This window comes from Pimephales promelas, chromosome 5, assembly GCF_988280905.1.
Source record: "Pimephales promelas chromosome 5, fPimPro1.hap1.1, whole genome shotgun sequence".
NCBI lineage: Eukaryota > Metazoa > Chordata > Actinopteri > Cypriniformes > Leuciscidae > Pimephales > Pimephales promelas.
The window spans coordinates 43,038,561-43,103,283 of NC_142773.1; the positions used below are offsets into that span (position 1 = coordinate 43,038,561).

A 64,723-nucleotide genomic window follows, 5' to 3' on the forward strand; every position below is an offset into this window, starting at 1 on the left:
GGGCATTTTAAGTCCCCTTGTGCTGAAAATCCAGCATTTAATGTTGTTTATGTGTGTATGTGGTGTGTTTAATATACGTTTTAAGACAAAATAAGTGGATGGATGGATCTCTGAGCTGCCTGAGTGAGTGAGTGGAGGCGGAGCTCATTTGCATATTCATAGAACCGTGAATACTAAATGAGACGAGGGTGTCGAGTTACATTCAAGATATTTCTAAGGCATGAAGGGGAAAAAAACGTTTAAATATGTAATTAAAAATAAAATTATTGACTACAGGGGGACTTTAACCAAAAACCCGTTCACTTCAGGACCAGATATGATAAAATGCTAACTCGTTTCTGGGTTTTGTACAATAATACATAATCCCTGGCAGTTGCTCATTTTTAGGTGTACTGTCCCTTTAAGCGCGGCAGAGACTCGAGTCACTGTTGTCATGTGTATTAACTCACACAAACGACACACACACACCCTGTTGAATTATTGACACACATACTCAGTCTCATCTACTTCTAAGTGTGAGCTGGAATCAGTCAAATGTCTCTTCACATGTTTTAAACGGTTGCGACTTTCTCATATCTGCTCGATTAAACTGTGTGAAGAGCAAAAAGGTCACATCTAAGCGAAAATCACCCAGATTAAAAATAATCAAATGGCCTTAGGTTTCTCAAAGTTGTAAAACAAAGAAACATTGTGATAGAAAAGGACATTATTTTTAATTTTCTGCACTACTTCTTTGTGACCAATCAAATGAGTGTCCTTGATCATGTGACTCGTTCATTAAAGCAAAAGAAAGACCCACGGAATACGGAGACATTCGCAAATTCATTTTGTAACGTTTTACTCTAATTAGGAAGATGATAATATCATGTGTAATAAACCATTAGTAAAAAAGAAAAAAAAAAGAAAGAAGGACTACCTCTTGAATATTCCTGCGGAAACTATGCTTCAGGTCTAAAATATAGCTCTACTTATAAAAGGTGTAATGATGTATTTGACTCATTATTTAAATTGTGTTAATTTCGAACAAAAAAATGTTCGTGTACCTCTAAACATGCAGCATTTTACATGTAATTTTTTTTAAAAGTCTCCAATCTGTGGATGATTTTATTAAGCTGATCTATATACAGTGATGTGAATAAGTTTGGACCCCCATGCTAAAGTTGCCTAAAAAGAGGAATAAAAAATCTTCTTTTGGATATTGATCTTAATGCCTTAATTAGAAAAATAAGGAAAACTCCAACCTTTAAGGACACCAATTTTCTTTGTGAATGAATAATGTATCATAAATAAATAAATGTTTTTCCTTAAAATACAGGGTGCATAAGTCAGGGTTAAATTCCCATAGAGTCAGGCAGATTTTTATTTTTAAAAGCCAGTTATTTCATGGATCCAGGATAATATGCATCCTGATAAAGTTCCCTTGGCCTTAAAGGTTGGAGTTTTCCTCACTTTTCTATTTAAGGCATTAAGTTCAATATCCAAAAGATGATTTTTTATTCCTCTTTTTAGGCAACTTTAGCATGGGTGTCCAAACTTATTCACATCACTGTATATATGATAACATAGTGTTAAACTAATACTCTAGTATTATACTCCATCCATCACAAATAAAACAACAATGAACATTATTATTCTGTGCAAATTTACAGTCACTTTCTTTATTCATGTTTCTGGTGTTATTGTGTGAACAATTCGTCAGTGCATGCTTTAATAAAGGTCCATTCATCCTTACATTTGCTCTAAGTGAAAATGTAATGTTTCACATGCAAATACCACAAATGCAGAAGTAAAATGGGTTTGATCTACTGATCTGGGTACTGAAACTGCAACACTTCCTGAATCAAGGTTACCCGCACTAAAATTAGACTTAAGCCATCAATAGGGTGCAATCATGAGTTCACTTTGATGTCAATCTGCAAACTGTTCATGCAACTGTATTTCTTTGTTAAATAAACACCAAAACAACAAGCAACATGGTGCTCGATCAACATGCTGATATTCTTCACCTGCCGGTGCAACTGATGTGTAAAGTCTTCTACTGGATTATATCCACAAGTTTCCTACGCCCCATGAGGCCTTGCATCAAAAGTGGGCGCGACTTCCGGTTCGAAGTAAACAAAGCGCGATTTGACATGCTTGACACTCGTTCATTCAACAGTTGACAGTCATTCAAGTTATAGCGATCCAAACTAGCTAACGATGTGGGAACACAACCTCAACGAAATTCAAAAGGGTGAAATAACAGTACCTTTACCCTCCGCAGTAGTTGATTGGGAGTATTATAATAACATTATTAATAATCAATACTCATCAAGGCATGGTGACAGACAGCTGACAAACAATTAAAATAAAAAATACACACTTAGTCATTGATGTGCTTTGGAGTTTATTCAAAATTATAATGAACGTGCAACTTGAATACATTAACTGGCACATTTGATATTCTGTCAACACAGGCTTTGATCCTGAGTTTAGCTGTAACATCAGTAGCGAACAGCCAATCATTATATTTTTTGATCTAGCAACCCAGATAGCAAACTGACATTGAATCAACGTGGAAATATGACATCGAAACAACGTTGATCTGACATTGTTTTGCTCATCGAATTAACGTTGAACCAACGTCAGACGCGTCATTCTTTCAAAACTAACGGAAAATCAACTTGAAATCAACGCGTTGTTTCAACGTTATGAAAGCAAACCAATTTTCGATTTTCATTTAGCTTTGAAGAATGCCGCGTCTGACGTTGGTTCAACGTTAATTCGATGAGCAAAATCAACGTTGTTTCGATGTCATGAGAGACGTCGTTTCCACGTTGATTCAATGTCAGTTTGCTGTCTGGGGAGCATCTGGTTTGTCGATGCAAAATCGTTTATTGTGCTTTTAGTTTTTTTCTTCTTCCAATTATTCTTCTGTGTAAAAAAAATGACGAAAACATGTCACTTGTTAAATTAATAAATCGCTAAAGATGGAATTAGCCTCTCTTTCTGTCATTATGTGAGTGCGTATTTTGTTTTGTTTATTTTTCTACGATTTTCGAACGATAATCGACTTTTGCTCCTCGATTTTCGAATGCCATTTTTGGCAGAAATTCACATCCCTAATATTAAGAATTTAAACAAATGTACACAGGAAGATTCACCGTCTTTTGGGAGGTGATGGAAACTACAGTCGTTGGCAGGATCACTCTGATTTCGTTTTCGGCTTATGTTCAAAACAATCACGTTTAAGCCACTGAATTAGTTTAGTCCGGTTATACAACCGCGAACAGCACATGTTGTCCCTGAGCTCCGTAACGACATCTCTCATAAAGATTTGCGTCTTTAAAATAGTAAAATAATTCTCCGAAACACAGCTAGCCTCTTCGCTAACTGACACACAAAACACCATTGGAATGCTACTTCCGCCGCCTCACCGGAAGTTTCACCCACTTTATTTTTTACAGGAGCGCCCCTCGGAAACTTGTGGATATGTATAAGGAATTTTATTTGATGATGAAAAGTGTCTGTATATAGTTGGAAAAATGTGTCCGATGTTTGTTCAACATCAGTCATTTTGCTTCTCCAGTAAATGCATCCCAGATCCGGTCCACATCTGGTACGCATTGAATCCTCACATACAGGATGTGGACCGGATCCTGGCCGACACTCTGTTGCGGTCTAGGTCTTGATTTTTTTGAATGTTTGGATATTTGTTCTTGTTTTAAGCACAAACTCACTTCATTTCAGAAATTCAGTCATTATGCATCTCCAGTAAATGTGTCTTGATTTAGATCTACTTTTTTCCCCCCTCAGGTCACCATTCGCACTCGAGTGATGAACAGCGCGGCGGCGGCGTCTTCGAACTCCTGCGCGTCCATGACGGGATTATCCTGCTGGTTCCCGGGATGAGCCTCCGCCATGGCCTTCGCCACTTTACCAGGCGAGATCTTGGCACTGGCCTCCAAGTACCGGCCCACGTCGTCCCCATCCGCCGCCTCCAGCGCCTCCCGGAGCGTCTCCAGCACCGCCTGACCCAGCGCTCTCTCCGCCGGCCGGTCCGAAGCGCTCGCCACCGACCCGTACAGGCACTGGGAGGCACGGATGTAGTCGGAGAACACGGAGCAGGTCAGGACGCCCTGCCGGAAGAGCTCGAAGGGCACGGACTCGTGGTCGTGGCACTGGACGCGGCGCAGGAGCGGAGCCGCGGTCGAGCCGGAGAGTCCGCCTTCGCTGCACAGGCACCGGAGCATCTCGGTGTAGATACGCCCGCGGACCCCGACGACACCGGCACCCCGATCACGGGTCAGGAGATCGAACGCCGTGCGCGCGTTACTGTTGAACGCTGATCTGCAGGGAAGACAGAATCGAGAGCTCAAACTGAGGGTACGTTTACATGGCAACGATATCCGCGGACAACATTAGGGGGTTTCGCACCGGATCTCCACCAGGGAACTGGATCTGTTTCCCAGAGAACTAATGGTTCCCCTAGGAACGTTTTCCTGGTTGCGTTCGCAGCGCCACTTGGCACTCTGAAGGGACGTGAGCTGCGCTTGCTGTGGGGACTTTTATTTTGACGGCGAGCAGAACGCCAGAGCTCGCATTCTCCGTGCTCATTAGTTTACGATCTAATACGGTATTATATAGAACTGTTATACATAGAAAGTAGACAGTAATGAAGAGTTATTAGCGTATACCGTGTGGTTGATGTCCAGTGTTGCTGAGCAGAAATACATAATCATGTTTCTCTTGGTCTTCTCAAAGTTGTGTTGGATTTTCTCCTCAGTGTAAAGATTAAGACGCCCATCTATCACGGTTTTACATGTTCGTAGAGTTTAGAGTAAATATAGCCGACTATAATCTGTGTTTACACAGCCTTTTTAAAAATGGCGGGTGCTTGTGTTTCCTCATAGACATATACACTAGACCTTACCTTGGCTACGGCAGTTCAATGGAACGAATGCGTCAATAGAGCCGCCATCTTGAAACAGGGGAGCCCCTCCACTTTAATGCATCAGACACAGGTCTAACAGAAATAAAATCACCATAAATCATCATGAATGCGATTTTTCTTGTTTTTTTTGGTTTGTTCCAACGGTCAGACATGTATTTATCATTGATTCCAGAAAGAAAATTTTTATTTATTTTTTTAAAAACATTCTTCCTAGTTCAGATTTCATCCGTGAACATCATACGCTGCACAAATGTCCACCACCATCAATGAATTCGAAGTAAAGGCAGAGATAGCAGCGTTACCTAGCTACTTCCTATGACAAGACCCCTGTTCCAAGATGGCGGCGGTTTTGACGCATGCTTAGAACCCCAAGGTGAGGTCTAGTGTATATGTCTATGGTGTTTCCTGTGCATTCGGCCAGTCAGCGAACACTATCGTCACGGACACGGATATTTCCTATAGCGCTGGTTTAGCACGAGTAAAATAGTTCCTCCAAAAGGAGTTCCTAGAACTAAAATAATTCTTAGTTCCTGCAGTGCGAACAGACCAAAATCCGGGAACTTCCACCAATCATTCTAGGAACTATAAAAAAATGTTCTTCCGGGGCAAAAGCCCCTCTTGTCAAAATGATCCCCATTCACACAGATCTGCTAAAACGACTAAAAACGCTGTATTCTGCTGCCAGGCCAGTAGATGGCAATTAAACACTATAGACTGAACACGTGATAGGCATGACGTTTTCAGGCGCCCAAAACCATAGATATCTATATAAAGGCTAGATGTCTCGTCCACGCTGCTGGCCAATGGAGGTCGACGTCTGCACCTGGCGGCCATCTTGTCACAGGCAGCTCGCTCACTCGTAACATTGTGTTAATGGTACATGCACTATTTAAATAACTATAACTTGCTCAATTTTCTACCGATTTTCAAACGGTTTGGTTTGTTATAAACGTCAGAGATGTAGTTATGACACAGCATACTTATGAATAATACGTGTATAAATACCCAGATAGCAAACTGACATTGAATCAACGTGGAAACGACGTCTCTCATGACATTGAAACAACGTTGATTTTGCTCATCGAATTAACGTTGAACCAACGTCAGACGCGGCATTCTTCAAAGCTAAATGAAAATCGAAAATTGGTTTGCTTTCATAACGTTGAATTCAACGCGTTGATTTCAAGTTGATTTTCCGTTAGTTTTGAAAGAATGACGCGTCTGACGTTGGTTCAACGTTAATTCGATGAGCAAAACAATGTCAGATCAACGTTGTTTCGATGTCATATTTCCACGTTGATTCAATGTCAGTTTGCTATCTGGGTAAATAATCATCCAGATAATTATAGCCTCGTTAATAACGTTTGTGAGAAACCAAAGCGTTTGTAAATCCGTCAAGATTTCAACGAGATAAGAGTATTTGTGTTCGTGTTGACCACTCAGCTTACTTGTGACAAGATGGCCGCCGGTGATGACGATAGAAACTCCGCCTTAAGACATCTAGCCTTTATATAGATATCTATGCCCAAAACGCTGTTGTCGTGTAAACAAACGGTCAAAATGCACAAAAAGTTTAACGTTTTTAGTTGAAAACAGTGTCGTTTAAACACTGAATCTCAACAAGAGGTGTTTCCCGTACAACGACGTAACTCGCTGCTTCACTGATGCATCGTTGAAGAAATCAACTTCCATTTTAGTGAGGGCATCTGAGAAGTATTTTAATTCGATCCTGAATATTATAAACAAAGCAGGGGGTTTAAAAAAATCGACATTATGTCTAAAGTATTTTACCAATAATATAATGTTAATATTAATCAAATCAAATAAAATACAACAATCATTGGTTATGTTACCCCATACATTATATTTTGTAAAGTAAAAGTGAATGTCACTTTTTTGCAAGAAAAGAAACAGCACTGCATTGAATACATTCACATAAAAATGAAAAGAAAGTAAAATAAGAAGAATTCTTAAAAAAAAAAAGTCACGTCGTTTTTCAACAATAATAAGTAAATATAGCTGCGAGCAGCGATGGCGGGCCCAAGCCGGTGGCACCGCAACCCCGGTTCCTTTAGTTACCTAAATGCACCCGGGTGGCGGTGCCGAAGGCTTTGGCCCTTTTATGATTAAATGTTAAAACGGCTTGCCATACTCTGTCATTTCAACTAGTCACAATTATGTTACAGATATCTTAAATGATAATACAAACTATCCAAGATGTAATTACGAATAGACAGAAAGACGTTGATGATATATACAATGTTAATTCCGGACAGGCAAACTTAGCTTTTAAATGTTAAAAGGGCTTGCCATACAGGGACGTAGGCTCAGAGAGAGGCTCACCATATTCAAACCAAAATATCTGACTTCCTCTTGGTCCGAGCTAATGACTATGTATTAGAAAGTTGTCCGGCTTGAGGAGTACAATGTATATACCGATTTTTGTAACTGTAGATAAAACTAACAACCCCACTTTTGTCAAAAGGTGGCGCTATTTAGTCCTTGCACTATGCCCGTTTCTGAAACTTTGCACATGTCTACTGGCTAATAAATGTGATGTATCTGTTGAGTTTCAAGCAATTTCAATTTCAATTTGACTGTTGAAAAGAAGTGCGCCGATTAGATACTCAGGATCGGTATCGGCTCTGACACTGCCATCTTTGACGAGGCTGATTCAAATTCTATATTGTGCATATACTATTCTATGTTAGGCACAAAGGCACAAAAACTTTCTAAAGTACCATAAAGTTTTTGTGTACTGTATTATTAGTGTTCTGAAGCTATGTGATATAGAAATTAATATTTAAGTCATTAAATTCAAGAACACAAACTTTTCCCTCTCTGCGCCTGTCAGTCATTCTCCATTCAGCATTCAAACAGCACGTCACATTCGGTTACAGTCAATGATGAAACGATCTTCAAGATGATTGAATGTTATTCCTATTATACTGGATCTTTAAGATAAAGGTCTAAAGGTCTATATTTTCGAATGAAGAAACTTTTTCTTGCTGGACTTTATTGCTGTAACTTAATCGTATTACTTTCTACCGGGTGTCGGACGCTGTCGGTTAGATCACAACACTAGAGTCAGAGCACTATAATTGTTCTTCACGCACACAGTAACTGAAATTTAAAACCTTTAAAAGAAAAGGCTCAATAAACTATTGCATAGATAGATAATGTATAATAGACTGTTCATAAATATGTATTTCCTTTGTGCTTTGAACTTTTCAATACGGACTCACTGCGCTGTAACTTCATGTGGCTTCAAGCACATCATTCTCCTCTCGGGATGCACATAAGTGCTTTGTGCTGCACCGTATTGGAGCCGTAATATCATAATGCAGTGACGTAATGACAGATTATTAATTGCCTTTCAATTATATGTTGCTGCGTCATTAAACATCTGTCCTATGCATTTCAAACATGTATAGCAGCCATGGCTATATGTTTTTATGATTTTTGTTATCTTGTTTTTCATGAATGTATTTTTCAAAAATAAGAGCAATGTGTATTATCTATTATTAATATGGTTTATAATAGCATTTTTGTCATAGATTATGACAAAGTAATCATATGATCCACCAGCGAGGAACCAGCAGAACAGAGTGAACATTCTTTCTGTTTAGTTCAATCCTACTTAATAGGAATTTATTTAAAATGCTCGCTCTACTCCACACCATTAATGTCTTGTGCGGACATCCGTATTTCGACTTTCGGTTGTAAGTAAGCGATTTAAAAGCTCCCAAGTCCCAGCGGAGTCACACGTTGATTAACCGGTGGGAATATACACAATAGGCCTACCTGATATTGAACACAAGAGGGCAGTATAGCACTACGTATGACTCAGATTATTATTTTTTTTATGAATTTTACTACAATTCTGGCTGTTTTTGAATGTAAACATAATTCTTAAATGAAAAAAAGGAAAAATTGGGGAAGTTATAATATTTGTATAATTTAATTTAGAAACAAATGATGTATAATTACATTTTTAGAAGATATGAGGCTTTTAGTGTTTACTTTTTTGACATTACTTTAATATTTTGCCATAGTTGCACATGTCTACTGGCTAATAAATGTGATGTATCTGTTGAGTTTCAAGCAATTTCAAGCATGCTAAGAGTCCCAAAAGCATCAAAAAAGAATGTTAAAGTTTGATTCGTTGCCACGGCAACAGTATCAAAGATATCAAAAATTCTTTCACAGGTCTGCATCTGCCGTGTATTTACATTATACAGATGAAGTTTGAAGCAAATCGGTTAAAAATAAGAGAGTGGTTTCAAAGCATTTTGAAAGTGACACACTTCCTGCTGCCAGTTGGTGGCGCTATAACTTTGACTCACAATAGTCACATCCATGTGATCGGTCTCTTACAGCGAAAACACTGCTGAAGTTTCATCAAGATCAGTTAATGTATGCTGAAGTTATAACACACATCCTGTTTCATGTTTCTCGCCATAATTTCGTTTCCTCGCCACGGCCAAACCGTTCGAGATATAAAAAATCCATTGGCACCTTTTCATCCTTAATGTCTTGACTTCACGCTGATCGAGTTTTGTCGAATTTGGTTCAGTGCTCTAGGAGCAATACTTGAAATTCCATTGCATGTGTTTTAAACACAACCCTAAATAGCCGTCTTCCTGTTGGGCTGGGGTAAAAAGTAAGAGTGTGAAGTAGGCTATATATGAAACGATGAGATCTATATGTGTACCGAGTTTCATATTATTACATGCAAGTGTGTTTGATTTATGGACCAAATTTTCAGACCAAGTTTATTGACCAAGTTAATCTGATTAATAAACTAATTATATAAAACTATTGTCAATGCACTACAATTAAACTAGTTATATGCCTTTACTTATAAAAAATAAAAATAAAAACTTATTTAAAAAATACCAGGCTTGAGAAATGTATTTTCTTTATGCAGGTCATACACACAGCAGTGAAATGGTTAAGCCCCCTCCCCCTGCACACTCACACACACACACAGACAGCCAAAGACAGAGACACAGAGACATATAGGCTCAGAGTGACCATATTCAAACAAAAATATCTGAGTTTCTGTGGGTCCTAGCTAATAAGTGTATATTAGAAAGTTGTCCGACTCGAGGAGTACAATATACATACCAATTTTTGTAACTCTAGTTAAAACTAACAACCCCACTTTTGTCAAAAGGTGGCGCTACTGAGCCCTCACCACGCCCGTTTCTGAAACTTTTCACATGTCTACTGGCTAATAAATGTGATGTGTCTGTCGAGTTTCATGCATTTTGAAGCATGCTAAGGGTCTCAAAAGCATCCTAAAAGCATCCTAAAAGAAGGGTAAAGTTTGATGCGTCGCCACGGCAACAGTTTCAAAGATATCAAGAATCCATTCACAGGTCTACATCTGCCGTATGTTTACATTATACATATGAAGTTTGAAGCAAATCGGGTAAAAATAAAAGGGTGATATCAAAGCATTTTGAAAGTGACACACTTCCTGCTGCCAGTTGGTGGCGCTATAACTTTGACTCACAATAGTCAAATCAATGTGATCGTCCTCTTACAGCAAACAGACTGCTGAAGTTTCATCAAGATCAGTTAATGTATGCTGAGGTTATAACACACTTCCTGTTTCACGTTTCTCGCCATGATTTCGTTTCCTCGCCACGGACAAACCGTTCGAGATATCAAAAATCCCCTCGCAAACTTTCATCCTCAATGTCTTGACTTCATGCTGACCGAGTTTCGTCGAATGTGGATCAAAGCTCTAGGAGGAGTATTTCAAATACCATTGCGAGCGTTTTACAAACAAACCTCAATAGCCGACTTCCTGTTGGGCTGGGGTAAAAAGTAAGAGCGCGAGGTATAGATGAAACGATGAGATCAACATGTGTACCGAGTTTCATATTATTACATGCAAGCGTGTTTGAGTTATGGACCGAGTGTTTGGACCCCGTTCCAGGGGGCGCTGACGAGCCCCCCTGCCACGCCCGGGTACCAGCTTCAGCCCGGCTCTGATGGCCGCGGGTTCTGACCCGTGTGCAAAGTTTCAAGAGTTTTCGAGCACGTTAAGGGCCCCAAAAGTGCCCAAAAGGTAGTAAAATAATAATAAATATAGCTGCGAGCAGCGATTGCGGGCCCAAGCCGGTGGCAACGCAACCCCGGTGCCTTTAGTTACCTAAACCCCACTTTTGTCAAACCCCGAGTTGCTTCAAACGGCACTGGGGTGGCGGTACCGCCAGCTTTGGCCCTTCATCGCTGCTCGCAGCTATATATATATATAAAGCCGGTGGCACCGCCACCTTGGTGCCTTTAGGGTTATTCTGCATGACGTGCAAAAATGTAGCTCCCGCTTTGACTGAGAATGAGGTTAGTGTTTTAAAATTTTTAGGAAAACAAATACATTGAAATATAGGACATGAATTTTAAACTCTTTCAGCTTCAATTACAAATACAATCTTACTTTTATTTAAAGAAAACTATACATTTAAAAGATGGGGGTTATATGCATATTTTGTCATTTAAAAAATACAAAATTGTTGTGCTAACAGACAAGGACTTAGAGACAAGGACTTGCAGGAAAAATCACAGCCAACCACACACACACACACACACATATAAACACAGACAACAGCCCTCCCCTCCCCACACACGCACACGCACACACACACACACACACACACACAAAGACACCAGCAACCCCCCCCCCCCCACACACACAGACACTGATAGAGACAAGATACACATCCAAAACTACAATATCTGACTTTCTTTTGGTCTGAGCTTCTTACTGTTAAATAGAAAGTTGATCGGCTTGACAAGAACAATATACGTGGCAAGTTTTGTAACTGTAGGTAAAACGAGCAAAGTTATAACACATTTTATGTGTCCTTTTTCAGTCATAAAATTCATTTCCTCGCCACGGCCAAACCGTTCGAGAAATCAAACATCCGTCCGGAATTGAGCATCCTCAATGTCTTGACTTCATGCACACCGAGTATGGTGGTGATTGGTAAACACATGCGTTGTAATTTGATGTATTTCTCCTAGGAGATTTATTCAAACAACACATAATTCCCAACTTCCATTTGAACTGTCTTAAAACTTAGAGCAGAGATGGGCGCAGGTCACGCAAGTCTCAAGTAAGTCTGAAGTCTTAACCGTCAAGTCTCAAGTAAGTCCCAAGTATTTTTTTGGGGGGGGGCAAGTCAAGTCAAGTCAAGTCACAGGCTATGTCAAGTCAAGTCAAGTCTTGTAGTAGGTTAAGTCAAGTGCAAGTCAAGTCACCTTATTATTTTAATTTTACATGCAGAATCTGATCTTAATAAAATGAAAAGACAAGATAAGTATTTGCCAGTAAATTACAATAATTTGCATTGTAAATACTCATGTTCAGTAAAATACACCATGGAATCAAACAAAATTGTAACTTCATAAAATTATTTATTTTTCACTTCTGCCAACAGTGTGTTTGAAATGTTTTAAATTTTCAACATTGAGTCCATAAAACAAATAACAGCTTAACATCCTACAGACTCTCTGAACACCTTCCTCTCTCTCAAACACAGTTTACAAACAATATTAAACTTTGTTACATTTCTCCTCTCTCTCTCTCTCTCTCTCTCTCTCTCTCTCTCTCTCTCTCTCTCTCTCTCTCTCTCTCTCTCTCTCTCTCTCTCTCTCTCTCACACACAGTGGCGGTTCTAGACCATTTCAACTGGGGGGGCCAAGCTGGGGCCAGTTGTACTGTTAGAGGGGCCAGTTACATTTAGACCTTATCATTTTCTGCACTGCACTGAAGGCATAAATAAGCAAAATACCATGTTTATAATTATCCAACAATTTGCATTTCCATTATATTTTTACATTTGCATTACATATATCAGTCTGTATTTGAATTTCCATTTTATTTTTTTACATTGAATATACAGTATGTATATATATATATCATTTTTACAAATTAATCTACGATTTTTGTGTTTTTTTTTTTTTTTTTTTGCAAAAAGATCAGCAAATTATCCTCTAAACTGGCCTTTTTAGGGGGCTTTCCTCTCAGGGTGAATGAGCTTTTTTATAATTGTTTTTTTCCTGACATCTTTGAAAGACAGAAGCAATAATTAATGCATCCTTGGCCAGGATATAATTATAAAATATGACATGATTTTAAAAGTGACCTATAAAATCGACTATGCAATACACTTTAATTTATCTAGTGCTAATACAATTATTAAGCCTATTTGGAGAGAGAGATGTTTTAAAATCGACTATGCATTACACTTTAATTTATCTAGTGCTAATAAAATTATTAAGCCTATTTGGAGAGAGAGATGTTTATAATGTGACAATATGTCAGTCATCGTGATTCGTGTAATAAGATGACTAGGCCTAGACTACTTGTTCTGAGCAGGTGTTGTCAGTGAACAGGCTGTAAAACTGTTGTCTAAGTTACAGACTGATACTAATTAAATGGGAAACGAATCGATTACCTAACGTAACCTCGGTTCTCTCTAGATGAGGGAACGAGCATTGCGTAAGCTAGCTTACGCTGCGGGAAAGATTCATCTTACATCAGTCAAGTTGTCATAGTTTTTGTCAAACAAGTTGTGAATTTGTTGTAACATTAAAACAGGAGATCATGACTTACTCCGTGCTCCAAGTGATGTTCGGAGCTCCAGTGATTAGTTTCATCTGTGGGACGGGTGAAGAAACTTTCGGAAGATGTTGTAACAGAATCATATGAACAATTCCAGGATATGCTTTTTTTCATTGGTTGTTGCGTTAAATTTTACCCAGATACAATAGTGCCCTTTTCTGATTGGCTATTAAGTAGCTCTTCTCTTTTTTTGATTGGCTGATGCGTAGCAGGGTCGACTGCTGAACTCCAGGCGAGACGCGCTTGATTCTCACGTGAGAGCGGCGCGGCCAGAGAAATTGCGTATATTAAATATATTATTAATAGTTTTTCCGCATGAGAAATACAATGTGTGACGGGAGTGTGAGACAAAAGACTGAAACGAGTGACTGTCATGCTCAATGCGTGACACACTATAAAAAAAATATTTCACACTGACTCCACATTTAGGGGGGCCACAAGGGGGTCCAAGCTTGTTGTCGCAGGGGCACTGGCCCCCCCAGGCCCCCGCCTAGAACCGCCACTGCTCACACACACACACACACACACACACACTTTCTCTCTCTCTCAATAAGCAAAAACATGACTGCTAAAGGTTGTATCAGCGATGGCGGGGTAACATCACTTAACATCACGAGTGATATTCCCTTAGGCCACGCCCCCTTGTCTCCCCAAAGTATTATAAGCAATCATGCGCATCCCGTGTGCAGAATGATGCACTTGAAGCAACACCAAGTCACAGCACGCAACGCTTCACATTGAAAAGAACATAGCGAAGGGATGGTATCTATAATCTATGCTTAGTAGGGCTGCACGATTTGGGAAAATGTCATATTGCCATTATTGAGCCAATATTGCAATTGCGATTTGCGACTCCGATATAATAAAATGGTTTCATGAGTCCAACTTGCTTGGTTCTAAAGTAAAATGCACAGATTAATGTTTATTTCTCAACTCAAACTAAAAACAACAACAACAATAAATGATTGATAACACCTATAATGATCAATAAACCATCAACCAAACCAACATTACAGTGATTCCATCAATTGAAAGCCATCAACTTTTTAAAAAATTATTAGGCTTAAAAAAATATATAACAGCTTTAAAATTAAGTGAACTTCAAACAATCCCCACATAAACCCATAATAAAAAACATATTTACCTGTGCCCTTCCTGTCTTAACAGGTACAGAAATTGAATAAAGTTATCAAACAGTCTGCGCTGCCTGAATCATAAATTATATATATATAATAATCCTTATTAAAGCTACAAAAGTTCTTTACTCAAGATCAGTGAGTAATTTTCTAATTTCCCTTTGTTCTTTTAACTTTACTGAAAGAACGCTTTATTCGCTGCTGGCTCTTTAAGAGCACCCGTTGCCGAGACGCGGATCTCACACGCGCCTCATAGCACAACTCTTTTCATCCATAGACTTTTCTTATGTTATGAAGATACTAGACAAAACCACATTTTGGCATAATTGTGTGTGCTATTGTTCGTTCAAGCTCGAAAGAGAACTGTTTATTCTGGGCTGGCACACGGTCAGTGCATGCGCATTATGCGAGTCTCATCTATTCTAATCTAGGGCACTCACAGGCAGCTTTTCACTTCTTGTCGTGCAAAATGCGAAAAGGCATTTGAACCAATAAGAGGGGGATCTTGTAACACTAGTCAAAGGATGACAAAAAAGAAGAGATGCTGCGCTAATAGCCCTACTTTGTTTATTTCATATAAAATCGCGGCATTTTGCGTTATATAATTGCATAGGTTTGAGATTGCTATTACGACTGCGATATAATTAATCGTGCACCACTAATGCTTAGTGTATTCTAAAGGGCAATAAACTCCACTCCAGCAAGATAGTCATTTTATGCAAATCAGAGACCTTTATGCCTTATCTACAAATAAAGTATAATATTGGGAACATTGATCTTGAAGAGAGTGTCGTCGTGTTACTGTCGCAACCGAACGCGACGCGCTGTGTGAATGCTGATGCATGGAGAATGACTGAGGCGAGATGACTTTCCGTTAACTTTAACTTAGAGACTAAAATATTAATTTTACCACACATTAAGCTATTGAATGACTTTAGAAGTCTTGGAATATAGTGTGAAAACTTGATTGTGCTTTACAGTTTTTTATGCCTTTAGTGGGGCTTAACAAAATAACACAATATGCAGAATGTCGGACGTCACTTATAGGCTAAACCAGGGGTTCTCAAACATTTTGGTGCCAGGGACCCCTTTCAGGGGAAAAAGATTTCCAAGGACCCCCCTTATATTTATAACCGTTATTAAGCACAAAGTTAATGTCTGAGCGGCTAATGAAATATTCTTGCACAAAATGAATGGTCTCCACCCAGGGTACTATGCAGGAATTTCTAAATAGCCTACTGAGGTCCCAAAAGTGATCTTACTAGGAATCACTTAGGATCCCTCACTTAGGAATTTTTGATGTTCTTGATCTACATGTGCATTTTAATGTGTTTTTAAGGCCCCACAATTGGATATAGATTTAGAAGCATGTCAGTGGGCAGTGGCATACTTTTTTTTTGTCAAGATGTCACGAAACACAATCACATATTCCAAACAGGAATGGCCTTAAAGGAGAAATGTTTCAATGATTAGGCCTATTCTGCACACAAATAAAGCCTATAAATACAATGATAATGGCATTATGTTTAAAAGGTGCGTGCGTTGTTAATTTGAGCTACTGCAATTAGCTAAAAAAAAACATATAGTATATGTTAAATATATGAATCCATAATATTAATCTCATGGGCACAGTATGTTTCTCTTGACCTGCGTTTTCCTTGTTAAACTTGAGCTTGATTAATACTTTGCAAACTGATTGTTTCGGTCGTTTTTTAAAACTTTTATCTAAAACAGCTGTTTAGTTTATGTTAATGTAGGCCTACATTTTATCCCGTACTTTATGACCGTTGACTGATACGTCGTGCGGGGAACTTTGAGTTCACTCCGACTCAAACATTTTGACATTGAGATGTCGTTGTTAGTCTGCTGAAGCACCTCAGACGAGAAGGTCAGTTATCATCGCGATGTGCATCCTTGCAACCTCAATTGTGGGTACGGCCCTGTCATTATGCACTTTTATTTTGATAATGATCAGACTTCTAATGTCAAATCTACAGTAGCAGTGCTAGAACTGACTATTGTGCGCGCACGCGAGACGCCGGCGCGCGATTACGTGGGAATTTTTCCTCAGCAGTGGAAACAGGAATACTCTTATTTATGGTCATAGATAAGACAAGAGTGCATCATCCGAAACGGTAAAGTGTCCATTTTTTTTATTTGTGTATAGGCTACATTATAAATGACTACAAAATGTCTTGCCTTTTAAAAATACAGAAAACAACCGGATGCGGGTTCATGCCGTCTCTCTGTCTTCTTCTGGCGCACGTCGCGCAAAATCAATAGCGAATAGCCTAGTCTACTTGACGCACAGACATAGATTATCTATCTATAGAAAACTTAAGTGTTTAATTTGTATTCTTTGATGTTAAATGCATTATAAGTAACTTAGGAATAAACAGCATGTTTTCAGATGATAAAGAAAACATGACTCATAGCACGGAAAAAAACGTTAGGTTGTTATAAATTATTTCGCGGACCCCCTGGCATTAGCTCACGGACCCCACTTTGAGAACCACTGGGCTAAACTGTTTTTATAGATAAAACTATTTACATTCGGCAGTCATGAAAACAAATCTCAGATAACGGTTGACTATAGGTAACAATGTGTAATTTTGCGCCGGAGTTCTCCTTTAACTTACATTAGCTAGCTAACTACGAACGAGCTAACCAGATAACATTAACAAATTGACAAGCACTTACTGGGCAGAATATGGCTCTTCAAATGACGGACGAAATTGGAGGTTGTCATCTGACTGTCCGCGATCTTAACGTTGCATGTCTTGCAAAGCGCTGTTCTTTTGCCATCTTGTTGTAAGAAATTCTTGAATCCAAAAGCGACGACGACCCTCGTTATCCCTCCGGCTGACATGTTGATGTGATCTGATGTAAGTGGGCGTGGTGTGCGCGTAAGGTATGAGAGGGCATGACTGATGATCTCTGATCCAGTCATGACAGCGCTATTCTCAGCCTGCGCTCCAGCTGGATCAACTTTATTTTTTTTTTTTTTACATAATTTATATATTTTATATTCAAACTGAAAACATGATGTGATTAACACTCAAGTCATATTATTACATGCAAGTGTGTTTGATTTATGGACCAAAATTTCAGATCAAGTTTATGGACCAAGTTAATTTAATTAATAAACTAATTATATAAAACTATTAATGCACTGGTTATATGCCTTTACTTATAAAAAATAAAACACTTTTTTAAAAAATACCAGGCTTAAGGCATTTATTTTTTATGCAGGCCATACACACAGGAGTGAAATGGTTAAGACCCCTCCCCCTACAAACACACACACATATACACAGACAGGCAAAGACAGAGAGCAAGACCACAGATTGAGCAAGACCACATTCAAACAAACATATCTGACTTTCTGTGGGTCCTAGCTAATGAGTGTCAATTAGAAAGTTGTCCGGCTCGAGGAGTACAATATACATACCGATTTTTGTAACTGTAGATAAAACTAACAACCCCACTTTTGTCAAAAGGTGGCGCTACTGAGCCCTCACCACGCCCGTTTCTGAAACTTTACACGTGTCTACTGGCTATTAAATGTGATGTGTCTGTCGAGTTTCATGCAATTTCAAGCATGCTAAGGGTCTCAAAAGCATCCTAAAAGAATGGTAACGTTTGATGCGTCGCCACGGCAACAGTTTCAAAGATATCAAGAATCCATTCACAGGTCTACATCTGCCGTATGTTTACATTATACAGATGACGTTTGAAGCAAATCGGGTAAAAATAAAAGGGTGATATCAAAGCATTTTGAAAGTGACACACTTCCTGCTGCCAGTTGGTGGCGCTATAACTTTGACTCACAATAGTCACATCCATGTGATCGTCCTCTTACAGCGAACACACTGCTGAAGTTTCATCAAGATCAGTTAATGTATGCTGAAGTTATAACACACTTCCTGGTTCACGTTTCTCGCCATGATTTCGTTTCCTCGCCACGGCCAAACCGTTCGAGATATCAAAAATCCCCTCGCAAACTTTCATCCTCAATGTCTTGACTTCATGCTGACCGAGTTTTGTCGAATATGGATCAAAGCTCTAGGAGGAGTATTTAACATTCCATTGCGAGCGTTTTACAAACAAACCTCAATAGCCGACTTCCTGTTGGGCTGGGGTAAAAAGTAAAAGCGCGAGGTATAGATGAAACTATGAGATCAACATGTGCACAGAGTTTCATATTATTACATACAAACGTGTTTGAGTTATGGACCGAGTGTTCGGACCCCGTTCCAGGGGGCGCTGACGAGCCGCCCTGCCACGCCCGGGTACCAGCTTCAGCCCGGCTCTGATGGCCGCGGGTTCTGACCCGTGTGCAAAGTTTCAAGAGTTTTCGAGCACGTTAAGGGCCCCAAAAATGCCCAAAAGGTTACAAAATAATAATAATAAATAATCCTTAGGAAAACAATAGGGCCTTCGCCCTTTCAGGGCTTGGGCCCTAATTATAATAATAATAGTAAAGAAAAATAATCCCAAGGAAAACAATAGGGCCTTCGCCCTTTCAGGGCTTGGGCCCTAATTACTTGTTTGTGACACCCTTTATTTTTAAGTTTATTTTTATTATTATTATTGTTGTATTTCAAGTTTTACTTTCAAAATGTGAAAATGTGTAAAAGAAAAAAAAAAACCTCTGTGAGTGATGTGCCAGACTCAGGTTCCAGAGCGCGCGACTCACGGCCTGGTGCTCCGGGCCTGCGTCATCATCCTGCGCCGAGAGATGCGCGAAGTGTTCGGCCAGGAACCCGACGGGATCGCGCGGCCTGGACTCCACCAGTGTGAGCAGAGAAGACCCGAGAAGCGCGCTCACGCCAGACTCACACGCGAACGCGCCGTCGCTTTCACAGCTGCCCGACATCGCGACGCCCGCGCGACGCTTCTCCGCCATCCTAAAATATCATCCAGTGCGCTTTAGATCATCGCATTTGGACATAAAAACATAAATGATCTCCAGCAACGGTCTGATTCGCAGCCACACCAACAGTCCAAATACAGTTGCTATGGACACATGATGATGACGCAGTAGATCAGCTGACCACAGCGCGTGTACCTGATCTTCCCGCAGGTGGCGCTTTTATTTAATAAACAAATAATTAAGTACTAATAAATCAGAATATTAGCACCCAACTAGCAGCTAAATCAGGGGGTTTCAATCTTTTAGATGTATCAGTGTTTTATAAACACTTATAAGGTCAAACTTACTTCGTTTTGATAGGCTACAGTTTTCATTAAAACAAGACAACTATTGTCATTTCGCTTCTACAGTAAATGTATCTTAATGTAATGCTTAGTTATTTGTACAAGACAAACATTTTGAGGACCAAAATAGAATTCATCAGATCAACACTTTATTGATCTACATTGAAGCTTGTTACTATAAAATAAATTGATAAAAGTTGGCTATTTGTGACTTCTTTTTTTTTTCAATCTCATAATAACTCCAAAATTTTTTATTGTGTGGTGGAAATAGAACAGATATAAAACAAATATAAATTTAACAGAAATAAAATAAAAGACTTTTGTTTGTGAAAGGGGTTTTACACTAAACACTAACATTAACTGTAAATCAATGATCAATTGCAAAATATGCACAAGAAAATGTTTTATTTGGAAAAAGTTTAGTTAGAGAAATAAACTTATTCTCAGAAGATAAAGTTTTATATTTAATTTTAATTCAATTTTATGAACTCATAAAAATACTTTATCACTATTGGAAATATTACTGGAAGTTAATTTTATGAGATATCAGGCTCAAATTTGTTTAGATTCATGGCTTTCATTTTCTCAGTTTTAGAGTAAAACATGTTTAAAAAATAGTATTTTGGGGCTTGATAATAAACATAATCACATCAGCAATAATCTGCCAAGTGTCGTCTTTGAAAAGAGACCAAACTTCAGTCTGTGCTCCAAAGCATTCAATATTTAACACATTTTAAGTTGGAAATTACATTTTTAGGTCTGAATAAGTGGATTATAACTTTTGCATACATATTTTTTAGTACGATAAATCCCCTAAAATACAAAATATTAAATTAAAAAAAAACATTATCAAACTAAAATATATTACATTCATTTAATTGAATAAAAAAGAAATCAGTCATTTTTGAGCGCCACGTGAGCAGAAGCAGAGGATTAACATGCACTTTAATCATTTAAGACATTTCTTTAAAGAACATTTTACTGAAAACACACGAGAGGGAGAGTAAATGTTGGCAGATGATAATAATGTCTTTATTTAACTCATTGTTTCTGCCTAAAAATGAATACATGATGCACTTCTGAGATACAGTCACCTCTGATATAGACACAAGCATTTCTGTATAGTTGCTTTATTGTTGTGAAAAGCGTTATACAAATAAATGTGAATTAAATTGAACAGATGCTGATTTTTAGGTCCCTTTCAAAGCACTGATATGTTCCCTTACACGTATGATATGTAAGGCAGAATCCATGGCTATAGCTGTGCATTAAATAATTGTATTTATGTATTCTGTAATGTCTTCGAGCCGTGCGCGATCGATTAATTAAGCTAGATGTTTATTTCTAAACACCAAGGGTCTAAAAACAATTGATTTTACTAAACATAAGAACTACAAATCCACAATAAAAAGACATCAAATAGCAACCCGATCACACTAAATGCGTCTCTATAGCACGCTGTGTGTTTATCGTGCGATTTTCACGCGAAAATTAGTTTTTACGTGGATACGCACGGGTTGGTTTAGTGTTGTGGGGTGTGTGTGAATTACACGCAAACTGCGTGCACGCGGAAACTGCGTATTTACGTAAAAACTCATTTCCGTGTATAAATTGCACGATAATAAACAATGCGTGCTATAGAGACGCAACAATGCCAGGAATCTCGTACTAGCGATCTGATCCAGAAGTGATCGAATTCCCACCTGGTTTACATTAAAGATATGCGATCTACTATTTTTCTAGTGTTTACTAATGGTTTACTAATATTTTGTACAAACCAAAACGTGGCACAAAAGCATGGTGTATACTGTTTACGAGAGCATTTTCATACAAATACTTGCTATAGTTTGGTCTCTAACAGAAACAAAATGTGTTGTATTCGGCTAGTTCAACGATATATGACACAAGTCTATCTGTCATGGAATATAATTTTAACACATTTTCATGTAAAGCGTTTTTTTTTTCACGCTATGAAAATCGAGCACTTTTAATATGCCGTGATATAGTCGCAATTACATGTTATAAAGTCAAAATTGTGTGGTATAAAGTTCGAATTGTGTGTTATAAAGTCAGAATTGCGAGATATAAAGTCGCAATTGCATGTTATAAAGTCACAATTGTGTGATTTAAAGTCAGAATTGCGTAATATAAAGTCGCAATTGCGTGTTATAAAGTCAGTTTTTGTTTCCTTAGAATAGTCGTGACGTCATTACTGACGCGGCGGCCATTTTGGAGGCTTACGCGCATGTAAACATACAGCAAGTCGAACGAGGAGAAGCAGCAGAGTTGGGATAAAGAAAATAAAAAAGATGTTAAAATCCCTAAAAGGTTGTGGAATTTACCGGGATATGTTAAATAGGGAAGCCAGTGACCTGTATGTGGACTAAACCGGCACTTTTAACGGTTTGGATCCATATGACATTTCCAACAAAGAGTCGGCAAACAGTGGGAACAGGGGTAACCCGGACAGACGTTAGCGGTCAACCCTCGCGTTTTTTTTTCCCGGGTTTCTCACGTACTTGATCTCTTTCCCCGCTGTCTTCCCGTTTTAGGATATTCCTGTAAAATATCCCGTATTTTAATATTCTCATAACATTAACATTAGCCCTTTAATCGGACCTGTCAGTCTCTGTTGCAAAACTGTTACCCTCTTGCTTTAAGCATCGTTTTGCTTACTAACTTAAGTTTAAGTGCTTAAAACAGCTAACGTTACTAACTACACTTCTGAAACACATAGTTAAAAGTACGTTACATGTACGTTACATGTGTGTGTGAATGGTTGTGAATGGTTGTTAGCACTATAACTGTCACTAAACTGTCACTAAACTAGCAGCTAGTGGAGCGAAGTTTACCTTTGTCCGGTTAGCGTAACGCAGTGTTTCCCAACCCTGTTCCTGGTGGCACACCAACACTGCGTGTATTCTTTGTCTCCCTTATCAAACACACCTGATTCAACCCATCAGCTCATAATCAGGTGGGTTAATGAGCTGATGGGTTGAATCGGGTGTGTTTGATTAGGGAGACAAAGAAAACACGCAGTGTTGGTGTGCCGCCAGGAACAGGGTTGGGAAACACTGGCGTAACGTACTGTGCTGCTCCCACTGTTTGTTGGAAATTTCAAATGCATCCAACCCGTTAAAAGTGCCGTTTTATCCACATATCCCTGGTTTCCCTATTAAACGTATCCCGGTAAATTCCGCATCCTTTTAGGGATTTTAACATCTTTTTTAATTTTCTTTCTCCCAACTCAGCTGCTTCTCCTCATTCGATTTGCTGGTATGTTTACATTTGCGAGGCCTCCAACATGGCCGCCACATCCCAGAATGCAAAGCCCTATTGGACTTTATAACTCGCATTTGCCAGTATCGCAATTTTGAGATGAAAAGTCGCAATTATCTTTTAAAATGTTTTATTCTGTGGCGGAAACAAGCTTACCCAGATAGCAAACTGACATTGAATCAACGTGGAAATATGACATCGAAACAACGTTGATCTGACATTGTTTTGCTCATCGAATTAAAGGCCAATTTATACTTCTGCGTAGGGTGCGCGCAGTAGGTACGGCGTAGCATACGCACAGACGCGTCCCATACCGCGTACCCTTCCGCGTTGCCTGACGCGCACCTCTTCAAAAATGTAACTACACGTCGCGACGACGCGGACCGCAAGATCGGTGATTGGTCGGCTTGGTAGCGTCGTATTTCCTCATACGCATTTCCGCACGTACCTTCTCACGCATTTCCACACGTACCATCTCCTCCGACGTCTTCTCTCATTTCTGCCTTTCAGTTTTAGTAATTTCACTAAAATGAACTGTTTTTTCACCCCAATAAGCTCCAACTCCAACATGATCCACTCTCTTTCAGTCGCTATTGCTTGTAGTAACCTAGCCGCGAGGAATCTAAACACAGTGGAACATTAAAACCCTCCGCCGCCTCCTAGCGTTTCGGAGCAGTACTGCAGAGCAACCAATACCTGAACGCAGAAGTATAAATGCTCACAACGGCGTCGCCTACGTGCGAAGCCAACGCCGTACACTACGGCGTACCCTCGACGCAGAAGTATAAATTGGCCTTAACGTTGAACCAACGTCAGACGCGTCATTCTTTCAAAACTAACGGAAAATCAACTTGAAATCAACGCGTTGTTTCAACGTTGTGAAAGCAAACCAATTTTCGATTTTCATTTAGCTTTGAAGAATGCCGCGTCTGACGTTGGTTCAACGTTAATTCGATGAGCAAAATCAACGTTGTTTCAATGTCACGAGAGACGTCGTTTCCACGTTGATTCAATGTCAGTTTGCTGTCTGGGTAACTAATACTGGGAGAAACACGTCCTCATCTTGGTTGTCAATCATGAGCGAATCACTGAATGCAACACTGCGCCATCGCCGCCAGTTTTAGCGATGCAGATCTCACTGCAAACGCAGCGGCCGTCCCGAGGAAACCCCCTCCTTCCGCTGCTCCCGCGCCGAGTAAAGTGGACAAAATCTGAGCGGATAATCCAGCTGGGGCCGCGGGCGCCGCCGCCGGGAACAGGAACATCAGGAGCGCGGGAGCGTACGCCGCCCCGGCCCCCAACATAAACATACACAGCATTATCAACAACTTCATATTGCGCTGCGAGAGAAGCTGAAACTCCTGCCCTTCCTCATTCACTCTCCTCTCCTCCTCTTCCTCAGCCCAGATTTCCAGTTCCTTCTTTTCTTCATCCTCTCTGTCCATCCTCTCCTCCTCCTCCTCCATCTCTCGTTCCACAAGTCTCGTCAGTCTCTCCTGTTCTCTCACCAGAGACGCCCAGAGACGCGTCAGTCTCGCAGGGATGGGTCGCGCATTCTGCTTTTCTTTCTTTATATCCGTCTGTATCTGTTGAATCCGGTCTTGCGCGCGTTTCTTCGTCCTCATCGCGTCTTGCCTCTCTTCGTTCACGGACGCAACAAACGAACGCAATTGATCGTCAGCCATTTTCCCGACCTCCTTCTTGATCTTTTTCATTCTTTCGGCTCTATCGGCTTGCAGTTTTGCGTCTATAACCTTCTGCGCTTTATTCATTACCTCCATGATTTGACTGGTGAAGTGGCGGTTGTGGTTTAGAGCGAGTACCCCATCAACGCTCTGCAGGAGTCGACTCACTTGATCCGGGTTTGACGGGTTTTTGTTGTCGAACGCCACGAATCGCTTTCCGAATTTTTCCACGAGCGCCTTCACTTTCCGATCTTGTTTGCGAACGAATGTTTCGATGGGTTCTCCTCTGAGTTTGTCCGCGTGAGAGAACACGAGGACGGTGTGATGAGTGACGTCCTCGTGAAACATCTCCAGGATCAGTTGTACGGTGCGTTGTTGCTCCTCTGTGAAGCGCTCGATCGGCACGACTAGTAGGAACGCGTGAGGACCCGGGGAACACAGCGCCAGGCAGCGGATCACTTCTTCTTGTAGTTCTGAATCTGTCAGATCGGTGTCGAAAAACCCAGGTGTGTCGATAACGACCAGCTCTCGCCCCTGCACCGTCGCTCTCTCGCTCTTGCTCTCTTTAGTGACCGAGCTCATGCTCAACCCGTCGTCAAAGCACTTCTTTCCCAGGATGGTGTTTCCCGTCGCGCTTTTCCCCGCACCGGTTTTCCCCAGCAGGACCAGACGCAGTGTGTTCGGCGCTGGATCTAACGTGTGCTGCTGATAATCGATGTGAAATGAAGATAATCTCCGTCTCACGTTCGGGATCTCACTCATTGCTCCTGAGGAAAACACAAACTGTTGAAAGACTAAACAACAACCCAGCCGAGGCGAGCATTTGAGCTTATAAACTTTATAAACTTTGTTATTTATTTATTAAATGAGCGATCGTTTCGCTAGATAAGACCCTTATTCATCGTCTGGTGTCGTTTAAAGCCCTTTGAAGCTGCACTGAAACTCTCATTTGGACCTTGAACCGTTTGGACCCCATTGAAGTGCTTTAAAGAAGTAGGTCACTTTAAAAAAAACTTTTGCTGATAATTTACTCGCCCCCGTGTCATCCAAGATGTCCATGTCTTTCTTTCTTCAGTCGAAAAGAAATTAAGGTTTTTGATGAAAACATTCCAGGATTTTTTCTCCATATAATGGACTTCAATGGGGTCCAAACGGTTCAAGGTCCAAATGAGAGTTTCAGTGCAACTTCAAAGGGCTTTAAACGATTCCAGACGATGAATAAGGGTATTTTCGGTATAAGTCAAATATAAAGCTACTTAAGTGCATGAATTATACCCTTCAGACTGAAATAGACTTTATTATGTTTAATCTAAAAGGAGGCAAGGCTACAAGCTGAATACACATCATTAATGTAACATTAATTTTAAATAGGCTACCGTTTTCATAACTTAATGGGAAACGTTCTGAAAATATGTTTTTGTTTGCTAGGACGATGAACACCGATAAACATATTTCAATTATTTCCAGCAATCGTGATTTAGTTCACTGAGAAAGATTTAAACAACACCATAAACATGATTAAAGCAAACAAATCCTGAATTGCTAAAGACAAGGATAAACATGCAATCGTCTAATGAATAACGGCTTTGATTACCTTCATTGTAGTACATGTTTTCTGCTTGTGCCTCGGTGTGTGTGTGTGTGTGTTCAGTGTTATTGGACAGCGGGCGGAACTTTTTGAGAAACGAAACTTAACACGATCTCACATCATCTGACGCGTCTGATCCGTTATTCCCACAATGACATATTTACCCACTGCGTGTTAAAAAAAATGCATTTACATTTTTATCTATAAACTTATTTCATGTAATAAATGAAAATATGGGTTTGTTATAGGCTACTTGACGTGTTTTCTCCAGTTTGCATCCGGGACACCGTGATCCTGTTTCAGAAATCAACAGACTGACATCACAGATTATTTGCATGCAAAAGATCGGTATTCACATATTGTGCAAAACATGTAGACATATTACATGCATGCATTTACATAGTATTATTTATGCGCGCTGTGTTGACATTTCGCAAAACTGTGTTTTTATGGCAGCAATTCATCAAAACAGACTAAACTCACATCAAGCAGAACAAGAAGTTTTCTCTATTGCTATTAAATAACACTTCTGCATTGAATGACAAAAGCAATAACATTTTTGTTGAGTTGATTTATTCATTTATGGACCAGTGATGTCATGGAGAGTTTGATCAGAAATGTTTGGATTGAAAACTGTAAAGATTTGATTTTGTTATATTAAAGTGTTTGCAACAAAATTTGTATGAAAAATACCATGTCCACAAACTAATAATAAAATTTACTAATAATAAACATTATATTATTTAACTTAGTCATCATATCAAGACCTTAAAAAGGCAAGAAATAAAAAAGCATGTATAGACTTTAATTATTTTCTTTTTGTAAGTTATCCCCCATATCATTTTTTATTTGTATTTTATTGTTTTCTTTCTGTTTCCTTTGATGCTCTTATGAGTGCAATAGATGTCATCCAACTGTGTGTGTGTTGTTATTGTTCTGTTATGCAATAATAATAAAACAACATTTGAATTGAAAACAATCCATCAGTGTCTAAAATAAGCACAAGTCAGAAAGATGAAGGAAAAATACTCAGTCAAACCCAGAAAATTAAGTGTAATTGCATTTAAGCAGGAGATCATAAAAACAATACGTACCAAAAGAGCTTGAAGTGCAATTTTAAAGTTTTGCATAAAATAAAACAAATGTTTCTGGGGAAAGTGCTGGAGATTGTCAATAAAACAGCAGTTCTGATACAGTTAGTGCAATTAAAAACAACATTCACCCTTCAAAACCTCACGGTCACAAAAATACAGTTTCCCTTAAGTTCAGTATTTCTTTGATAAAGACTTAAAGTGAATTCAGTAACAATTCTTTTAGATACAACAAGATATATATTGTAAAAAAGCTCTGTATTTCATGCATTACTGGTATATTTCAGTGATTTGTGTGTACTATTAACCATTTGTTTAACTTTTTTTTTTGTAAATAATTCACATAAATACCTTAAAGTGAATTCAGTAACAAATATTTTAGATAAAAGCTCCCGATTTCCAGCATTGCTGGTATATTTCAGTGATTTATTTGTATTATTTCCCACTTGTTTAACTTGCGTTTTAAATAATCCACATATTCTTTAAGTTCAGAATTTGCTAATAAATACCTTAAAGTGAATTCAGTTGCAATTATTTTAGATTCAAGAAATATATATATATTTTTAAAAAGCTCCCAATTTCCTTCATTGCTGGTATATTTCAGTGATTTGTGTGTATTATTAACCACTTGTTTAGCTTTTTTTTTTTAAATAATTCACATAAATACCTTAAAGTGAATTCAGTAACAAATATTTTAGATAAAAGCTCCCGATTTCCAGCATTGCTGGTATATTTCAGTGTTTTTTTTGTATTATTTTCCACTTGTTTAACTTGCGTTTTAAATAATTCACATAAATACAGCATTCTTTAAGTTCAGAATTTGCTAATAAATATCTTAAAGTAGATTCAGTTGCAATTATTTCAAATTCAAGAAATATATATTTTTAAAAAGCTCCCAATTTCCTTCATTGCTGGTATATTTCAGTGATTTTTCGTAATATTTCCCACTTGTTTAACTTAAATAAATCACATAAATACAGTGTTCTTTAAGTTCAGAATTTGCAAATAAATATCTTAAAGTGAATTCAGTAACACATTTTTTAGATAAAAGCTCCCGATTTCCAGCGTTGCTGGTATATTTCAGTGTTTTTTTTTTTGTATTATTTTCCACTTGTTTAACTTGCGTTTTAAATAATTCACATAAATACAGTATTCTTTAAGTTCAGAATTTGCTAATAAATATCTTAAAGTGGATTCAGTTGCAATTATTTCAAATTCAAGAAATATATATTTTTAAAAAGCTCCCAATTTCCTTCATTGCTGGTATATTTCAAAGATTTTTTATATTATTTCCCACTTGTTTAACTTAAATAAATCACATAAATACAGTATTCTTTAAGTTCAGAATTTGCTAATAAATATCTTAAAGTGGATTCAGTTGCAATTATTTCAAATTCAAGAAATATATATTTTTAAAAAGTTCCCAATTTCCTTCATTGCTGGTATATTTCAGTGATTTTTCGTAATATTTCCCACTTGTTTAACTTAAATAAATCACATAAATACAGTATACTTTAAGTTCAGAATTTGCTAATAAATATCTTAAAGTGAATTCAGTAACACATTTTTTAGATAAAAGCTCCCGATTTCAGTGATTTTTTGTATTATTTCCCACGTAACTTGTGTTTTAAATAAATCAAATATTTAGACACAATAAATAAAAGTTAGAAAATCGGCACTATAATAGTGACCTGACAGGGCCTTGGAAGAGCCGTGCTGGAGTGTTTAGTTTCTATATGGGAACATGTTCCCTAAAACACGTGATCTCTGGAATGTAAACGTTGTAAAGCGCTGTAAGGAGTGTGTGTGAGTGTGTGTGATGGACACTGGTGCCAGCGCTCGTGTTGGAGAGGATTCTCTCACTGTGTGTTGTAGTTCCCGATCTCGATGCGGGACACCATGTTGGCGATGAGTTTCTCCAACTGAGCGGCTCTCACAGCCGCCGTCTCCAGAACCTCCGCGTGATTCGCCTTCTTCTCACTCTCGTAATCCATCACCGACTTATTGGTGATCAGAGACAGAGCGAAGACACGCAGGCCACAGTGACGAGCCACGATCACCTCGTGTGCAGTGCTCATGCCTGAGAACACACACACACACACACAGAAAGACACACACAGACATAAAGAGACACACACACAAATATAAATACACACACACACACACACACACATAGAGAAAGACACACAAATATAGATACACACACACACACACACAAAAAAACTCTTAGATCACAAAACTTGCAGTACGTCATACACTGCAAAAAAAATGCTCGTCTCGTTTCCAGTCCAAAATGAATGAAAATGAAGTGAGTTTGAGCTTAAAAACAAGCTAAATGATGCCAATGGGGTCAGAAAATAATGTTAATTCAAACAGAAACCAGAATATTTCTCTTCTGGGGATTAATTTCCCCAGAAAACAAGACGTATTAATATTATATCTAATAATATTTTACTCATCTAATAAAAGCATCACGATTTAAGAACTTTTAGATATTTGGACTGGAAACAAGACAAAAATAGCTTTTTTCGCGGTGTATGCTACGCTAAACACACGGCGAGAGTTTGACGCAGAAGTCGTGACTCACCGACGGCGTCGGCCCCGAGCGAGCGCAGCATTCGGCACTCAGCGCTGGTCTCGAAGGACGGGCCGCCCACAACACAGTACACACCCTTCTGCATGAAGGAGGAGAAGCCTAGCTCATCCGCGACCTCGAGCGCTAGCTCCTGCAGTCCGCGGTCATACGCGTCAGACACACACGGGAACCGCACGCCAAACCTGCCGGTCAGAAGAGAGAGAAATGCTCAACATCACTGAGATCAAAAGTGCCATGGTGTTATTATGGCGTGTTCACACCAATAGCGAAGCAGAAATTACTCGCGGTAATCAAAAACATAAACAAAATCAAAAACATAGCGTGATTAGGAGCGTCACGCACGACAACAAACACAACATTTCAACACGTGAATTTTACTCTCGAGTTGAAACAATTTTTTCACGCAATTGAGGTGAACATCGACCGTTCGCGCGTGGAAACCGCATCGCCCTATGTCATTTGCGCCCGCGCGAATCCGCGTCTTTGCATTGGCTTTGTATGTAATCTACTTGCGCAAATAATAGGTCTTGGGCGCCGCGTTGCATTCTGGAAATGTCATATGGATCCAAACCGTTAAAAGTGCCGGTTTATTCCACATACCGGTCACTGGCTTCCCTATTTATCATATCCCGGTAAACTCCACAACATTTTAGGGATTTTAACATCTTTTTTCTCTGCTGCTTTTTCTCCTCTTTCGACTTGCTGGTATGTTTATATGCTTGAAGCTGCCAACATAGCCGCCACGCCAGTAATGACGTCACAACGCCCAAGCCCTATTACATTTGCGTTTGGTGTGAACTGTGTCCACCGTAGCGTTTTTGTTTTTCGTGCGGCTGGCCAACCCGATCTCACGACCAAGTCGTATGAATTCGACGAATGATTAAAAAGTGGCTGATTCGTAACAATTCATACGACCTCACTCGTACGAATTAATACGATTTTGCTAAATCGTACATATTTTACGAATTGGCCAATTCGTATGAATTCATACGAATGACCTACCCCTGACCCCGCCCCTAAACATAACCATCACGTGGGTTTAGACAAATCGTACGAATTAGTACGAGTGAGGTCGTATGAATTGTTACGAATTAGCCACTTTTTAATCATGCGTCGAATTCGTACGAATTGGTCGTGAGATAGTGTTGGGCTGGCGTATTTTTCCAATTGTTCTCAATGGGAGTGCCGCGTTTTTAAAACACCAGAGTTGAAGAATGTTCAACTTTGGGTAAAACCAGAGCTCGCCTACGGCGAGCCTGGCCACTCCCTATTAAGTCCCTTTACACTGAACTGTGGTTGTAGTTCCTCCAGAGCTCCACCGGGGGCGATCGCCCGAGTGCGTGAGTGAATGGGAGTCTATGGGGCTAGACGGCTAAATGTCTCTCTCACCCGATTGCCGTTGAGAAATCTCAGAGTTGATTGTAGGTTTTGCAAGTCCAACATGGGTTATAGGGCGAAAGTTGAATGAACGAGTGCTTGTGTCCGTTCCACTTCTTACAGGTTGAGTTGTTGTGGCCCATAACACGCTAGCATTCTGCTAATGAACGCTAGTTGGACAGTGACGGACTGATTACGAGCAGAGACACCGCTTGATGGCATCGTGGCGTCCGAAGCGGGACCAGAATATTATTAACTAAAACTCTTCTCGCACGTGTGTTTACCTGCGTCCGCTGTCTCGAGAGAAAGGAAAGTGCCGATCGCGAACAAAGGATTGCCGTTGATCAGTATCTTTAGTCGTACGATGTGTATGACGTCATTGACATTTTAAAAGACTTTTTAAAGCAAATAATCTCAAAACAATCTAACCCAGCAATGTGTAATTTCTATACAAAAATGATATCCTGAGAAGTGTATTTTGAGGGGTATATCTCCATAGACCTCCATTCATTTTGCACTCGTCCTGTGAGCGCCCTCATGTGGAGTCTGAGTGGAACTGCAACCAGTTTAGAAGCCGGAAGTTTACTGAGAGTGGAGGTTCTCCTCTTGTTAGACATTCTGTGGTAAAACCAAATGCACCCCCTCCCCCCATTTAAACTGCAATTCAACGACTGGCCACTAGAGGCTGGCTGCAGAAGAGACTCACTCCCATAGACCCGCATGTTAAAATGCCCAACTTTACAGCAGAAAAAAACATGTTTACAGTCTGGTGCAAAAAGTGTTTTTGGTCTATATCGCTAATTTTGCCCTTCATGATGAGAGTGAGAGGGGTGATGTTTTTAAATAAATTATCCTTTTAAATTATATTAAGCCTCAAAGTTCTGCATGATAAAATGCAGACAAACGGCTAGTGGTGGCATCTCCTGTCCCTCAAGTGGCCACGCCCTTAATTATGCAGACCTTTTCTCTTTTGGAGCCGGCCTCCAGTGGCCAGTCGATGAATTGCAGTTTAAATCACTTCCATGTTGGATTCGAGGGAAAGGCATAATCGTGAAGAAAAGACTTTCATTTCATGACTTTTGATTTAAAATTATTAATTATAAATTATGATTTATCAATGGCCTGTCCCTGCTATAACCTCATTGTTTATGTAATAAAGTATCTTACTAACAAGGGCATCAAATCACACACTGAATACAGACCAGCTCAATCTTACCTCTCGTCATTCAGTCCCACTAACGGGTTGTTTCCAGCGAAGCCGGGAATATTGATGTGATCCTTTATAACCATGATGTCGCCCACATTAAAGTCCTGGTTCAGTCCACCAGCGGCGTTGGTCAGGAGAACCGTGTCCACACCCATGAGCTTAAAGACCCGGATGGGCATGGTGGTCTGCCAATACCAAAACACACACCAATCACAATCATACCATAAATAATAGCTGAAAAATCATAGTGTGTCAAAAATATGTCAAAATCAACACATAAAGTTTTTGCATAGTGACATTAATTAAAAAACTTTTAAAGAGGCTGTTTAAGTCTTGATGTTGTCTAGAACAGGTTTTCCTGCTTGAATGTTGATTATTCTCCTCATATTCTCCAGTGTTGCGGCTCCTCTCTTCCCAGTCTGTCAGTAACGCTCTGTTTACTTCCTGTCTCTATGAAGCCCCTCCTCCTGAAAGCACACTGTGCTCTGATTGGTCGGCTGGAGCAGTGTGTTGTGATTGGTCGAGCGTGTTTGTTAAAGTCCCGCCCCTTTCCATAACGGCCAGTTTAACACACTACTAACTAACTCAACCAGGCCCCGCCCCTTTATTCTGCGCATTAATTATTATAATGAGGAATATTGAGGCGTGTTCGTTCCGGGAGAAACTCAAGATACAATGGAGGCGTTTCAGGAGTCACTGATATAGAGGAGAACTGGAGCTTTCTTATGATCAAACAGCAACATAAGAAAGGTAAACAGAGATAATCATGTAACTCTGTGGTGCAAAGTTTATGTTTTATTAATAAAGACATTGTAAAGGTGCCACTGATATTTACATTGAGCAAACACTGTCGATACACGAACAGCGGCTGTTTGTCTTTATTAACAATCCTCGAGGACTGATATCGTGCTTTAGAGTTTCTCCTCCGCTAACAGGGAACGTTCCCAGAAACCTCTCAAAGTTATGAACATTCATACAGGGACATTAATAAAAAAGTTTGTTCCGTTATCTGGTCTTTATTAATGTTTTCAAAACAGAAACACTATTTATAAAAATGTTACTACTTGTTTCAGAACATTCCAAGAACATTATGGCAAACCGTTTTAGCTTAAAATGGTCCCAGAATTACTTGATAAACTGCATTTTTACTAGTAACAATTCCAATTAGAGAGCTCTACAAATTAGTTTTTACTAGTCATGTCTCCATTGACTTAATTTCCAATTACAGAGCTCTCTAATTTAATTTTTACTAGCAAAAACAAATCAAATATATGAATTATTGTAGAGCTCTGTTATTGAATAACAGAGCTGACCATTGGCATTCTTACGGGTAACAACTGGACTAGAGCGGTCTCTAAATTGAATTCTTTCTAGTGAAAATTGGATTAGTAAACTTTTAAAATAGATTTCTTAATAGTAAAATTTGGATTAGAGAGCTCTTAAACTAGAATTCTTACTGATAAAAGTTGGATTAGAGAGCCCTTAAAATAGAATTCTTGCTAGTAAAAGTTGGATTAGTGAGCTCTTAAAATAGAATTCTTGCTAGTAAAAGTTGAACTAGTGAGCTCTTAAAATAGAATTCTTGCTAGTAAAAGTTGGATTAGTAAGCTCTTAAAATAGAATTTTTACTAGTAAAAGTTGGCCTAGTGAGCTCTTAAAATAGAATTCTTGCTAGTAAAAGTTGAACTAGTGAGCTCTTAAAATAGAATTCTTGCTAGTAAAAGTTGGATTAGTAAGCTCTTAAAATAGAATTTTTACTAGTAAAAGTTGGATTAGTGAGCTCTTAAAATAGAATTCTTGCTAGTAAAAGTTGGACTAGTGAGCTCTTAAAATAGAATTCTTGCTAGTAAAAGTTGGATTAGTAAGCTCTTAAAATAGAATTTTTACTAGTAAAAGTTGGACTAGTGAGCTCTTAAAATAGAATTCTTGCTAGTAAAAGTTGGATTAGTGAGCTCTTAAAATAGAATTCTTGCTAGTAAAAGTTGGATTAGAGAGCCCTTAAAATAGAATTCTTACTAGTAAACATTGGATTAGAGAGCTCTTAAAATAGAATTCTTAATAGTAAAAGTTGGATTAGTGAGCTCTTAAAATAGAATTCTTGCTAGTAAAAGTTGGACTAGTGAGCTCTTAAAATAGAATTCTTGCTAGTAAAAGTTGGACTAGTGAGCTCTTAAAATAGAATTCTTGCTAGTAAAAGTTGGATTAGTGAGCTCTTAAAATAGATTTCATAATAGTAAAAGTTGGATTAGAGAGCCCTTAAAATAGAATTCTTAATAGTAAACATTGGATTAGAGAGCTCTTAAAATAGAATTCTTAATAGTAAACATTGGATTAGAGAGCCCTTAAAATAGAATTCTTACTAGTAAACATTGGATTAGAGAGCCCTTAAAATAGAATTCTTACTAGTAAACATTGGATTAGAGAGCCCTTAAAATAGAATTCTTACTAGTAAACATTGGATAAGAGAGCTCCTTAAATAGAATTATTAATAATAAACATTGGATTAGAGAGCCCTTAAAATAGAATTCTTAGTAGTAAACATTGGATTAGAGAGCCCTTAAAATAGAATTATTAACAGTAAACGTTGGATTATCACCTTCTGAATGGGATATCCTTCATAGAGGTGAAACCTTCCCTGCATGCAAACGCACGGCTTTCCTTTCAGGGTGCCAAACACCAGCTTTCCAGCATGGCCGTCCACTGCAGAACACAGGCAGTTATGAAGGAGCAAGATCAATAACAACACAGTCCAGCGGACGTGTGTCTGAACTCACCGGTGCTCTGAGGGAAGTTTGGGATGTCGCTGTACTTGATGACCAGCTGATCTTTCAGCATTTCTGCCAGTCCACCGAGACCCGAGCCGCACACGATCCCCACCAGGGGGCGCACCTGGCCCTTGGTTAACAGCCAATCAGCTGTGGCCTTGCACTCCTCATAACTGTACCTGAAGGAGAGAACCATTTACCTTTTTTTAAAAAAATGGTGCAATAAATGTTAATTAATTTTTTTATGAAATACTATTATTTAATTTATTTTTTTATTTATTATTTATTTATTTTAATAATATTATTTAAATTAACATTAAATAATGTTATTAATAATTCACAAAATTAAAATGAAAAATTAATTGTACTTTCTTTGTACAATTAATTGTTATTTCTGTAATGTTATTTAAATGATCTCATTTGCTATCATCATATTTACTTGAGAATGTGTGAGATTTTTTTAATCCCACTTACAAATGTTATTTTTTTTTATCTTAAGCTTCACTTAATTGTGTTTTATGCTGTGTTTTCGAATCAACCTACGAACGCCTTATGGACTTAATGTTTATGAGAGAAAAGTATACGATTACTGACTAAAATAACAGCGTCTGAAATGAAGGATGAGTCACTGTCTGGCTAATGTTAACAACACACAGCTGTGTGTTGTTATAAAAACATTGGTGACTCATCCTTCACCTTAAGGTGATGAAATAAAAAAAGACCGTGAAATAATGGGTTATTTTAATGAAATTTTCAGAAAGACTCGGTTTGAATCATGCATAAACGAAACTCCCTCAAGTCAGTCAAACCCTGTAACGGAATCAACTTCGGCTATGACTCACTTTCCAGCACACCTTTCACTGAATGAGTCTGATTGTCCATTAAACCACGTGGAGTTAATGATGCAATTTTTCAAAGCAGTTATATATTAGCAAACAAAAAGTACAAAACTGATCATTTATTTGAGAACGTATTCAGATGCACTCATCTGATCGTAACACGTGATGAAGCGCGCGCACCGGGTTTCCTCAGTTGAGCCTCACATTATATACACATGCACGTGTATTTTAGTAGGCTACTTCACTTTTCATAACTCAAGATCTTATATCAAATAGGAGATAGATATAAAGGAGATATAAAAGACAAATAAAGGAGAGCGGGGCACAACGTAACGCGGGTTAGTTAACACAATTCCACGTGCTAGCAAACTTCAATATAGAGGAAAAAATGCGCCAAAATTCAAAATTTGCGTTACATTGAGCCTCTGTTATAAATATGCTACTCTATAATATACTTTGTGAATTCTATTGAGAACCCATGAGAAAAAGGTGAAGACTCAGAGTCAATCTATTGTTTTAAACTAGTTTCCTGTGTTCGTTGTCCAACTCAAAGATTAGTTTATTTTTAATTATTAAAAAAATGCCTTTATTTTAAATGAAAAAGTCAAGCCTATTTTGTTGAGAAAATATTTAGTTTGTCGTAAATTCTTTGATTAGATCAGGCTATTTGTCGTATGCGGCATATGTTGTCACACTTCCATCCTTTATAGGACTATCAAGAAGAAAAAAATACTGTATTAATAAAATAAAACCACATAATTTGTACCAGACGTGTGAAATCAATGTGTGACTAGATTTTCACAAACTGAGAAACTCAAAAAGCGTTGTTTTGTGTCCCGTTCTCCACTATTCCTATATCTGTCCATCTCTGTACAGTCTGTTCATGTAAACATCATCGTGTCGTGATGTACATGTGAGATAGCCTGTGCGAATGCGTGTCAAACCTAGGAATCTGCATGTTTGTTTGTTTGTGTGTGTGTGTGTGTGTGTGTGTGTCTGTCAAACCTGTTTAACAGGGTTCAGCACATCCTGTTTGTTTCATTTAACAGAAACACATAAATAATAGGGCGATAATATAATAACGTGTCTGATGTAAGGGCTACAGTTATGACGTAGGCTATGTATAGAGCAGTCGCGCGCGTGCCAGACGTGACACAGCCTATAGCTTTAAAATATGAAGCTAAAGTGATCGACATCAGTGTTCAAGTTCAACTCTCAGATTATGAACATCAAAAGCAACTTTTGTTAACTTCAAGGGTTTTAAAGTGCGTGTACTCACCCTGTAGTTGAATCAGGAAGCATCTCGATGAGTTTCAGTAGTGAAGAAGAAGAATAGAATTAAAGTTGCGCGGTTCAGTAAGTGCGTCTCCGGTAAATGTTCCCTTTTGTGCCCAAACTGTTTTCTCCGGCTCTGCGTGTGTGTGTGTGTGGGAGGAATGAGAATGACCTATAAAACGCATTTCCTCCTCCATCAGACTCTCCATTCATGAGACTCGCGCGCTCATTGGCTGCGCCGCACGGGTGTGTGAAAGATGATGCGCTAGTTTCCTGAGCTTTGTGACGTCACTCACCACACCTCAAGGTAAGGGGGCGGGCCGGGGGGGGGGGGGGGGGGGTGTTGTTGAAAAGTGCTATTCAAAATGAATTCACTTCTATTTTTCACCAAATTTCACATTCATAAAAGCATATCTAATGATACACTAAATATATGAAAGTTTAGAGAGACTGAACAGTTTGTGAGAAAGCATTATTTTTATATGGACTCATGCATTTTCTGTAGAGCCGCTTTGAAATTATGTGAATTGCTATACAAATAAACGTGAATTGAATTGAGTTGAATTATACTTTTACCCGACTGTACCCTTTTTATATCATGGTATTATTGTTTATATAAGGCAAAAATAAAGATTAGATTAGAACAGGGTTAGATAGATTAGCTTAGGGGTTGCACACATAAAGTATTCTCATTGCTTGACGAATTTATGGTTGAGCCACTAAAGTCACTCGGACTATTTTAACGATGTCTTTAATAACCTTTCTGGGCCGGCAAGTTTCAATAACTTAAGCCCGGAACACACCAAGGGCGTAACTTTGGGTCTACCATTGGGGGGGTTAAACTCGCGCCATATTTATTAATTTATTTATTTATTGAATAATTTTCTTTTGTAAATGATAACATGCTTATTTGCCGTTCCTGTATTAGAAATACATTGTGATACTTTTATTCCCCACTTCTGAGGTGGGAAAGGTTTCCGAGCCCCACCTGTCCCCAATCAACCCAACAAAATGTTAATGGGGTACCTCCGTTTGGTCAGGATTTTTCCTTTTTTGGAGCCGACCAACAATTAAAAAAATCGTTGTCTGGCTGCCTTTCAATGTCCTTTCCATCTTTCTATCCGTTAGCATGCAACTTCAGCTATTTCCTCAAACCATTCATCCCAGCGACTGCGCAACATAAACAAACTTGGTAGAGAAAGCGGGTTGGGTAATACCAAGTCGGTGCGGTGGGCAGAGGGTACATTAAAATATGATACTATCTATCTTGTTGGCAAAATGTATTTAATATTAATTCGGAATCTGAATGATTCGGAATCTATTCTAATCTGAATGATGTGATGATATTCGGGGGGTTATATTAGCTGGGTCTGATTTTTGAGGGGGTCATAACCCCCCTAACCCCCCCGCAAATTACGCCTATGCACCAAGCCGACGGTCGGCCGTCGGGCAGTTTTTGTGCGTCGGCAAACTGAGTTTCCTCGGTGTGATACACACGGTTCCGTGCCGTCGGCTGAAAATAGTCCTCGTCGGCTTTGTTTCGCGCGACTCGACATGTTGAATCGGCGTCGGGCCGTTGGGGAAAGACTTCTCTCTAGGGTGCGCTTCCCAAAAGCATTGTTAGCAGTTAGCCAACTATGGTCGCAAGTTCTGTCGTTATCAGCATAGTTCAACGAGTACGTGTTTTTTCCCGAAACCGTCGTTCCAACGAACATTCGCAAACAGCATCGCAAAGTTGTGTCGTTTGAACGACAGCTGCATGGAAGTGAGTTATCCTGCAGTTCCTCCACTGGCCACTAGAGGCCGGCTGCAGAAGAGACTCTGTACAAAAGGCCCGGATACCTTTAAATGTCCTGGACGATTTCAACCAATCATAGAGTACAAGGTTGCCATAGTGACATTCGTGCTGAGGTGGATTCAGTCGGAGAGAGAAGACGCATCATAATTATTAGTTAAGATACTTGACAGTGTCAGTTTAGTTAACCTGTAGTGTTCGACGATTATTCAGCTGGTTTACATATACATTGAGTCGCTGTGTGCGTACATACCAAGTAAGTTTATATTTCCAAGTTTTTCCGTTAGTATGCAGAAACTGTTAGACGATGTTCATTAGCGCGAGCGGTACCTGATTGGCATAAATCTGCCTGTATTACTTCTTCTTTAGTAATTTTTCGGAGATTCTGCATGTTACTTATGAGACATTATGTTATTATTAGTTTTACGGTTACTTTAGAGATGATCATTATCATGAGGTAATCAGCGCCGTATACTGAGCATATGGAATGTCTAGTTAAACGCATTTATGTGCTATTAGCGCCTCCTTGTGGTGATGTTTAGAATTATTATTCTGTCTGATAGCACTTCCTTAATGGGTTTGTTAGACTGAATGCTGTTAATAATGTTTATTATTAATGATGTATACGTATGTTAATATTTATTTCTTTGTTTAATTTGTTATAGAACCACACCTACATACCCCATATGTAAATCAACCAGCTCTTCAGTAAATAAGTGAAGTTTGAACCCTGCCCGGTGTGTCTGTTCAACTAAGCCTCATCTTATACAGTTCTGACCGACTGCCTGCTGCGTTTTACATCCATTAAAATTAGTCTACTATCGAACCTCTTCATTTCAGACTCAATCCCATAGACCCGCATGTTAAAATGCCCAAGTTTACAGCAGAAAAAAACATGTTTACAGTCACAGCAATCTTTATGCTATGATGGCAAACTCAACAGTCTCAATAACCCCGCCCCCGACATAAACATGACATGGTAAAAGAACGGTTCTAGTCCAGCAAAGACTTGATGCCTGTTTGGACCGAGAACCGGTTATTTGGCTGTCGAAACACAACTGGTTCGCGAGTATAGGCACCGGATCCGAACCGGCTCTCAAAATGCTTTGGTGGAAAAGAGGTAACACACACACACACACACACACACACACACACACACACACATTAACTCTCTGAGTTATTATTCCTCTCACAGACTCTTTGAGTGTTTGAGCGCCGGTGTTCTCAGGATGTTCTGTTCTCGCGCTTCCTACAATGTTTTTGCAAGTTTGTGCTAAAGTTCCTGAATCAGAACAAAAGATGAAGAATGAGACCATGAAAGAATCAGCGTCTCCTTTCACAACGGCACTAAAGCAACTCTGGAATAATACACTTTACTCTTAATATCTCTTAATATTATGTTAATACATTTATGATGAACTGTTTAGAGTTCAAATAGAGAAAATGTTTTTAAAAATGTGAATTAAAATGAATGAATTAAGTTTGTGGCTTTTTTTTCTCACAATCAATACAAAAATATAGATATTACCAGCCTGAATGTAAAATTGCTAAAAAGTTTGTTTTCTTATTCACAACTCAAGTCATCCAAATTGTTTAAAATATAACACCAATTGGATCTTATATGCTTGTAATACTTGCTTGTTAATGCATAATGTCTGATATTTCTCTTTTAGCGATATCCAGATTTGTTTATAAAGGTTTTTGTGACTTATTTCTTTTATATTTTGCAAATAATTTAAATCTTAATTTAAAATTTTTGTCTTCGGGGCTTTGGGTTTAAGAAAATTGCAATATAAATAAAATGCATTATTATCATTATTATTATTAAGTTCAATTTAATGATTTTTTTTAAATACACGTATGCATTGTAGATTCATATGAAGGATCATAATTGGATGCATACCTGTAATAATTATAAAATAATAACAGAGCAAAATCCTGTGTAGCAGAGCAAAGAGGTTGATGAATGAAGAGAGAGAGAGAGTGTGTGTGAGAGAGAGAGATTTATAAAAGCGAGATGTGCACCGAGATTCACTCCATCTAAAGAGCTTGTGTTTACTAAAGTTAACATTATAAGGAATATCAACATGTTGATCAGATGCGAATGCAGATTCTCCACTGAAGCTGAACACCTGAGTGTGTGTATGTGTGTGTGCTAATAGACCGCAGCCGCGTAAGGTAAGACACACACAGTTGTGTTTCTCCTAACACAGGCACATTTTATCTGCCATTTATTGCTACATAGGCAGAAATATGAATATGATGCATCTTTGCAGAACAATTGTTTCAAGCGCTTGCATATTACAAAGACCTCAATGTCCTGATAATGCATTCGGCAGAAGCTTTTATCCAACATTTGATGATTTCTATCATGTTGAAACTAACTCATAAGCTTATGCAATGCAGACGAGGAAGGGTTAAAGTTAGAAAAACATTAAACTGCATAAAAAAAAGTCCATTTGAATTAAGTTTATTTTCTCCATTGGCAGATATTTGATCTTGTTTAATTCACTTCATTTTAAAGCATTTTTTCCAGAAAACACAATAATATTTTCAGTCATTTTACTTATTATCTTGATTTAAGAATGTTTAGATGTTTGTGCTGGAAAAAGAGGCAGAAAAGTAATTTTTTTCCAGTGTTAAATCTGTGTGGAAACTTATTAAAGAGTCCAGGATGGCTATTCCTGAGTTAAACTCTGTCTGTGTATTTGTGTAAATGCAGTAATGTGAAAGAAAGTAAGAAATTGAGAATTTGTAAAGTGAGACTGAGGCTTTGAGATTTGCGGAGGGGGGATCGTTATCCACTTTGAATACTAATGAGCTGCTATTCTGTCAACACACACACACACACACACACACACACAATACACAACACACACACACAAAGATATGTTTGTCAGTGCTCTGTTTTGTCCTGTTGGTCAGTGTTTCAAACAATACAGTCCTTTGTACGAGAGAAAGAGAGAGAGAGAGAGAGAGAGAGAGAGAGAGAGAGAGAGAGAGAGAGAGAGAGAAATGGGAAGTGTTGATAAGGAGGCACCAGAGAGACTGAGATGTAAAACTAGAGCACCTCAAACTAAAGTATCAAACGCCAAAATCATGCAAGAAGCTTTCAGATTTTTTTTTGTATTATATATATTATTATGGAATATTAAAAGTTATTTATATTTTCATTTAATTTTCATTTAATATTTTCCATTTATTATACATATATATATATATATATATATATATATATATATATATATTAGTTTAAACAATGTGTATACTAAATGAAAATGAGAAAATGAAATTCCTGGAAAATTTCATAGCTAGAAATTCAATTTTATCGGCTTGCATTTTTGTAGCATGTTTTAGTACATTGCTATCATGAGTTAGCAATCTTACCAATTTTCTACCATGTTGATACACTAGCATGTTTTAAGACTTTGCCCAGTATGCTATAATATTTTTATTATTAAAATTTGCAAACACAATTTACCGTGATGTTAACATCTTTTACCACTTTTATAGAATGATGTAACATGTTGCTTATATGTTTTACCATGTTGCTATTGTTATCTAACATGTTGCTAATGTGTTTTAACACTTTGCTAGCAGCTGTTTGTCTCTTCATTTAAAGCCTTAAATTCCCCCTGTAGTCGATCATTTTATCGCTTAAAACTCAAAATTACATATTTAAGCATTTTTTCCTTGGAAAATAAATCTTCATGCTTTAAAATCTCTTGAATGTAACTCGACACCCTCGCCTCATTTAGTATACGCAGGTCTATAAATATGCAAATGAGCCCCGCCTCCACACACACACTCATCACACCTTGATCTGATTGGTTACAAGGTCGTTTGTGACGTCAGAAACACCAGCGATTTCAAAGCGTGTTTTTGAGACTGTCTTTGTTTTTAAGGAGGAAATACTCAGCAATGCTGTCGACTTATGAACTTACACATGGTGTGTGTTAAAGCGGATTAAACACACCACATACACACATAAACAACATTAAAAGCCAGATTTTCACCCAAGGGGGACTTTAAAAAAATGAAAGCATCTGCCAAATGCATTAATATAAATGAGCCTCATTTGTTTCTCAACTAGATGACGTCGGCCACACCCACTTCTCATGGCCCCGCCCCTCAGAAGGTCTGCCACTCCCAGACTCAGACAGACGTTCTGAAGCCTCTGCTCGGAGGGGCGGGGCCAGGGAGTCAGGTGACACGCAGGAGGCGGGTCTTATCCAAGGATGGGCGGAGCAACGTGCGCATCGAGCATGTGAGTGGGCGTGGCGCTCTGTACCTGCGTGACCCCTGGACGACCTTTGTGGACATGCAGTGGAGGTACAAACTGGTTCTGTTTACCGCCACGTTTGTGGGCACGTGGTTCGCCTTCGGACTGCTGTGGTACTTGCTGGCTTTGGTGCACGGAGACCTGCTGGGTAAGAGTTACGCCCAATTTATACTTCTCCGTCGAACTCGCGCCATAGCTACGTCGTAGGCTGTGTTTGTGCACGTACCCTTCGGCGTACCCTGACGCGGTGCACCTCTCCAAAAATGTCCAAAGCGCTTTGGTGGCCAGTGGGTCTGTGAAAGCGCAATATAAATGCCCCCCGGGTTTCAACGCTCCCTCTGCTCACGACCAATTCGTACTCGTACGAATTTGTACGATTTTTCTAAACCCACGTGACGGTTATGTTTAGGGGCGTGGTCAGGGGTAGGTCATTCGTACGAATTCATACGAATTGGCTAATTCGTAAAATATGTACGATTTAGCAAAATCATACTAATTCGTACGAGTGAGGTCGTACGAATTGTTACGAATAAGCCACCTCGTAAAATTCGTACGAATTCCCGTGAGATCGGGTTGGTAATTGCGCGTCAACGGGGACAACGATGCAGAAGTATAAATGAAAACCAACGCGTAGTCTATAGCATAGAGCAGAGATGCCCAAACTAGGGCCCGCGGGCCGAAGTTGGGCCGTGGTATCCTTTGATTTGGCCCGCCATACCGTCCGGGGAGAGGGGATTTCTTTAAAATGCAAAACTTTACAAATAAAACTGCATTAGTTAATCAGATTGAAGTTGTTTTATATTTATTTTAAATATTATAAAACAAATGAACCCATAGCAATATAATACCGTTTGATTTATGATGCAAAATTTACTTTTGGCCCACGGCTCACAATCAAGTTTGATTTTTGGCCCTTCGTAGGAAAAAGTTTGGGCACCCCTGGCATAGAGACTCCGGCGTAGGTCCGACGCAGAAGCATAAATCAGCCTTTATTCTCTGTTCATCTCGAGGTTTACAGTAGTCTGCTGAATCCAGGCCGTATCCATCCACACATACACACACACTCCAGGACCTGCGCCTGGACACGACGACAATACACACACACACACACTCACTGGACACTTGACACGACAACACCGCAGTCCTGAAGTGTCACTAGTCCCTCCATGTGAAGGCTTCCATCCCTTTACCTCTGTAGATTAAACGTTATTAAAATGCTTTCAGTTCGCATAGATACGCAGAAGCGACTAAAATTCTGCATTATGCAGTGATAATGCTGACGAGTAACCCAGACAGCAAACTGACATCGAACTCTCGTGACATCGAAACATTTAACAAACGTTAGTTATCGAACGTTTAACCAACGTCAGACGCGGCATTCTTCAAAGCTAAATGAAAATCGAAAATTGGTTTGCTTTCATAACGTTGAAACAACGCGTTGATTTCAAGTTGATTTTCCGTTAGTTTTGAAAGAATGACGCGTCTGACGTTGGTTCAACGTTAATTCGATGAGCAAAACAATGTCAGATCAACGTTGTTTCGATGTCATATTTCCACGTTGATTCAATTTCAGTTTTCTATCTGGGTCATGACATCGAATTAACGTTGAACCAACGTCAGACGCGGCATTCTTCAAAGCTAAATGAAAATCGAAAATTGGTTTGCTTTCATAATGTTCAAACAACGTTGATTTCAAGTAAATTTTCCGTTAGTTTTGAAAGAATGATGCGTCTGACGTTGGTTCAACGTTAATTCGATAAGCAAAACTATGTCGGATCAACGTTGTTTCGATGTCATATTTCTACGTTGATTCAATGTCAGTTTTCTATCTGGGAATGTAGCGATGTCAATGTGTAGCTTCAGTTCAGTTTCACTTTATTTATCCTTTGGAAGAAAATTTAGACTTCCAAAGTATAAATAAAGTGAAACTGAACTGAAACTACACACCCAGATAGCAAACTGACATTGAATCAACGTGGAAACATGACATCGAAACAACGTTGATCCGACATTGTTTTGCTCATCGAATTAACGTTGAACCAACGTCAGACGCGTCATTCTTTCAAAACTAACGGAAAATCAACTTGAAATCAACGCGTTGTTTCAACGTTATGAAAGCAAACCAATTTTCGATTTTCATTTAGCTTTGAAGAATGCCGCGCCTGACGTTGGTTCAACGTTAATTCGATGAGCAAATCAACGTTGTTTCAATGTCATGAGAGACGTCGTTTCCACGTTGATTCAATGTCAGTTTGCTGTCTGGGAAAGTATAAATAAAGTGAAACTGAACTGAAACTACACAGTGACGTCGCCAATTACTATGTATTAAGACTTCGCGCCTGTGCACATATTCAAACGCGCATTTCCATAGACTTCAACGTTTTCAAAACTTGGACCTGTTTCAAAGTTCGCAAACACCGTTGTGAGTAAATGAACGGCTAGAACGCATTAAACGTTTCTGTTTTCAGTTAAGCGGTGTCGTGTTAGTTAATAACTAATGATCTTTACAACGGAAGTGAATCAATCAAAACTAACTTTATCCCGGCGAGAAACCGAACCCCTGTAATCGAGGTGCTCGTGTCTTGCGTTTCTTCCTCTAGAGTTCGATCCTCCAGCGAACCACAGTGTGTGTGTGATGCAGATGCAAACGCTGACGGGGGCTTTCCTCTTCTCCCTGGAGACGCAGACCACCATCGGCTACGGGTACCGGTGCATTACTGAAGACTGTCCGTCTGCAATCGTCCTGCTCATCCTCCAGCTGCTCATCACCACCGCGATGGAGATCTTCATCACCGGAACGTTCCTCGCCAAGGTGCACACACACACACACACACACACACTTACACGCCGTCTGGGAGTCAAAGAGATGGTTGTGATTTCACCAAGAAAAACATGATCCTGTATCAAGATCTTTTGCTGATTCTGGAACAGCACTCCGATCAACTAATCAGGGGTGCGTTTCCCGAAAGCATCGTTAGCCAATTATTGTCGCAAGTTCCGTCGTTATCAGCACAGTGTTGCCAACTTCAAATGAAAGTAGCTAACGCCTTCCCTAAAAGTCGCTAAATGTCGCTAGATGACGTCATACGTTAATTAGCATATTCGTGACGTCATCGCGTCGTACTTGCGTTCCGCTTGCCTAATGTGTTTTCTCTAGAAATTAATGCTCAGCTCACATATTGTATTTAATATATTATAATATAATATAGACGAATGTAAAATAAAGCTGTTCTCATTTCCTATATATTTTTGTCACACAAAACGTAAAACATAGTGAATGACAAAAAAAGTAATACAGCAAGCACAAGAAAAGAAAGGAAACTAAATTGTTTAAATAAAAAACATTATTATTTCAAGAAAGCAGATAAGTGATAGGTCCGTGGGAAAACACTGCTCATTCACCTCTGTCAGTGGCGTTCAACAGATGATCTGCTCCTCTCAGCCATTCACTAAACAGGGTAGACGTAGAGTGAATGAAAGCAAAGGGAGAAAAGCAAAAAGTCGGGGTCTGAAAAGTCGCTAAAAATAGCGACTCATTTGCGCGGTTGTTTTGCAGTTTGTACGCGGATCTCACGGGAATTCGTACGAATTTTACGAGGTGGCTAATTCGTAACAATTTGTACGACCTCACTCGTACGAATTAGTACGATTTAGCTAAATCGTACATATTTTACGAATTAGCCAATTCGTATGAATTCGTACAAATGACCTACCCCTGACCCCGCCCCTAAACATAACCGTCACGTGGCTTTAGACAAATCGTACAAATTTGTTCGAGTGAGGTCGTAAGAATTAGTACGAATTAGCCACTTTTGCATCATTCGTACAAATTCGTACGAATTGGTCGTGAGATTGGTCCTCTGCTGCACGAGGACTGGGCCACCTGTGAGTGATTTGGGACAGGGTGAGACCCACGGCAGCACTCGCTGCTCGTTGAGATGAGGAAAAACCATATGTGATTTCACATCAGAGAGTCTCCAAAAGTCTCTAATAACACCAGAAAAAGTCGCTAGATTTGTCGCTAGTCGCTTTTTAGAAAATTTGTCGCTAGGGGGGTCTGAATACTCGCTAAATATAGCGACAAAGTCGCTAAGTTGGCAACACTGTATCAGCATAGTTCAACGAGTCGGTGTTTCCCGAAACCATCGTTCCAACGGACATCGCGAACAGCATCGCAAAGTTGTGTGGTTTGAACGACAGCTCTCGTATCGTTTCTATATTTCAAGACATTTGGAGGTAATAAATGCTTATCTTGAGCAAAATAAGCAAGCTGACATTCAGTACAACCGGTGCCTTTTATTTAGAATACATACAAATGGAATTTTCGTCTTTCAGTTTGTCAAAAGATTTGAAGTAACGTGTTTGAAGAGTGCGCATGTGCGTAGAACGAGTCAAATATTGAATCTGGAAATAAAGCAAAATAACCGAGAAAAATTTGAAATATTCCTCAGATGCATGTCTGTAATCTATGTCAAAACATTGTTAATTCGATCTCAAACAGTTTCATTAAAATAAGTTATTATTTCTTCATGTTATGGATTTCTTCAACGATGCATCGCACTATAGTGAAGCAGCGAGTTACAGCGCTGTACGAGAAACACACCCCTGATTAGATGGACAAGTTTACATTTTATGTCAAGTTTAGGCTTACATCACATCAGCAGTGTTGGGGAAAGTTACTTTGAAAAGTAATGCATTACAATATTGCATTACTCCCTTAAAAAGTAACTAAACGCATATAGAAAAGTTATGCGTTACGTTACTTTTTTTTCCCCATTGTTTCCCCAAGTTGTATTTTTGTGCAAATGTAAAGACCCTTTCTCACCAAAAGTGAAATAATAATCCTCAGGCTGAAGGAAATGCAGACTCCCTCCTGTACAGTAGAGGGCGCCGCTCAAGCAAACCTTCAGCTTCAGGAGAATAAAGTTTACTTTACCAATAAAAACCAAAGAAATCTATAATAATTTTTGCTTATGGTTAAACTGAACCATCGAAGGTCAGTAGCGAGTACATTGGACAATAAAACAACAATTAAGGTCACACGAACAAAGTTCTTGTTTTTTGTTGTGCATCCCGATGTGTTTATTATTTAAATATGTAAATTTTGGGGTATATGAGCCAGATTTGTTCGACAGGTTTCATTATGTTCACCTGCTGCATGTTTCTTCTCTCTCTCTCTCTCTCGCTCTCTATCTTAGGTGGCTCGGCCGAAGAAACGTGGTGGGACGATTCGGTTCAGTCAACACGCGGTAATAGCCAATCACGACGGCCGACCGTGTCTCATGATACGAGTTGCCAACATGCGCAAAAGTCTGTTGCTGGGCTGCCAGGTAACCGGATGAGAATGATCACTTCTTATCAAGGTCACCAGTTAATGATTGATTTATTTAATGATTTTTCACACAACCAGAGAACACAGAACAGAATGAAATTGAATTACATACTCACAAATATTGATTTAACTGTGTTTATAGTTTTAAGCTTTGAATAATTACATTTATAATGAACATTTCTCTCTTTTTGGATTAATTTCTGCAATGATTGAAGATTGCATTCATCACAAAGGACACATGCAATGCTCTAGTTGAGGTGGTATAATTATGACGTCTTGCATTTAGAACTGGTTTCACACAATATTACAAATAAAAATGTAGTTTGTAAAATGGGGCTTTCATAAAGATGCACCTTATGGTTCTACTGCATGATCATTTCTCTAAAGAACCATTATTCTAAAGAATATTTTAATAATAGATCGAACATTTATCCTCTATAATAAACTATAGTGCAATGGAAAGATTTCAAGGATGTCGAACGTTCTCCTGGAAGCATCAATGCCAATAAAGAACCATTTATAACATTTTTAAGAGAACCTTATTGGTTCTAAAGATGTTAAATGTTCTCATGGAAGCATCAATGCCAATAAAGAACCATTTTAACAGTTTAAAGAGAACCTTATTGGTTCTATGGATGTTAAACGTTCTCATGGAAGCATCAATGCCAATAAAGAACCATTTTTAACAGTTTAAAGAGAATCTTATTGGTTCTAAAGATGTTAAATGTTCTCATTGAAGCATCAATGCCAATAAAGAACCATTTTTAACAGTTTAAAGAGAACCTTACTGGTTCTATGGATGTTAAACGTTCTCATGGAAGCATCAATGCCAATAAAGAACCATTTTAACAGTTTAAAGAGAACCTTACTGGTTCTAAAGATGTTAAATGTTCTCATGGAAGCATCAATGCCAATAAAGAACCATTTTAACAGTTTAAAGAGAACCTTATTGGTTCTATGGATGTTGAACGTTCTCATGGAAGCAATGCCAATAAAGAAACAGTTTAAAGAGAACCTTACTGGTTCTAAAGATGTTAAATGTTCTCATGGAAGCATCAATGCCAATAAAGAACCATTTTAACAGTTTAAAGAGAACCTTATTGGTTCTATGGATGTTAAACGTTCTCATGGAAGCATCAATGCCAATAAAGAACCATTTTTAACAGTTTAAAGAGAATCTTATTGGTTCTAAAGATGTTAAATGTTCTCATTGAAGCATCAATGCCAATAAAGAACCATTTTTAACAGTTTAAAGAGAACCTTACTGGTTCTATGGATGTTAAACGTTCTCATGGAAGCATCAATGCCAATAAAGAACCATTTTAACAGTTTAAAGAGAACCTTACTGGTTCTAAAGATGTTAAATGTTCTCATGGAAGCATCAATGCCAATAAAGAACCATTTTAACAGTTTAAAGAGAACCTTATTGGTTCTATGGATGTTGAACGTTCTCATGGAAGCAATGCCAATAAAGAAACAGTTTAAAGAGAACCTTACTGGTTCTAAAGATGTTAAATGTTCTCATGGAAGCATCAATGCCAATAAAGAACCATTTTAACAGTTTAAAGAGAACCTTATTGGTTCTATGGATGTTGAACGTTCTCATGGAAGCAATGCCAATAAAGAAACAGTTTAAAGAGAACCTTATTGGTTCTAAAGATGTTAAATGTTCTCATGGAAGCATCAATGCCAATAAAGAACCATTTTTAACAGTTTAAAGAGAACCTTATTGGTTCTATGGATGTTAAACGTTCTCATGGAAGCATCAATGCCAATAAAGAACCATTTTTAACAGTTTAAAGAGAACCTTATTGGTTCTATGGATGTTGAACGTTCTCATGGAAGCATCAATGCCAATAAAGAACCATTTTTAACAGTTTAAAGAGAACCTTATTGGTTCTAAAGATGTTAAATGTTCTCATTGAAGCATCAATGCCAATAAAGAACCATTTTTAACAGTTTAAAGAGAACCTTATTGGTTCTAAAGATGTTAAATGTTCTCATTGAAGCATCAATGCCAATAAAGAACCATTTTTAAAAGTTTAAAGAGAACCTTACTGGTTCTATGGATGTTAAACGTTCTCATGGAAGCATCAATGCCAATAACGAACCATTTTAACAGTTTAAAGAGAACCTTATTGGTTCTATGGATGTTAAATGTTTTCATGGAAGCATCAATGCCATTAAAGAACCATTTTTAACAGTTTAAAGAGAACCTTATTGGTTCTATGGATGTTAAACGTTCTCATGGAAGCATCAATGCCAATAAAGAACCATTTTTAACAGTTTAAAGAGAACCTTATTGGTTCTATGGATGTTAAACGTTCTTCATGGAACCATCAATGCAGATAAAGAACCTTTATTTTTGAGAGTGCATGGAAATCTCCAGATGGTGCATTAATACGCCGTTTTAAAAGACTGCTCACTAGGTCTTGGAAGTGAAATATTGAGAGTTCTTTGAAGACGAATGTAATTTTTCTCCAGGTGACAGGGAAGCTTTTACAGCCGTGCGTGCCGAAGGAGGGAGAGACGGTGCGTTTGAACCAGAAGAACGTGAGCTTCAGCGTAGACACGGAGAGCGAGAGCCCGTTCCTCATCCTCCCTCTCACCTTCTACCACACCATCGATGACGAGAGCCCGCTGCAAGCCTGGGCCGACACGGGTACGGGTCACAGTCCAAAAACACCACATGTGACACCGTCACGAGTCGCACGGGTATATTTGTGACAATAGCCAACAACACATTGTGTGGGTCAAAATGATCGATTTTTCATTTATGCCAATATAAGATAATGTTCCATAAAGATATTTTCTACCGTAAATATATGAAACATTTATTTTTGCGAGTGGATGCAGCAAAATGGTGAACATAAATGCACAACTTTAAAGGCGATTTTCTCAATGTTTATTATTATTTTTTTCATTTTTCTCCTCATTAGGTGGAGGATGGACAGAACCCGATCCGGTGGATTTTGAGCTGCTGGTTATAATGATCTCCACAGTAGAACCAACATCGGCCACCTGTCAGGTGCGGACCTCGTACCTGCCCGAGGAGATCCTGTGGGGGTACGAGTTCCCGCCCATCGTGTCGCTCTCGTCGATGGGAAAATACGTGGCGGATCTCGCATACTTCGACAAAGTGGTGAAAACTAAGACCCCGCCCCTTTTTAAGCAGACTCCGCCCCCTTTCAAACAGACCCCGCCCAGTGGCACCCGTGAAACGGACCCGGAGAAAATGCGGCTCGAGCAAAGCTACCGAGAGGGGACCGATGAGAAACAGAGCGTTCGCATTAGTAACGTATGAAATACATCTATCTCCGATTTGATATGTTGATAATCTTCAGCGGCGCGTTTGAACCAGAATTTTTGCATTGCGTAGCATAACACCAATGTCCTTAAAATCAATTAATTGATGTTATTGGTAACACTTTACAATAAGGTTCATTAGTTAACATTAGTTAATGTATTACTATTAACTGACATGATGATACATTATTAGCAATACATTTGTTACAGTATTTATTAATCTTTGGTAATAAAAAAACAGCTGTTCATTGTTTGTTCACAATGCATTAATTCATGTTAACAAATAGAACCTTTGATTTTAATTACGTAAATTAATTTTAACTAAGATCAATAATAAAGTATTGTTCATTCTTAGTTCATGTTAACTAAGGTTATCGTAAAAGTGTTACCAAGTTATTAATATTGTATGAACAGCACCAACCCAATAAGAAGCACAATTATTAATGCAGAATAGGCTAAATAGGAAAATGGATAACTTTGTGCATTGCTAGTTGAAATATAGCGTAATGTGCTTTTAAATTTGACAGACCGTCACATCACAAAGGCCATTAAAAATAAACTAGTGATTAAAGAGGTGAAATGTTTATGAAAATGTTACAGGATAATCACTGACGCATTATTATGGAAGCTTGTTTCCGCCACTGAATAAAAAAGGTAATTGCGACTTTGTTTATATCTTTGTTTATATTTGCGAATTGTTTATATCCCGCAATTCTGACTTTATAACACAATTGCAAATTTATCACACAATTGCGACTTTAAATCACGCAGTTCTGACTTTATAACAATTGCGACTTTATAACACAATTGCGAATTTGTATCACGCAATTCTGACTTCATAACGCAATTGCAGCTTTAAATCACGCAATTCTGACTTTATAACACAATTCCGACTTTAAATCACGTAATTCTGACGTTATAACACAATTCCGACTTTAAATCACGTAATTCTGACGTTATAACACAATTCCGACTTTAAATCACGTAATTCTGACGTTATAACACAATTCCGACTTTAAATCACGCAATTCTGACTTTATAATACAATTGCGACTTTAAATCACGTAGTTCTGAGTTTATAACAATTGCGACTTTATAACACAATTGCGAATTTATATCATGCAATTCTGACTTTATAACACAATTCCGACTTTAAATCACGCAATTCTGACGTTATAACACAATTCTGACTTTAAATCACGTAATTCTGACTTCATAATGCAATTCTGACTTTAAATCATGTAATTCTGACGTTATAACACAATTCTGACTTTAAATCACGTAATTCTGATGTTATAACACAATTCCGACTTTAAATCACGTAATTCTGACGTTATAACACAATTCTGACTTTAAATCACGCAATTCTGACGTTATAACACAATTCCGACTTTAAATCACGCAATTCTGACGTTATAACACAATTCCGACTTTAAATCACGCAATTCTGACGTTATAACACAATTCCGACTTTAAATCACGCAATTCTGACTTCATAATGCAATTCTGACTTTAAATCATGTAATTCTGACGTTATAACACAATTCCGACTTTAAATCACGCAATTCTGACTTTATAATACAATTGCGACTTTAAATCACGTAGTTCTGAGTTTATAACAATTGCGACTTTATAACACAATTGCGAATTTATATCATGCAATTCTGACTTTATAATACGCAATTGCGACTTTATATCACGCAATTCTAACTTTATAACACAATTGCAACTTTATAACACAATTGTGACTTTAAATCACGCAATTCTGGCTTTATAACGCAATTCTGAGAAATAAAGTCAAATTTACGTGATGTAAACCCCCAATTGTGAGATAAAAAGCCGCAATTACCTTTTAAAACGTTTTATTCTGTGGTGGAAACAAGCTTCCATACATTATGCATCAACCACCCAAATGTATGAAAACAGCAGAATTACTATTTACTATTTATTAAATAGGCTAAACAAAAAAAATAATATTGGGACCAACTGTCATGTGACAGACTGACCTTTGACCTCCGTGACACAGAAATGTATTTTGCTATGCACAATTATTTGGTTTATTGCATTTAGCTCTCGGTATAATAAACACACAGTTGACGCTGTATTTGCGCATTATTAAGAATGTGTTTCTTCGCTATGAAGCGATGGCACTTTGGAACATGCATTAACCGAATCTAAAAGCACTTTAGTACTGTTATGAGGTCGTTGAAAAAATGGCTCTGAAAAGGGAAAATCTTGCGCAGCATTTGTTTGATCGGATGCTCACGACATTTGCACATTTGAAACATGAAGTCTGTAAATGCAGGAGAAATATGTTTGTTTATGTGTGTTTCTGCTACAATAATTCACTGATGTGCATCATAATCCACATTAATAAACTGATATTGGTGGTTAATCTGGTGCTGATAAATGGCTGTTTATGTTTTATTCATGCATTTTTTTAGTTGTAATATTTAATAATGAATTATTGCAACACTTTACACAAACTCTCAGAAAAAGAGGTACGAAAGCTGTCACTGGGGCTGTACCTTTTCAAAAGGTACAGTTTTGTCCATTTTAGGTACTAATATGTACATTTTTGGTGCTAATATGTACATTTCCGGTGCTAATATACCATTAAGGTACCAATATGCACCCTTAAGGTACAAAAGTGTACCTTTTGAAAAGGTACAGCCCCAGTGACAACTTTTGTACCTTTTTTTCTGAGAGTGCACATGCTGCTTCTAAACATCGATATAAATATGTGCATTTTACTCTAAAAATGAGATATAATGATTATTTTCAAACACTATATTATTTAATGTGGAGAATCTGTCAAATCAGATTAAATTCATATTAAATGCTTTCCAATAAGAAAGTGAAAGAACAATAAATATTAGGAAGGAAACGTGTTCAGATTCAGGACTGAGTTTAAGCTTTACATCCGGCATCTTCTGGTTTGAGTCAAACACATGATGTTTATGATTTATATATCATCACTGTAATCATACATACTTAAATATCACACACACACAAACACACAATCTCTCTCTCACACACACACACACACACACACACTCTCACTCTCTCTCTCTCTGAATCAAACGCTCTGAATGTTGTGTAATAAAATAAATAAATAAATACTGTGTATCCACAAGCAAAACACACTGGATGAACCTTTATCATTGCTATTGTTCATCACACTCAAACGCAAGTAGGCTACAAAAAAATAGCATTTTTAGTTTCATCAAGATATTCTGCAGTAAATCTAAAGCTACTTTTAAAGGATTTAACTTGACACGGAGAAAGAAGAGTACAGATATCATACACTAACAACGTCTAATTCACTTTCATAGTCTAATAATAGGCTAAACAAAAATATATTTTTTTAAATAATAGTGTATAATTCATAAATCTGTCTGTGATGTGCTTATAGCGCCATCTAGTGATCACACACGAGATGAAGAGTGTGTGTCGCCATCTGTTCATAAAGACATGAAGCTAATTACACTAATCTTAATCTGAAGATATATTTTGGATAAAAGTATATTAATTCTTTCTAATATCAAATTATATGAATGTCTGTGTGAGTTTAAAATATTTCTCTATGAAAAGAATGACATCCAAGGATCGATCGGGAATAATACAAAATAATAATAATAAGGATATTTGGCTAGATATATTCCTGACGGGATTCAATAATTCACATCACGTGTTTACAGTCACGTTATCAGGTCTTTTATGGATTGCTATAAACATTTCACAAAAACATGTGCTATTTGAGCCTTTACGGTTAAAATGCACAATTCCCGGATTCTGGAAGCAGAGCGGAATGTCAGACTGTGTTTACTGATATTGATGAGCTCGTTTCTTTTAATTCAATAGAATCAGTGTGAAATACAAACATCAGAGCAACAGAGGCGCTTTTGTTTTAAATTGTCAAATAAAAGACATTGTAAATGAACAATCATTTTTTATGCAACTTTTCCCGCCTGTGTAACTAAAATAAATGCAAGAAGGTTTATGGCACTTTTGCATTTAAATGTATTTGGGTGATTGTGAATGCTATCAGTAGCCTATTTTGTTCGCAAAAATGAACAATTTAAAGCAGGTATGTAGAGAAAATCTTCCATTATTATTATGACATTATAAAAATATGTCTTACGATCAGTCAACAATAAACCCGAGGAGATGCACACTTGTACATGCATCATTTAGGCCTATTTTCAGACTAAATTTGAGTTTTGTAGTCTCACGACAGGACCTCAGCTGTTGTTATTAATGATGTGAAAATATGGAGCGACTGCGAAATAAACGAGTTTCTCATGTTTTCTCACGAACTTCCGTTAAATCTGGCCTTGATCACAGAATACAGTAATGAGAGACAGGAGAGAAAGATGTACGTGTTTATACATGTATAATATTCATGCAAAAACAATATTTCCGTCAGATATTTAAAATGATTGTAGGCCTAATCACAGTTTGTATTTTGCTCCATATTTTTTTAATCCATGTAATAAAAAAGGCCCTTTAAAAGAAATGTAACCTTTATATTTGCAGCAAAGCTGACATTTCTGTTCTACGAATAAATTGATTAAATGTTAACTATTTTATATTTATATAAGGTTTTAAATTGTTTAATCTTGTGTTATTTCCACATATATGATTTAAAAAACAGTAAAGATAGTTTTATGGGATTTAATTATTACTTTTCCATTCACATTTATTTGTAGCGGTTTTCACAATCGTACAAAGCATGCAGCTTTACAGAAAATGCATTATAATTACAATTTAGACTGATCTGTTATCAGAGGTGACCGTGTCCAAGTTATGTATTTCAGAAATTTAATAATTTCGACATAGGCTATGTATGGTAGCCTAGGCTATGAAATGGCAGCTGATAGACTACAATGAAATGCAGGACCATCATCGAATATAAAACAGCCTATGTTTAAATAGATGGATATTTTACATGAATATAAAAATAACATGGGCTATAATAATTGATGAGAAATGATTTTTCGAAACGAAAAAAAATAAATAAATCGCCGAATTCGAATCGTTTTCAGTAAACCAAAAAGAAATATGGTTTTATTCTTCTTTGCAAAAGAAAACCATAAACGTTGTTTTTCACCGAACGGAAATTAAGCAAGAACGGAAGTCTTTAAAAATCACATAAATGGTGGTTTAATACTGTAATTACTCCATTCTTCTCAAAAGCAGGAATATCACAGTAAATTATGCTAAAATGCAGGGTTGTTTCAACGGTCAAATATGGACAAACCCAACCGTTGGGTTTAAAATCTTAATTTAAAAAAAAAAAAAATCAGTTTTACCACATTTGACCGTTGAAACAACCCTGCGTTTTTTGTTTTTAGAACCTAATAATCGTAATCATGTTTTTTTTGTAAGCGCGTGAAATAACAGACCCCTCTAACATCTTGCAAATAGCTACATCAACATTTTAATCAAAACAGTTTATTGAAAGCATAGAAAATAAGTGCTGGCTTGACAATTCAAAACGTAAAAATCACAATGGTCCCAAAACAATCATGTAAATGGGCTATTCTCATTGTCCACAAACAAAGTAATTTTCGATTTTTATGATTTTTTTCGCCGTTTTATCCTGATGTCGACAATCAAAACTACTTATTTATAATATTAAAAAAAAATGATCCATGCTGTCCAGGTAGCCTAGTGTTGGTTTGTTCTTCAGCAACAAAAAGTTACCCTGTTTACCTCAGATGATCGACCGAATTCGAAGTCCCTCGAATGACGTGTGATTCGGTTCAAATGTCAATCCGCGAATGTAACGTGGAGTTTTTGGCGTCGTGGTCCCAGTACGAGTAGAGCTCGGTCGGCTGCCGGGAGCAGGTGAACTGCAGGGCCGCCGCGCTGTTGGACGGAACCGGCGAGGGCTGTTGCTGCTGCTGGGCCTGATGGTGTTGCTGGTGGTACGAGTTCATCATGTTCGGAAGACCCATGGCTTGCATTCGGCTATAGGGGTTGTAGGATGGGGCCGTTAGTCCTTTCATGGCCCCCATGTTCCCGTTGCTCATCTGGCAGGACCCGTAGCTCATCGGTGGCGGAGGCTGAGCGAGCGGCCAGGTGTTGTTCATGAAGCCGGACTGGAGGTATTTTGGGGCGGATAGGTAGTTTCCGTATCCGTCGCCTCCGAAGAGAGACTTCCCCGGTTGGAAGTGAGCCACCGGCGGTCTAAATGGGCGCTTCATGCGCCTCCGGCGCCGGTAGTTCCCCTTCTCGAACATGTCCTCGCAAGCCGGGTCGAGGGTCCAGTAGTTCCCCTTGCGCTCGCCGCCACCCTCCCGGGGAACTTTAATAAAACACTCGTTGAGACTCAAGTTGTGTCGGATACTGTTCTGCCATCCCTTCTTGTTCTTCTCATAGAAGGGGAACTTGGTAATGATGTACTGGTAGATCCCGGAGAGGGTTAGTCTTTTCTCCGAGCTCTCCCGGATGGCCATCGCGATCAGAGCCACGTACGAGTACGGAGGCTTCTGGGACGGGTCCGCTTTCGGGTCGGAACTCGGGTCTGACTGGACCGGCTCGTCCTTCGCGAATTCTTCCTTCTTCACCGCGTTGGTGTCGTGGACCATCAAAGCCATTGCGTCATCATCCAAGCTATGGTAAGATGCCATTGCTTCAAAAACATAAGCAAACAAAACATCAAAACAAACACTTCACGCTAAAAATAAAGGTGTTTTATTGGCATCGGATGGTTCCGTGAAGAACCTTCACTCTAAAGACGCGCGGTCGTTTCAACGGTCAAATATGGACAAACTTAACGGTTTGATTTTTCTAAATTTAAATTTTAAACCAACGGTTTGGTTTGTCCATAATTTGACCGTTGAAACAATCCAGGTTTTTTTAGAGTGTGTAGCGAACCGCTTTATTTTAGATAACGGTTTTTTAGATTATTAAAATGTTTTAGGAAACTAAACTGATCGCTAATGATTCTTTGGGTTACCAAAAAACGCATTGCTGCGGAAACTCATTTTTAAGAGGGCATGAGATGGTTGAGACGGGACGTACCTGATTTTAGCTCTTTTGGATGATTTGTTCATGCATCAGGTCACCGCAGATCCATAAATGATGACAGAAACTCTTAAATATTGTCCGTGTCGGATGAAATCAGAGCTCCTCGGGTTTTGCTGTGATAGACTCGGGATCTCAGTGTGGTTTAAGCTCGAAGGCTCTTCTGGAAGATCCTGAAACTTGTTTTTTTCTGCCCCTCGTGAAATGCGAAACTCTAGTGTCGTCAGGCTCGCGCTGATCTCTCGTCATATTCCGCTTTCGTCACGTCTCTCTCATCGCTTAACACACACCGATGCGTTTTACACAAGAATAACACCTTTATTATTCATACAGTATATTTATAACTAAATGAGATGCTCTTTAAAAATATTGATATTATTTTACTTATGAGATTAGATTTAGGCTACCAGTATGCTACTAAATAATATATATATATATATATATATATATATATATATATATATATATATATATATATATATATATATATATATATATATATATATATATATTTGGTTTAAGGTCTTTGTATAGGCAATTTATTTGACACTATTTTATGCATAATAATTTAATCCGCCTTTATTTCGACACTGAGTCTACATATTTATCTCCAAGCCCATTTAATTCCTTAATAAAAGATCAACAAACATTTGAAAAAAAAAAAAAAAGAAATACAGTATATTTTATAAATGCATTATTATAAAATATTAGGTAACACTTTATTTTAGAGTGTCCTTGTTATATAAGTTACATGTACAAGTAATAACAGTAAATTATGCATAATTACACACAACTAACCCTCAACCAAACCCTAATCCTATAGGATGTAGTTAATTAATATCACTCAGTACTTAAATATATAATTAAACTGTAACAAATACACCTTAAAATAAAGTGTAACCAAATAAAGTGACACCTTAAAATAAGTGTATTATCCAAAAAGAACAATATCCTTCAGCTTTGTTGTACATATTTTTTATGCATTATTATATGTGTTTATTTCTAATTCATATATAGCTGCAGATTTTGATTTCTAAGCCCAGTCTGCTCTCTCTCTCTCTCTCTCTCTCTCTCACACACACACACACACAGGTGTAACAGCTGTGTGTTCTGTATGTCATCAGCATCTATCAGCTCCTTCACGCCTCTGAAACTTTACAGAGAACGAAACATTTCTTTTGTTTTTTAATGGAAACTGCGCTAGAGATCTGTCGAGCTGCTTGCGTGTAGTTTACTTGCATTTTTTATGACAGCCTTAATTAATTGATTTTTAATAAAACACAAATTAATGAAATAAATGTACTTGCTCAATAGACACTATAATTAATGTATTAATACTTTTTCAGACTCAGTATTTGGTTATACAGTAACTATATTATATATGATGTATATACGATGTTATTTATATTTACTTTACAGACATGCATGCAAAGCAAACCAGTATTAAGCTATTAGACCATCTCAAACACAGCAATATAGGCATTTTTATTGTATCAGATGCTGAAAGCAATCCAGCAGGCTTCTATTTTAAATAGACTAAAGCACATTTAAGGGAAAACTTACCAAACTTCCTGCCAAGCTCTTTGAAAGGAGGATGTTTATGGTTCAAAGTGCAAGAATGCAGATGGACTGAAGCTCCGGGTCAGTGGGACACCGCAGACCTGATGAACATCAGAACCGCACAACATCATCATCTCGCACTGTTTCAGTGTGGAGAGAAATTTGTTCAAGGTGTTTCGAGCTTCAAAACAAATGGGTTTCAATGACGGTTCCGGACTTGCTGAGCATGTAGGAGTCACGAAGGCATCTTTACTGCTAAATATGAGCGTTTAATAAAATAAAATAAAAAGAGAAAAAAAAGTCACTTAAATGAAACATTTCTTAAAATAAAAGTTCCCTATAGAACCAAAAAAAAAGAGCTTTACATCCTGGAAGCGGTGGAGATCTTAAATCTTATTGTATGCAATAATGGTTTCATAATGCCATAGATATCTAAAGAGGGATTTGTTTTAGAGAACAGTTCTTAAAAGTTTAGTAGTGTGAAGATTTTTATAATCTAAAGAATCTTTTTTCACTTAAAAGAACCTTGGAAAGGTTCCATGGATGTTAAAGGTTCTTCACAGAACCATAACTGTCGAAAAAGGTTCTTTTATTTTACTGATGATTCAAAGAGCACTCTTGAAATAAAGGTTCTTTTTTTTACACTTATGGTTCCGTGAAGAACCTTTAACATCCATGGAACCTTTCTTAGTGTGAAGAACTATTGAATAATCAAAATGACCTTTTTTTTTTTTTTTACTATAGAATATATAAGGTTCCATGGATGTTAAATGTTATTCATGGAACTATTAACTGTCAAAAAAGGTTCTTTATTGGCATTTGTGGTTCCATATAAAACCTTTAACATCCTTGAAAATTTTCGGAGGTTCTTTAATAATAATAATAATAAAAGGTTATTTTAATGATTTAAATGTTCCTCACACTAAGAAAGGTTCCCTGGATGTTAAAATGTTATAACTGTCAAAAAATAACCTTTATTTTTTATGTATACTGATGATTTAAAGAGAACTCCTAAAATACAGATTATTTTTTCGACAGTTATGGTTCCATGAAGAACCTTTAACATCCATAGAACCTTTCAGAGGTTCTTGGGGTTCTTCCAATTATTTAATTGTTCTTTACACTAAGAAAGTTCCATGGATGTTAAAGGTTCTTCATGGAACCATAACTATCAAAAAAGGTTCTTTATTGGCATTTATGGTTCCCATAAAAAAACAAACATTAACATCCATTGAACCTTTCAGAGGTTCTTTGCGAAATAAAAAAAGGTTATTGCAATCATTTTAATGTTCTTCACACTAAGAAAGGTTCCATGGATATTAAAGGTTCTTTACAGAACCATAACTGTCAAAAATAACCTTTATTTTTTTAAGAGTGTACTGATGATTTAAACACCAATCTTGAAATAAAGGTTCTTTATTGGCTTTTATGGTTCCATGAAGAACCTTTAACATTTCCTATGTTCTTTAGTGAAAAAAGGGTTCTTTCGATAATTTAATTGTTTTCACACTAAGAAATGTTGCCTGGATGTTAAAGGTTCTTCACAGAACCATAATTGTCAAAAAAATAACCTTTATTTTTTAAAGAGTGTACTGATTTAAAGAGCACTCTTAAAATAAAGGTTTCTTTTTGACCTTAATGGTTCATGAAGAACCTTTAACATCCATGGAACCTTTCCGATGTTCTTTAGTTCTTCTTTATGTTCTTCACACCAAGAAAGGTTCCCTGCCTGTTAAAGGTTCTTCATGGAACCATAAGTGTCAAAAGAGAACCTTTATTTTTTAAGTGTACTGATGATTTAAAGAGCACTCTTAAAATAAAAGTTCTTTTTTGACAGTTATGGTTCCACGAAGAACCTTTAACATGGACACTGTACCATGTTAAAGGCCACGGGAGAGGATTTATGAATGGCGCTGAGTAGATCACATGATAATGACAACATGGCGAATGTAGTACGTCTGGATTACATTCATACACACATTCATACTCTATAGACGGAACCTTTTTTAGCAGTCAGTCATTAATAATTACATAAGAGAGAGTATACGTGATTAGGGACGCAGCCCATGTTTCTCTTTTTAACTGGAGGCTTGACCTGCCGGGGCATTAGTGTGGGGTGGGGGGCTTCCTCACTTTGTAAATCCCAGGATTGACCTCTGCCTTAAATTACAAAGCCCATAGAGCGCTCGGCTCTTCCTGGAGGTGCTCAGGGTTTCTGTTTTAAGAGCGGAGAACGTGTTTTCCTTTCTTATCAGCCGGAGGAAGCGTATGGGAAGCTCTAAGCCATTCTCCCGACAACCCGCCTGTCAAATTATTATAATGCATTACACTGCACTGGCACACATTAAACTGTGATTAAAACGCACGCCGATATGAATGTTTGATAATTCAATAATTAAATACAGATCAAAGAGTGTTACTGATTGAGGATTGTGTTTGTTATGAGCATTGGTGTTCTTGACTCAATTGTAAAGATCTTTTTATTCCAAAAGATTCTATGTGAAACCCTAGTGTTCTTTTCTCAATTTTGATAAACTCTTCTTGCTAAAAAGGTTCTATATAGAACCCCTGAGTTCATTTTGATGAGCAATTTATGCTAAAAAGGTTCCATGTGAAACCCTAGTGTTCTTGACTCAATTTAAGGAACCCTTTATGCTAAAAATTCTCTATCTGAAACCCTAGTGTTCTTGAGTAAATTATGATGAACACTTTATGCAAAAAAGGTTCTATATAGAACCCTAGTGTTCTTGAGTAAATTATGATGAACACTTTATGCTAAAAAGGTTCTATATAGAACCCTAGTGTTCTTGAGTAAATTTTGATGAACACTTTATGCTAAAAAGGTTCTATGTGAAACCCTAGTGTTCTTGACTCAATTTAAGGAACCCTTTATGCTAAAAAATCTCTATTTGAAACCCTAGTGTTCTTGACTCAATTTTGATGAAAATCTTAAGCTAAAAAGCTTCTATATAGAACTCAATTTTAAAGAGCTTTTAACAACAAAAAAGTTCTATATATAACTCTAGGTTCTTGATTCAGTTTGAACAAAACCTTAAAGCCAAAATGGTTCTATATAGAACTTGAAATTACTTTTTATGCCAAAAAGGTTTTATAAGGAACCCCAGTGTTCTTGACTCAATTTTAAAGAACCCCTTTTATGCCAAAATGTTCTGAACTCTAGTGTTCTTGACTGAATTTTAAATAATTGTTTATGCCAAAATGGTCCTATATAGAACTCAAGTGTTCCTGACTCCTGACATTTTAAAGATATATTTATGATAAAAAGGTTCTATATAGAACCCTAGTGTTCTTTGGATTGATTTTTAGGAACCCTTTATGCAAAAAAAGTTCTATATAAGAAGAAATGTCCTAAAAGACTGCATAATACATTCATATTTATCAGATTATTTGTTTTTTCTTAATTAAAACTAAATGCATAAAATGATTCCATGATCTAAAAGGTTCTTTTCAAGAAGCGCCTGACAGAACCATTTAAGGTTCCACTTAGAACCCTTTCTTATAGTGGTTAGTATTAGTTAATGACTGCTTTGAGATGGTAACTTCTATCTGATATATCTGTCATTGATCATTAACGTGAACTGACTTTAACAAATTAACAGCTGACAAACTTTTAATATGTTATTATAGGAATTTCTAACGTAAATACGTAATAGGAATTTTTAATGTAAATGTTATTTTTAATTTCAATTTCAACACCAGGATGCATTTTTGAAAAAATAGATCAATTGAAGTGCTAATATGCAATTTTTAATTGAAAAAT

General features: G+C 37.9%; 5 protein-coding genes across 6 annotated transcripts in view; 1 reads left to right on the forward strand and 4 right to left on the reverse strand.

The window, feature by feature from the left end:
• Nucleotides 1-1,747: 1,747 nt before the first annotated feature.
• Nucleotides 1,748-19,765, reverse strand: tpgs1 (tubulin polyglutamylase complex subunit 1). Its single transcript, XM_039661086.2, has 2 exons — nt 19,363-19,765; nt 1,748-4,329 (listed from the first exon to the last, which is right to left on the reverse strand). The coding sequence occupies exons 1-2, from the start codon at nt 19,617-19,619 to the stop codon at nt 3,792-3,794; spliced, it is 795 nt and encodes a 264-aa protein (XP_039517020.1). The 5' UTR covers nt 19,620-19,765; the 3' UTR covers nt 1,748-3,791.
• A 3,161-nt stretch (nt 19,766-22,926) lies between these two features.
• Nucleotides 22,927-27,053, reverse strand: LOC120471301 (uncharacterized). The gene is made up of 2 exons (XM_039661087.2): nt 26,489-27,053; nt 22,927-25,661 (listed from the first exon to the last, which is right to left on the reverse strand). The coding sequence occupies exons 1-2, from the start codon at nt 26,502-26,504 to the stop codon at nt 24,295-24,297; spliced, it is 1,383 nt and encodes a 460-aa protein (XP_039517021.2). The 5' UTR covers nt 26,505-27,053; the 3' UTR covers nt 22,927-24,294.
• A 1,280-nt stretch (nt 27,054-28,333) lies between these two features.
• Nucleotides 28,334-37,794, reverse strand: pnp5b (purine nucleoside phosphorylase 5b). Its single transcript, XM_039661088.2, has 6 exons — nt 37,637-37,794; nt 35,528-35,697; nt 35,350-35,453; nt 32,763-32,938; nt 30,161-30,351; nt 28,334-29,653 (listed from the first exon to the last, which is right to left on the reverse strand). Exons 1-6 carry the CDS (start codon nt 37,657-37,659, stop codon nt 29,433-29,435), a joined length of 885 nt encoding a protein of 294 aa, XP_039517022.2. The 5' UTR covers nt 37,660-37,794; the 3' UTR covers nt 28,334-29,432.
• Nucleotides 37,795-41,427: 3,633 nt separating this feature from the next.
• Nucleotides 41,428-54,742, forward strand: kcnj10b (potassium inwardly rectifying channel subfamily J member 10b). The gene is made up of 6 exons (XM_039661079.2): nt 41,428-41,605; nt 43,521-43,857; nt 46,310-46,521; nt 48,908-49,039; nt 51,526-51,703; nt 51,981-54,742. Exons 2-6 carry the CDS (start codon nt 43,521-43,523, stop codon nt 52,343-52,345), a joined length of 1,224 nt encoding a protein of 407 aa, XP_039517013.1. The 5' UTR covers nt 41,428-41,605; the 3' UTR covers nt 52,346-54,742.
• Nucleotides 54,743-57,788: 3,046 nt separating this feature from the next.
• Nucleotides 57,789-64,723, reverse strand: part of foxl2b (forkhead box L2b) — a 16,617-nt gene continuing 9,682 nt past the window's right edge. The window contains exons 4-6 of one of the 2 annotated variants that reach the window (XM_039661080.2): nt 60,946-61,043; nt 59,380-59,660; nt 57,789-58,987 (exon numbers count right to left, since the gene is read on the reverse strand). In XM_039661080.2, the coding sequence (XP_039517014.1) occupies nt 58,116-58,985 (870 nt within the window). In that variant the 5' untranslated portion in view covers nt 58,986-58,987; nt 59,380-59,660; nt 60,946-61,043 and the 3' untranslated portion in view covers nt 57,789-58,115. The remainder of the gene's footprint in view (nt 58,988-59,379; nt 59,661-60,945; nt 61,044-64,723) is intronic. The other variant, XM_089131610.1, reaches the window with a different exon arrangement.

Bases quoted from the DNA above. Each gene is read 5' to 3' on its own strand.
- kcnj10b (XM_039661079.2), top strand. From the start codon at position 43,521: ATGACGTCGGCCACACCCACTTCTCATGGCCCCGCCCCTCAGAAGGTC. The intron at 46,522-48,907 runs GTGCACACACAC...TCTCTATCTTAG, and splicing joins CCGGAACGTTCCTCGCCAAG to GTGGCTCGGCCGAAGAAACG. The intron at 51,704-51,980 runs GTACGGGTCACA...TCTCCTCATTAG, and splicing joins GCAAGCCTGGGCCGACACGG to GTGGAGGATGGACAGAACCC.
- pnp5b (XM_039661088.2), bottom strand. From the start codon at position 37,659: ATGCTTCCTGATTCAACTACAGG. The intron at 30,352-32,762 runs GTAAGATTGAGC...TCTGACCGGCAG, and splicing joins GTGGGACTGAATGACGAGAG to GTTTGGCGTGCGGTTCCCGT. The intron at 29,654-30,160 runs GTGAGTCACGAC...GTGTGTTCTCAG, and splicing joins GCTCGGGGCCGACGCCGTCG to GCATGAGCACTGCACACGAG.
- tpgs1 (XM_039661086.2), bottom strand. From the start codon at position 19,619: ATGGCGGAGAAGCGTCGCGCGGGCGTCGCGATGTCGGGCAGCTGTGAA. The intron at 4,330-19,362 runs GTTTTTTTTTTT...TCTTCCCTGCAG, and splicing joins CTGGCACATCACTCACAGAG to ATCAGCGTTCAACAGTAACG.